At 37.4% G+C, this 72,089-nt stretch overlaps 2 protein-coding genes and 4 pseudogenes across 2 annotated transcripts; all 6 read right to left on the reverse strand.

Moving 5' to 3' along the window:
- Positions 1 to 6,765: 6,765 nt before the first annotated feature.
- Positions 6,766 to 7,767, reverse strand: LOC149187117 (uncharacterized). The gene has a single exon (XM_089409557.1). The coding sequence runs from the start codon at positions 7,765 to 7,767 to the stop codon at positions 6,766 to 6,768; it is 1,002 nt and encodes a 333-aa protein (XP_089265683.1).
- Positions 7,768 to 25,681: 17,914 nt separating this feature from the next.
- LOC149187118 (uncharacterized) lies at positions 25,682 to 26,674 on the reverse strand (annotated as a pseudogene).
- A 124-nt stretch (positions 26,675 to 26,798) lies between these two features.
- LOC149187119 (ubiquitin-like-specific protease 1D pseudogene) lies at positions 26,799 to 27,909 on the reverse strand (annotated as a pseudogene).
- A 3,128-nt stretch (positions 27,910 to 31,037) lies between these two features.
- On the reverse strand, positions 31,038 to 31,881 carry LOC149187120 (uncharacterized; annotated as a pseudogene).
- Positions 31,882 to 32,206: 325 nt separating this feature from the next.
- On the reverse strand, positions 32,207 to 33,310 carry LOC149187121 (ubiquitin-like-specific protease 1D pseudogene; annotated as a pseudogene).
- A 17,352-nt stretch (positions 33,311 to 50,662) lies between these two features.
- On the reverse strand, positions 50,663 to 51,043 carry LOC149187122 (non-specific lipid-transfer protein-like). The gene has a single exon (XM_089409559.1). The coding sequence runs from the start codon at positions 51,041 to 51,043 to the stop codon at positions 50,663 to 50,665; it is 381 nt and encodes a 126-aa protein (XP_089265685.1).
- Between the last annotated feature and the right edge of the window lie 21,046 nt (positions 51,044 to 72,089).

The raw sequence follows: 72,089 nt of genomic DNA on the forward strand, positions 1-72,089 counted from the left end.
TACTGGTGCAGAAGGAGTAACAGCTGAAGATCATTTAGAGCCCTTTTATAGCTATGCTGATAACTTGGAGATTAATGAAGAGGATGTCTAGATGAGGGTTTTTGTCCAAAGCTTATATGGGGAGGCTAGAAAATGGTTTAGAGAATTAACCCCTAGGTCTATTGCAAACATTGAGGCCCTAGATGATGTATTCCTAAAGCACTGGGGGGAGAATAAAGATCTACTCTATTATCATAGTGAATTTGGGAACTTGCAGAGAGAAGATAGTGAGCCGCTGTCTGATTTCAACATCATATTCAATCATATGTACAACAGAATTCCAACTAAAGTAAGACCCACCCCTGCTTCTGCTATGATCACTTATGCCCATGCCTTTGATTCTCAGTTCTGCCTACTATTAAAAGAAAGGAGATGTGCTTCTCTGGCTGATATGAAAAATGCAACCTTTGAGGTAGAAGCAAACATCATTGCTGCAGAAAGAATCGAAGGTGAAGCTGAAAGTAGAAGACAGGGAGGGGAATCCTCATCATCCTATGAGCCTGAGATCGATGAATTAGACAGGATGATAGAATTATTAGCCTCTGAAGTTTCCAAACTAAAAGCTAAGCAATATTCTAAAGAAGCAGGAGCTCCTTGTTCCTTTGCTCTTTCGAAGCCATATCCATATAAAGAAGCACATGAACAATTGTAGATTTTGCAGAGAAGCAGAGATGCAAACGAAGATCAAAGGGTGAAGACCCTTTGTCAGAATATAGTCATGGAAGAAGAGAAGCCTGAAGAAGACGAGGAGGTCCATGGTTTGGAAGACAAGGGCAGTGCCCCCTTCTTAACCAGAGCTGCATATGAAGAAGCATTATCCAAAGGCACTGCTCAACAATTTGTTGTAGCTGCAGAACAACAAGTTGACCAGCAGAAGTAGCCAACATTAGGTCCCACCATCCTCCAAGAACCTGTGCCCAAAGCCAGCTCATCTTCACATGGCTATGCAGATCTGCAAATTAGCCAGCCTGCTATCATCCCCAGCCCAGTGATCAAAAAGGGAGAGGAAAGCTCCCCATCATCTTATGTTTCTCTGTCTGCTCAAGTGACAATCCCTCGAAGTTTCCCCCTGAACTCTGAAGCAGGCCATAATTCAAAGCCCAAGGCTGATACTGATCATCTCAGTCTTGATGTTCTGAAACCTGCTCAGGTGGCCTCCACACAACATGAAAGGGCAGCTTACCAGATGACAGAGGAAGAGGATGCACAGTTTTGGGACTCCTCCTTGAATGAGGACTGTTCTAAGAAAGATGCACGAGCAGTTGATGTCTCTGTGTCCCCTACACAAGAATACATTGGTTCATCATTCATATTAGTTGTGCAGACCACAAATAGCACAGAGAAGTACACAACAAACATGGTTATTCAGTAGGTATACAAAGGCTCCCATGATAAACATCCAAGGAGGAGAGCATACAGAAGGGAGATGAAATTTGATCCATATCTACCTATTAAGCTCAAATGTCCTAAACTGTTTGAGGTAGATGATCAAATAAACCTAGTTTTGCTGATCTATGATGAACCAGCCGAGAAGAGGAGAAACAATTTTGATGGCCCCTCAATTGGCCAGTTTTTGAATATTTATGTTGTTTAAGGTCCTCAAGCCTTAATTATTGTAAAAAGTTTCATCTTCAGGTTTTAGTGTAAACTAGGTTTGACTCCATGCCCAATGGATACTAGGCAATGTTTTTTAAGCTGGGTTTTGTATGAAGGCATTGGTCTGCAGTTCTTGAGACCTCACAGGGAGGATCTCATCCCCAGAAGGAGCCAGTGTTAGCTCTGTTACAAACTTCAGCGTTTGAGGGTCAAATTCGGATCTAGTGGTGGGTTTATGCCGAAAAGGAGCTTGCAGCAGTCATTCCCCTTCTTCTCCTTCAGTTTCTTCATACCCCATAGCCCCGCCTTCTCTGTTTCTTTGTCTCCGAAACCTCTTTGTTCCCTGTTCAAACACTCTATTCCACCTTTACTTCGCTACGAAATCCTATGTTATTTCGGCCCTGAGTGCTAATTCTGAATCTCCATATGACTCGGCGCTTTCGTATAGTCCTCCGCCTTGCTCCCCACCATCGATCGCATCATGACCCGATGGTCTCTGCTATGTTATTCGCACGCTAAACCTTGTTCGTATCCCTGCCGTTGATTACATTCACCACGAGATCTAACGGTGATCACGCCTCCCGCTTTCGTTAACTGCCCGCGTGTTAACTCGCAATCGTGGTGGTTTTGTTCACGTCCCATCGGCCACGTGTCGCGGAAAGACTGGATCGCTAGCCATTGTACGTATACCACTGAGCCCCGATAGGCGGTGCGGGGAATACCGCTTACCGCCTACCCGTACGTCTCTCGTGTGTTATCGCCTGCACACTTTCGCCTCCCGATGACCGTCGGATCCGTCGCGTCCAGATCCAACGGCCCTCATCTTTCCATCCATATTTCCTCCCGATAGCTCCTTCCGATTTGATCTTAGCCGTTCATCAGTTGGATCTGACGGCCATTATTTGTTCTCGTCCTGTGTACGCCCCCGCCATACTGTCTATCCCATTCTCGACTGCTCTCTGCTGCCAAAGAATGAAGGTGATCACCTACCTGTACCTGGCGCAGTTATTCCTCAGCGATCGCATTTAACAGAAAGCATGGCCGAGGAGGGAGAGGATAGCCTTGAGCAAATAAACACAGTTATTAGTTATGGAGCTTCTATCAGTCAACACTCCGCCTGCTCAGACAAGGACAACAGAGTATCTAAAAAGGTCAATTTTGTTCATTAAAGCACACAGTTTGCAGCAGAGACCCATATTATATTGTAAATGTGGTTGGTGGTTCATTATGACCCCTCCACACATAGCCTAGCAAAATATCTTTGTAATAGAATCTATATATACCCAGAACACAGATGTAATCAGGGTTGATGGATATTGTATTGATGTAAGGTTCAAATTCTGGAGACTGTAACTACTGTGATACCTGCAGTGTCTGGTCTTCATTTTTAGCTAATACAAGTTTCTTTTATTGTTAATTTCTCACTTTCCACTTCTTCTTTGTTCCAAGCTGTGCCTGTTAAGCGTTGTTCATGTGATCTTGATGTTTAGCATTAGAGGGGCTGTCATCCCACCTCTGTGTTAGAATCTAGTTAGTATTATTGAATATGTATGCAGGTTTCTGTTGTTTTAATGCCAGAGAGCTGTCATCCTGTTTGTACATTAAGAAATAGATTTACAGACCTTTTAACTGGTTGCAACCAGCCATCACATGGTCTTGTGCATCTGTTGGTGTGGTCAGTATTCTCCATCTTCACATGTTCCTCAAACTGTGAGTAATTGGTGGTCTAAATCCTTGTAGTCTGGTGTTAACCATAGTAGAAGTGGTTATCTGGCTTGAATATGCATCATTTCTTCCATTCATCCACCATTTTCCAACATTTTTGTTGAGTTTGTAATGTTCCCGAGCATCTCTGAGATACACCCTAGGAGAGTTTCTTGGGGTGATACACTGAGACCTTACCTTCAATGGATAAGCATCGCAGTGCCACAAGTGAACACCACTATTTTCTTAGCCAAGTTTTATGGGTCTGTTGCGCTGACGAATCTATTTAGCAATGACCTGTGCGTTTGAGATCTGGTATTTTTCTCATATTAACAAAATTTTATCTAATCTATCCAAATTTTATTGTTACATCCAAAGCTCGCTAAATGGTATAGTTGAAACAAAACCTAGTCTAATATGTAGTTGCAAGTTGCAAATTTGTATTGGTTTTGTATTCTCATATGCATCTCCAAATTCAAAGCAACATTTCTCTTCAACAATATCACTACAAACCTCAGAAAACATCTCCTAGTGTTACATGCCAGCGTTATTGTAGACCTTGTGCTAGTTGCCAAAGTTCTACGAGGTCCTGAAATTGAAATATTTTCCTTCTAGTGGTATTACAACTGTATCCGAAGCTTTTACAACTGTATCTAAAGCTTTTAGACTTAAAACTCAAACGGACAGTGAGCAACTGTATTTGAACCTTTTATACATAAAACTCAAAGGGATAGTGAGTACATGGATATTGGGAAAAAGAATGAGGCGCAACAGTAAAGGGAGAGCATATGCCCGACAAAATTGGAGGTAAGGTTCTCTATTTCTGGCCTCAAATTCATTTATTCCCCTCAAACAGTTCCAATCTGCACCCTATGTAGCCTACTGGAGAAAAACAGGAGAAAACGACAGGAGAAAAAGGAAGTGTACAAGAAGTTGGGGCACTTCAAGTTCCTATCATACCTATCATGGCAGAAGAAGTCCACGAGGAAGACAATGTTTAGACTATCCAACCCTAGAATGTTTTATACCATTGTCGACGGAGAATGGTGATTCAAACAACATCTTTCTTCGTTAGCACCTTAGCTGGCTTGCTTTCTGTGTCTCGGTTCCACATAACTGCGGAGTCCACCATAAAGAAAGGGGTACTTTGGGAGCATGCTCCACGTATGATTGTTCATGATCTTTGAAACTTATCAAGTGAGGAATCTGCACATCCAAGCATAGAAAATTGACCGAGATAAAGCTACAGTAGCAGAGCCAATTCAAGCTTGAGCTTCCCATGACCAGAGTTCCAAATTCCCTTTTCAGGGTTCCATATCTAATAGCAGACCTAGTTCCAGGTTAAGTTTACCCACTGGCATCCTTCGTTGGAGAGCTAGTTGCTTCGCAAGTTGAACTGTAACCACCAAGAGAAAAGAGAAAAGCAGCAGCGTTGAGACAGATCCTGATTCAATTGACTGAAGAAAAGCCTATCCACTTGAAGAAGCCGCCTGAATCCTATCCACCTGGGCTTCTTCAGCTTATCCACCTGAAGAAGACTGAAGAACAAGAAAAGTGAAGGCCGCCGAACATTAGGTGAAACTGGAACTATAACATTAGGCCCGGGCTTCTTCAGCCTATCCACTAGTGAAGGCCGTCGAACATTAGGTGAAACTGGAACTATAACATTAGGTGAAACTAGAACTATAGGTGGCAATGCATGGTGTGCAGGTGGAAGGTGGCAATGCATGGTGTGCAGGTGGAAGGTGGCAATGCATGGTGTGCAATGGAAGTTATAAGGTAGAGCAATGCATGGTGTGCAGGTGGAAGGTGGTAATGCATGGTGTGTAGTGGAAGTTATAAGGTAGAGCAATGCATGGTGTGCAGGTGGCAGAGCCAAGTTATATGGCATAGCCAATTATCCAAACAAGTATAACATATAACATAACATTTAACACTGGAGACTAATGTTAGTATTAGTCTACGCTGTGAACTTATACGATTAATAAAACACCTTTAAAATGCATATAATATATGGTTCGCCTCTGTTTGCCTCGGGAAGAGGCCAAATAAGAGGGTGAAACCATATGTGATTAAAAATTTTAATTATAAGTGATAAGGAAAGGTAACAAGCAGCTCAACAAGCAACTCAATTAATGTTTAACATCGCGATATAAATTACTATAGTCCCAGCCTAGCCTGCGGCAGGGACTAATAAGACATAGTTAAACTAACAGTAACAAACACTCATTACAAAGAATGCAGTTTGAAGGTGATACATAGAGTAAACAGTGGATTGTTAATAATTAAATTCTTGAAGTTTTGAATCTTAGTAGCGAGAAATCAACACATAGTTCATGCATATCAATACGAACAACTAATCTATTCCTATTCTTCAGAATAGTCATCGTTAGAGATTTCACGTAACGTGGGCCATGGTTTTTCATGTTCTTCTTCGCAATCTTCTTCAATGTCAATCTGACTTTAATGAAATCGAGAAAAATCGAGAGAGTCAGAGGGGCATAGTTATTTCTGACTGTCAAGAGAGGTTAATTTTATTTTGACTTCTCTTAACTATTATATTCTGAAATATTTTTCGAATTTGTAATAGAAATAAGTTTAGGAGAAGCTTTACATTTTTTGATATATATTTAAAAATGACATTAGTTTTAAAATCAGATACTAAAATATTTTTAAAATTTACAATAAACACAAGTTCAAAGAAACCTTGCATCTTCTGATGTATACTTAAAAATGACATCAACTTTGGAATCAGATGTAACCAAGGGATGTATGAGACCTATGAGAACCATATCCCCCGCACCAAGTCGAACACCTTGAAGAGTTAATAGGCTTTAATATCAATATTACCCTATTACCATTTTATTTTATAGAGGCGCTTTTTATTTTTAACTTCAGAAGCTATTCATTGAGGAGTTCTCATGGCTTGGAGAAGGCATATCTCTTCGAATTTCTCATCATTCTTAGATATTTAAATAAGTTTAGATTTAAAAGCTATATTGGGCTAATTTTTCAAAAAAATAAAAGAAAAGATAATGTAAATGATGTGCCATATTTATATTTAAAAATGAACTTTCAGCCCGTTCTCTTCCTCTTTAATCTTTCATGACATTGTTCATGAAAGTATTTGGGAGTGTATTTCAAGAAAGTTAATTTCGGAATGTATTTAAGAAATAATTTTATATGCTATGTATTTGTAAATACTAAATACTAAAAAAAAATTGTGTTTTAGAGATATTTTTATATGTTATGTATTTGTAAATACTAAAAAAGAATGTATTATGTATTTGTAAATACTAATAAAAAATTGTATTTTAGAGAAAAGTGCAACTAATTACATGATGCGCTGAGCATATTCTGTGAGAGAACCAAACTTCATACAGAGTGGTGAGGCCAATGAATGCAAATTTGCCTGCTGTAGCTTGGTTAAGGCAGAGGATGAAGCGAGCAGGGTCCTCCATTGAGAATAAAGTTTTCTTGAGGCAGCAGACAACCTTTGTTTACCAAAGAGTCAGTTTGCTTGTTTAAATCCCGCAAAATGTGGTAAGAATAAACTCTGTCAAAATCTTTCAAACTGTTTCGGATTTGCTGTAGAGTTTTGTTTAATGAAGGATTATAAAAATGGTCTTCAGAGTTTAAAAGTTTAATCAAAAGCTCTGAGTCTCCGAAAATTTGTATTATTTTATATCCGAGCTCCTTCGCAATCTGGCAAGCTTTTAAAAGACTGTAACTCTCTGCTTGGTTGTTCGAGCTAGTGCCTAGGCCCCAACTGAAACCGGTTTCACTCGATCTGTCCGGGGAAAGAATCAAGCCCCCTGCACCTACAATTCCTGGATTCCCCTTGGACGCTCCATCGAAGAAAATCATGGCTTTTGAGGTCCCCTGCCACCACATGTGAAAGTCACCTTCTGTGAGTCGCAAGCGCCAAGTAGGAGCGTTCAACGGTTTGCTGACTGATTCTTTCCTCTCACCGGTCGAGCAGGATCCCAGCCACGCAGAAGCTTCTGGAGGTAAAGAGGAGGCGGAAGCAGATTTACCTGCAGATTCCAGCAAGAGGGCTTTCACTTTGGCCACCACTACCACTAGATTCGGAAGCCTGTTGTTGAAGACACAGTCATTTCTAGCCAACCACACTTTCCACCAAAGGCATTTTGGAATAGCTTGCCAGATGTTGTTCCAGGCTGTGTTTTTGGATTTTTTCTCAGGATTTCGGTTTGTCCAGGAGATGTACAGAGAAACAACAGATGTCTGAGAGGGGGAAGGAGCACGGAGGCCATGAAGGACCAAATTCCATACTGCTTGAGTGAAATCGCAGTCAACCAATAAGTGATCGGAAGTTTCAGCAGCAGAGTTGCATAAGCAGCATCTAAAGGGGCTGTGGAACCCTCTTTTATTCAGATTTTCACCTGTTAATGCCTTTTTATGCATGAGTAACCAAGTGAAGAAATTCACCTTTGGTAGGCTAAAGGGGGACCAAACTGATTTCCAGAGCGTCGGTGTCAGAGAAGGGGCATGAGGAGATTGTAAAGAGGAGAATCCTTGAGTTGCTGTGTAATTTCCTATTCTTCCCCACCCCCATTTGTCCTTGGATGAGCGGTGTACTGGGGTGAGGCCGGAGAGAGCTGTAAGCAACAAGTTTTTTGAGCGAGAAGAGGTTCTGGGACCTCTAGAAAAGTCCATCCTGCCCAATTCCCTTTGCTATCCCAAGAGCAGATGTCTGCAAGTCGAAGGAGACCTTTGTTCACTAACCAAATATTTATCTCGTTTAAGGAATTTAAGGAGGCCAAAGGGGCATTCCCTTGAATAGTATCCTCCCACAATAAGGTTCTCAGGCCATTGCCCGAGATTCTGTATAAATGTTGCTGTAAGTGATCGATGCCTCTTCTGCTTAAGTTCCAAATTGCTGTTCCTGAAGGAGTAGATGCTGTTGTGAGGTTTCTCAAGGAGCCTCCCTTTAGGTATTTCATCCAAAGAAGCTTGCTGACAGGATGCTTTTTGTCTACATACAGCTGCCAAATGATTTTTCCACCTAAAGCCAAATTTTCCAGGCCTGGATCTCGAATCTGTAACCCACCTTCCTGAAATGGTCTTTTAAGGATATCCCATCTTACCAGATGTAACTTGCTCTGATTGCCCTTACCCCCGTTCCATAGAAAGTCCTGGAGGAGCTTGGAGATCTGTTCCGTGATAGACTTGGGCGCTAGCAGGAGGGAAGAATGGAAGATGGGAAGGGCGGAGAGGACTGCCTTTATCAAAACCAGCTTCCTAGCCTTTGTTAGCCAATGACCTCCCAAAGATACTATTTTTGCTTTTATCTTGCTTATTACTTCGAGCCAGAGGGAAGGAGGGCTTGGTCCCAAGGTTAAGGGAAGGCCTAGATATTTGATCTTTTCCCATTTGTCATACCTAGAGAATCCCAAGGAGCAAGCTATTCGAAGGATAGACGGATGATCTACATTCCAACCGTAGACATCACTTTTTCTTTTGTTGATCAAGGCTCCTGAAATTAAGCAGAAATGTTGAAGAATTTCATTTAAAGCCCTAGTTATCTTAATTGAGGCCCCTCCCAGGAGGAGAGAGTCATCTGCAAAGAGGGCATGATTTATAGGATCCACACCTCTTGCTGCCTTAATGCTTGAGATAGAGCCTGCTTCCTTTTCAATTGTTAGCTTTCTGCTTAGGGATTCTACCAACAGGATATAAAGAAAGGGTGATAGAGGGCACCCTTGTCGGAGCCCTCTTGTAGCTTGGAAAAAACCAGCAGGCCTGCCATTGACCAGGAGCGCTATCCAAGGCCTATATGTGCAGTCTTTTATCAAGTTGACAAACTCAACACTAAAACCAAAAGAGAGAAGGATTTTGTAGAGGGATGAGAGTTTAACCTGGTCGAAAGCATTTGACATATCCAACTTGATGAGCATGCCTTTTTCCTTCCGAATGTGACTAGAGTGGAGGGCTTCTTGCACTTGGATCACATTGTTTATGAGGTGCCTTCCTTTGACAAACCCACCCTGGAGAGGGGAAATCAGCTTCCCTAACAGAGGCTTGAGTCTATTGGCTAAGAGTTTGGCGAGAATATTGTATCAGGCATTGCAGAGCGAGATAGGCCGGAACCTGTCAAAAGTCTATGGGTTAAATTCTTTCGGTATTAAAGCGAGGAAGGTGGAGTTGGCATAACCTCCCACTTTGGATTTCTTTTGGAATGATTTTATCATTCGGAGAAGATCGAATTTTATTACATTCCAGCAAACTCTGTAAAAATGGATGGAGAAGCCATCTGGCCCGGGGGCTTTATCCGACTCCATTGACCATATGACTTCCACTATCTCTTTTTAAGTAAAAGGCTTCAATAAACCAACATTTAAATCTATAGTGAAAAGTGAAGGGATGTTTGACAAAAAATCAGCAGCCAACACATCATCAAAAGTACCATCCTCCTGAAACAGTTGCTAAAAATGAGATGTGGCAGCCTGTTTTAAAAGAGGGTGACCTTTGATGACTTCCCCCTCCCTGGTGGATATTTTCGAGATGTGATTCCGAGAGAGATGAGCTTTGCATTGTCTGTGAAAGAATGAAGTGTTTCTATCTCCAGCTTGCAGCCAGAGGTTGCGAGACTTGAGGCGCCAATACTCCTCTTCCTGGCGAAAGGAGAGAAAAGAGTTGAACTGGGCATTCTGTTCGATGACCAGCTGAGCTTTGGTGGTTTTAGTTTCTTCCATGCCTAACTGGATCTCGGCTAAAGTCTGCACAATCTTTTGTCTATTGCTCGTTGGAGTGGTGAGGGGTTTTTTTGCCCAGCTTTTTAAGGCATACTTAGTGTACTTAAGTTTCTGCTCCCACACAAAGCTGGGGGATCCTTCAACTGGTTGTGACCAAGCTTGAGCCACTATGTCCATAAAGCCCTCTCTCGCTACCCAAAGAGGACTAAATCTAAATGGAATAGGGCCTAAGTCTTCCTCTTTTTCTAGCAGCAGAGAGATGGGGTTATGGTCTAATGTTATCTTAGGCAGAATTTTTGAAGAGATTAAATGCTTCCCCTCCATCAATGAAATTTGAACTAGAAACCGGTCTAGATGAGCAGCAATGTTGGCATTACCTACTCTATTGTTGGTCCAGGTATAACGACCTTTCTTAGGTTTGAAGTCAAGGAGGTCCCAAGCAAGAATCAGAGACTCCATCGAATCATGAAAGGGATCTTTACCTCGAACTCCACCTTTTTTCTCTTTCGGATCTAAAGTGATGTTAAGATCCCCCGCTAGTATGATGTTTGGGGGAGTGTAGATTTCTAGGAAATCTGAGAGAGAATTCCAGCAGTCCTTCTTTTCCAAGAAATTAACTAGGACATAAAGATTGAAAAGAGCCAAAGAAATCTTACTTGAAAGATGTTGAAGTTCTGTGTATATCCAGTGTTGGGTTGCGAAAGAGCTTTTCAGCTGAAACGTATCCTCTGACCATAAGGTTGCAAGACCCCCTGAAGTACCTCGAGCGCTGACCGCTTTGCCTGCGTTCTTCTTCCACTTGATTCGACTTAAGGATAGAAGAGCATCCTATTCTATCTTTGTCTCTTGGAGCAGGAGGATATCTGAGGGTTCCATTCTTGATAGATCTTTAACTGCTTCTGCTTTCAATGGGTTCCCCAAACCCCTGCAATTCCAAGAGACAATCTGCATTATTTATCGGAGTAAGAAGGAGTAGGGCCTCCCTTTGGGGGTCTAGCCCTCGTGTTCCTGCCTAATGACATTTTGATTGTAGACTGACTGCCCTGCATCTTTAATCTCTCTGCCTCTTCTTCTCTGATCTCCTTACAAGACTTCCTTCCTGCCTTTTTGGTGGATCGCTCAAAAGAGTCTTCTTCAGAAGAACCAGAGCTGTCTATCGGCTTTTTCTTTTTGATCATTTCTGCATAAGAGGGTGGGGATATGGTGCCTGCTGGAGAGCCATAGGTTTCTTGCGGGGTTGCATCTATGCAAGGGATTTCTGAAGTGGCTGTTCCAGTTTGTTCCTGTGATCCCGAGTTTATTTCAGCCTCTGTAATCTGGTCAATATGCTATTGCACCTCACCCTCTTTAAGAACAGGTGGGGTCTGATCTTTTGGAGGGTTTAGAACAACAAAAGGATTTGTTGAAGCGGTGTCATTTGTTGTGGAATGAGCTTCAGGTAGTCTCTTCCCAACAGTTGATCATCCGATCCCTGTATTCCCTCCTTTCCATTTCACTCTGTTGGCCTACTTGGATGTGCCCGCTTTTTGGGCTTGTGTCGACAATTTTCCCTTCTCTTTTTCAGATTCTTCCTCAGATTTCTTCTTACAGTTTCAAGCAAAATGGCCATAGCCGTGGCAATGTCGGCACTTGAAAGGGAGTTGTTCATAGTTGAGTTCCTGTATGTGAGACGAGCTAGCTACGGTTAGCTTGATTTCCTCGGGCAACCCTATCTCCAAGTCGACTTCAATGCAAATTCTGGTACACGAATATTGTTCTCTCCTTTTAACCCTATCGATGTATTTGCCTAGTTTGTTTCCGATGGTTTCCATAGATTTCAAATTCCAACAATGAAGAGGGAGGTGGGGTAACCTTACCTAGATAGGAACGACTAAAGGAATATCCTGGGAAGGATCAAAGTTCGACGTCCATTTATTTAGATAGAGCCCCTGAGGGCCCATGAAATATGGACTGTTTCAGAAAATGAGATCTCGATCTTCAGCTGAGTCGAAAACAAAAACATAATAGCCTCTACCTACCAGATGATTTCATATTCTTTCAGAGACGAAGGGCCTCCAATTTCACTGGACACAACCATCGATAGCTTTGTGAGGGGGTCAGAGGCCCGTAAATTGTCCAATGATCCCGTGTTCTGCTAGGTTTAGCGTAGTCTGGCACGGGCGTTTCACAGACAATTCAACGGAGGGGATGGATTCAAATTTCTTTACAAACTTTTGCAGGTTCGGATTAGCTTTCCTCTTGCCACAGGAGGCAACCAGCCGCTTGAAAGCGTCGATCTCAGGAGGTAGAGGAGGGGGAGGCCCCCTCCGGTGTCCATGGGGGCAGAACCCTGTAACAATATCGGAAACCCCGATTACCAGATCTCGAAAGCTCCACCATCCTTCCACTTGAGCGAGCCTTTTTCAAAATCCAACCCCTTAGTGCAAATTTTTCGACATCTTTTTCATTTTAAGTAATGTATTCATAAGTAGTTTTTTTAATAAATTGACATTAAAATAATTTATTTATAATTCGTATTCTTTACATTAAAATATTTTTTAGTTATTAGTATGTTTTCTAATTATTATTATATTTTTTAGTTATTAGTATGTTTTCTAATTATTATTATATTTCTAGATAAACATTCCTCTCACATCTAAAAGTATAAAACACATACACACATATTTTTTTTTTTTTTATTAATATTTTAATTACAGATCTTCCACATACTTTGAATTAGAAAACCCACCCCCTCTATTTGTAAATAGATTTAATGTTGAAACATTTTATTCAACATGCATATTTAAATATTTTATTTATTAGCATGTTTTTTGATTATTAACATATTTCTAGATAAACATTCTTCTCATATCTGAAAGTATAAAACACATACACATAATTACTTTTATTTATTTATTAATATTATAATTAAAGATCTCCCTCATACCTTGAATTAGAAAACCCACCCCCTCTCTTTGTATAAATAGATTTAATGGTGAAACATTTTATTCAACATGTATATTTAAATATTTTATTTATAATTTATATTGATTTTTTTCTTCAATATTACATATTAAGAATGTGACCTGTTGAAAATATAATTTTTTTTTGAATTTCAAATACTTTATTTTTATTTTTATTTTTTATTATTTAAAATTATATAAATTTATTTTACTATGAACATTAAATATTTTATTTATAGTTAACACTAAAATATTTGTTATTTATCTATCTATTTATTTATATAAAAGAAATGCCCCTTACTAAGAAATAAAAAGAATTTAACATCTCTTTTTATATTGCATTGTAATAACAATAATAATTTTTTTATTATGATATGTTATATATTGCATTGTAATAACAATAATAATTTTTTTATTATGATATGTTAATTACCTATTGAATAATGAATAAATTAGCTATCAATTATGATACGTTAATTACCTATTGAATAATGAATAAATTACATATCAATTAAAAATTATAATTGAACTATATATAATTTTTTTTATTTTCATTTTTTTACCTATGGAATAATGAATAAATTACATATCAATTAAAAATTATAATTGAATTATATATAATTTTTTTATTATTATTTTTTAATAGGTTAATATAAACATTATTTTTAATGTAAAATTATTATTTTTAATATATTAATATAAATTTTATTTTTAAATATAAATTTATGAAAAAACAATCTCTATAACTCTTTTTAGATTAAAATAATTAGCCCCATTTTATAAACAATATTAAAAAAATTTAAACCCAAAACACAATGTAAAATTGAGAAACGAATCATGCCCTCTGCAATATACATTATGATAATGATAACCATAGTGTGCTATGTAATGCTGTTATAACGAACATATTTCGGATAGTTTTGCAGTTAATATCCAAAGCTGTGGAGCCATCGATTCTGAGACAGAATACACCAACTTTTACAGTATAGTCAGAATCGTTTTAGCTCCCAAATGGTTATAGAACTTTTACATATATCAATATCATGATAAGTAGGTATATTTTGACTATCTCCCCAATGTTTATAAATATGTACATTTTGATTATTTTCCAACTTTTACATATATCAATATAGTAAATATATATATTTTAGAATAAAATTATAATTTAATTATCAGATAAATGGTAGAATTTAATATTTATTAAATGTTTTTTAATATTCTTAATAGTATATATAAATCAATTTTATTTTAGAATATTTTTAATAGTAAAAACAACTCAAATATTAAGATTAGATTTAATGATTTTTTTTTTCTTTTAATTAGATTGATTAATTAAAAAATGTCATATAAAATGAGATATGTTTTTTCAGACATATGATATTGATAAGTCCTAATATTGTAAGAAAATGTATTTACAAATTAAAAATCTCCATAATAAAAAACTGATAAATCTCCATAAATAAAAATCTTATTTCATATGTATATTTAACTTATACATTATTTCCATTATTTCTTTCTAATAATAATAATAATAATAATAAAACTAATCTTTTAATTTTTAATTCTTTTATAATTAATAATAATATTAATTTAAAATAAAATTAAAAGTACATAAAATATATTATAAAATAAATACCCAAATAATATATATATAAATTTTTTTTTCACATATTAAAATGAATGTTCTCAATATTCTCTTACCGGTGATTTGAATGAGATGTCAAAGAAGTCAGACTACCAAGCTTGAGCGTATGTGCAATTATAGCTTTTACAAGAAGACTCGGCTATAAACGGTTACAAAACTCTATGAGGAATCCGGGATCGATACTTGTGCATTAGAAAAGATAGATACATGAATAAGATTCAAGTGGTGGTTAGATATTAGTTTTAAAGAAATATAAAAGAAATATATTAGTAATTGTATTAAATATTGTAAAATATAAATTTAAGAAGAATTATAATTTTTAAAAATTGAAGATAGAAATTAGTAAACAAAATGTCATTTAATTTAAAAGATAAAGAGAAAAAGAGACTCGGACAAAATTCTACGAGGAATCCGGCATGGATACTTGTGCATTATAAGAGATAGATGCATGAATAAGATTCAATGGGTGGTTAGACATTAGTTTTAAAGAAATATAAAAGAGATATATTAGCAATTGCACTAGATGTTGCAAAGAAAACGCCCTAAGACATAAACTTAAGAACAATTATGATATATAAAAATTGAAGATAGAAATTAGTAAACAAAATGTCATTCAAACCTAGAAGATAAAGAGAAATCACTTACATTATGCCAAATTGATAGATTCTATAACATTTCCAACATAGATTGCTTCTTAGTCTTCGAAGATGTTCTTTCCACTTCTAATAAAAAATATTTGGGGAAGAATCAAATTAAATCGTTTTCATATTAGATATTGAAATCATCATGATACTTAAGAAATATGGGAAGATAATACCTTCTCACTCAATATATATGAAATCATAGACAATTTTATTTTTTCAGTTTATTTATTTATTTATAATTAACAAATTTATATGAAATCATTAATATTAATTTATTAAAAAAAAACAATTTTATTTATAAATTTATTAAAATATATTAATAATATTAAAGATTTGTTTTTTTCACTACAATTATTCTAAATAATAAAACTTTATTAAATTTATTTTAAAATGTGATAAAAATATAATATAGCTTAGTAAGTGTAAATTAAAAAATCTATTTATAGTTATTTAATTTTAAATAATATAATTATTTGAATAAAATATAATTAAAAAATAATTTTCTATTGAGAGGTACTAAGGTGAAGTTTTATGGTAGCAACCATGAGCTTTCTTTTATTCAACATGATATTTTGCGAGATTTGGCTATGTATGTAGCATCAAATTTTGTTTCAAGTAGAAGATGGCGATTATCTAAATGCCTTCAAATTTTCTTTTTCTAGTTGGTGAAGATTGCTTCACTGTTTTGGGGATCACCATGAAATGTTGCATCATGTAGTGATTTTAGAATAGAACATCATTCACATTTCAGAAACTATGTTAAACCACTAATATCCATAGAGTTGTTAGAAAAGATAAAAGTCTCATTGGAGAGAGTAAGAATTCAATTTTATATGTGAATGGTAGGATGCAATCTCACAAAGAAATTAGAGATAATGATATGCATTCATCATGGGAAAATATGCATGGTTGGAAGAGAAAAATAAATCTCTTTAAGCTAAGTGCATTTCTCTTTATCAAATGGTTGTAAATATAGTAAAAATTCTTAATTTTCTATCAAATGTGAGATTATTTATTGGATTAGTTGTTGAGGAAATTAAAAAAGAAGAATTTTCTCAACAACAACATGACAATGTATAAATGTCCCTTATGGACTAGGAATTCTAAGTTTATAAGAGTTAAGAGGAAGCAACATAGTAAAAATTCCTAATTTGCTATCAAATGTGAGATTATTTATTGGATTAGTTGTTGAGGAAATTAAAAAAGAAGAAATTTCCCAACAACAACATGACAATGTATAAATGTTGCTTATGGACTAGGACTTCCAAGTCTATAAGAGTTAAGAGGAAGCCAAATAAGTCTCAAATATGTATGCAGTGGTTCCAATGGCTATAATAACTACCTTTGGCCAATCACATCAAAGCCAACTTATTGCTTTTGGCACGAAAGTTGACTAGAAATGGTTTTGTTCCATAAGTGATTAATGTGTGATTTTTCATCTACGTAACAATTTGACAATTAACCAACCATTTACTGCCTTTAATGTCTGAGATGCAATTCTTTGGTGTTGTTAAGTGTCTATCTCAAATATGTATGCAATGGTTATGACTGTGATAATTCCTACCTTTGGCTAATACATCAAAGCCACCCTTATTTCCATTGGGATAAAAGTGTACTGGAAATGGTTCTGGGTCATAAGCGATTAATGTGTGATTTTTCATGTGCATAATAATTTGATTGGCAATTTTCCACCTTATATGTCCTTTGTGGAATTCAATTATTCTAAGTTCCACTAAAATCACTTGCAAATTCATTTGTCAAATTTGAGATTTCTTAAAAATACAAAACCAAAAAATAGCTAAAATCATCTAACTAGAAACCCTATTTTATTGTTTCTAAATAATTGATCTCAATATTTTTTTTGCATTAGTTTCTAAAGTCAGATGGTTCCATTTTGTTTACATTTTATGGTAATGTTAACATGGCTCCATTTTTGTTTACATGATAGGCCAATGCCACATGGAAATATGAGGTTGGTAACTTACCACAAGTGTCCACTCAATGCTCTTTGTGTGATCAAGTTGGACACATCAAAAGTGGTAGAAGAAACAAAAGTGTGAAGGGTGGCAGAAGCACTAAACAATTCACATACTAGGCAAAGCACACTATTTTCATGATCACCAAAGAAATCTAGACTTATTAATATCAAAACTATATTCATGATCACTAAAAAGCTTGAGACTTATATCAACCTAGAAAGTTGTTGTGGAGACTTAAGGTTTTATTAGTAGGGTTGATCATTCTTGTAACAAAATTGAATAATATTCCTTCTAATGTCTGAAATGGTGAGTCTATGGAGTTTGTATTTCATTTATCGCTTGACTTGTATGAGAAATATCTATGCTAAGGAAAAGTCAATTGGTAGTTACAAATAGCTATGAATCTCATGAGTTGTACATGTTTTCATAATGTAATTTTGAAAGTGAATCCCCCAATGTACTAAGTCAATCCAACAATGGACTATAAGATTTAGACTAACATGGCTAATAAGGTGCATTCTAAAGCTGAGCTTAATGATATTAAGGATAAAATCAAGTCATCTAAAGTGAAGTTCCATGCTAAGGCAAAACAACTCAGAGATCAATTTGTTTTTTTTTATAGCATTAGAACTAATTTAAGTTTGATTTTTGATACATTATTATATGTGAACATGTATATAAAAAGATTTCATCTCACTTTTCTTAAGACAAATATAAAAAAATAAAATTTTATTTTATTTGTATTAAGATTCATTACAAATATTTTTTATAATGTCACTCATGCATTATGTTAGGGTCCCACCCTAACCCCCTTATTTATGTAATGGGATCATGTCATAGTCAAGATTCAATAAAGCCCATATTAATAATTGTAAGTGGTTAATCCACAATTAATGACGGAACCATAGTTAGTTGCAAATGGGCCGTAGCATTAGATAGATGGTATTAATAAAACCCATGGTATTGGCCCGTGGTATTGCATGTATGAGTCATATATAAAGGATAGAGACTCCCTGCGAGGAGCATCGTGTCTTATTTTGTAGTCGAGCTTTGCTCTACTGGAGGTTGCCCCCTCGAAGAGGCAAGTGAACATTACTCTCTGAATAATAAAATCATTGCTATTCTGTGTTCTGGGTATCTTTTCTTCGCATATTCTGTATTTGGGTATCATTTGCAGGTTAAGAGCATAACAAGTGGTATCAGAGCACTTTCCAGGGCCGGTGGGATCTCCATTTCTTAGCAAATTTTTTTTTGGCTAGAGACGTGTTCCGGCGTCTTTAAACCACGGGATCTGTCATTGAGCGCATAAACTTACGGATTTGGGGAGGCATGCACGCAGGAAATACAAGAGGTGGTCACGTTTGTTGGACTCCCTTGTAACCCCTATGGGTACCCCTTCGAGTAGTAGCGCATTAGACAGAACCGCACACGGACTGTCTTCCACGTACCCTCTGGGTATATCGGAAGCCCCCTAGGCTCCCTTGAAACCTCGCCATAGATAAACCGTCGGCCATCTTGCGGCTATAGTACACCAAGAACAGCACTCGGAGAGATTACTCGCCCGTACGATAGGGTAGTCGGGTTGTACGGCTAAGGGTACGGTCGATCCTCCTTAGTTAGAGCCCTGAAACATTGGGCCGAGTACTACTGCCAGACCCTTATGTATATTGCGATCTGTAGCACCTGACACTCCTCAAGACCATAGTTCCATTTTCTATCGGGGGATCACACATCATCTCTTCCAGATCCGCTTGTGAAAAGGAGTGCAGCAGCAGCAGACATCAGTCCCGCAGTCTCGAGTTCGCAGATCAGCCATTCCAATCTATTAGATCCATCAGATCCGTAGAAGCAGTCCGTTCTGCCGCCCAGAGCTATCAGATCCGCCATTCAGATCTCTCAGATCCACCAGATCGGAGTCGTTGTGAAGGGTTCCTATACCGGGGTATAATTTTCACAGGACTTTTGGCCGCATTGACGTTTTGAGGATTTGGCCACTGCAGTATTGATAAGGAAGGAGTAAAACTCCGTTAGGAGTTAAAAAAAAAAAGAAAAAAGTCTGAGATCTTTTGGGGCGCTTATTGGTGATCTAGCCCATCAGAATCAGGACGACGAGCTGAGCACGGTGGTACCATTCACTTCTTAGTGAATTTTTTTTTAGGTGGTCCCAATTTTCAAAAAAATCAGGTTGGTGTATGGTAGAAACTAGAGCTGAAGTGATGGCCAATGAAAGGATGGACAAACTTGAAGAATCAGTGCAATCCCTCCACATTCAGCTTAGCAGACTATGTAGCATGGTCGAGAAAATAGTCCTGAAGGGCAAGGAGCAAGCCCACGAGGAGATGTATAATGGCAATGAACACAATGAGGGTGAGTCTACCCACTCTCCTCACATCTGGCACACCCACCAACAACCCAGTCAGCGACCTCCCAAGTTGGATATGCATAAATTTGACGGTTCTCACCCGTCGGCATGGATAGCACAAATGGAGCAGTATTTCAAACTGAATCACATCTTCGATGATGAGACTCAGCTTATGTTGGGGAGCATGTACTTGGACAATGAAAGGTGGCAATGGTGGGAATGGCATCAACATTGCACTGGACCTTTTAGGACTTGGACCAAATTCACCAAAGCTCTTCAAGACCGCTTTGACCAGGAATCATCTTTTTTGGGTCATCTTACTAAGCTCCGACAGACTGGTACAGTGGATGAATATATTACAGATTTTGAAGCCTTAACCTTCCGCACTTGGGGTCTCTCAGATGTGTTCTACACGGAATGTTTTATCAGTGGTCTTGAAGAAGCTATCAATGCCCAAGTCCTACTGCACCACCCTCCCACATGGACAGAGGCTTGCAAGGTAGCTCGTAACGTGGAACGTGCATTAGCAACCCAATACAGTCGCCCAAATTTCTCCACTAAAGGTCGCCCCCCACAGGCTCACAACACGACTCAAACACTTAAGGTCCAAAAGGTGTCACCTGCAGAAATGGCCGAAAGAAGAAAGCAAGGCCTATGTTACTACTGTGATGAAAAATACTCCCCAGGTCATAAATGCAAGGAGCCCAATTTTTTTCAAATTGATGCCACTGACTACAGCTCTACAGAGGAAGATCCACCAGTGGAGGAACATGAGCCGCTAGAAGAAGACAACCAAAAGGACAATGTCTCTGACGAACCAATTATTTCGTTGCATGCTTTGGCAGGAATTTCTTCCCCTCAAACTCTCAAAATCAGAGGTTTTATTAAACATCGCCCAGTAGTAGTCTTGATTGATAGTGGAAGTACACATAATTTCATCCATCAAAAAGTCGCAGAAGCAGTGCATTGTTTTGTACGAGCAATTTCTAACTTCCAAGTTCAAATTGTGGATGGAGGGATAATGAAATGTGAAGGCCGCTGTGAAATTGTCAAACTTCAAATGGGGGATTATCAGTTGAAAACCCACATGTTTGCCATACACATGGGGGGTTGCGACATTGTCCTCGGCGCTGAATGGCTCCGCACTCTTGGGCGAATCACAACGGATTTCCAGGAGTTATATATGAGTTTTAAGTAGAACAACTACACACATACCCTCCGTGGACTCCAAGCGGGAGCCCCCTCTATCATCAGCTCGCATAGGATGGAAAAATTGTTAAAAAAGGGCAATCATGGAGTTGTAGCTCAATTTAATGCGATCCAGGCAGTCGAAACCAAGCCTCTGCCAATTCATCCTGAGATGCAACAGATTTTAAATAACCATCTGCCGGTCTTTGACAAGCCTCATGAGCTTCCACCCTCGCGAGGGGAACATGATCATAGCATCACCTTGGTTCCAGGGGCCCAACCCCCAAATGTGTGCCCATACAGATATCCGTTCACCCAAAATAATGAAATAGAAAAAATCATCAAGGAACTTTTGGAAGCAGGTGTCATTCGTCCCAGCATTAGTCCTTATTCATCCCCAGTGGTCATGGTGCTCAAGAAAGATGGGGAGTGGCGGATGTGTCCCGACTTCAGGGCCCTCAATAAGTTGACAGTCAAAGATAAATTTCCCATCCCGGTGGTTGATGATTTGCTGGATGAACTCAATGGGGCTCAATTCTTCACTAAGCTGGATCTTCGCTCAGGCTACCACCAAATTCGCATGAAGGAAGTCGACATCCCCAAGACTGCTTTCAGAACTCATGAAGGCCATTATGAATTCCTGGTCATGCCATTTGGTCTTTGTAATGCCCCCTCTACTTTTCAGAGCCTTATGAACCACATTCTCAAACCATATCTCAGGAAATTTGTCCTTGTCTTCTTCGATGACATCCTCATCTATAGTTGCACTTGGGCCGCACATCTTCAGCATGTAGATCTACTCTTGCAATTGCTCCACAAGCATAAATTATTTGTCAAGATGTCCAAGTGTTCGTTTGGCATGGCAGAAGTAGAGTATTTGGGCCACATTGTGGGGCGTGAAGGTGTCAAGGTGGACCCCAAAAAGATCCAGGCAATGCAGGAATGGCCTCAACCTAAGACCTTGAAGAGCTTGAGAGGATTTTTGGGTCTCACAGGCTATTATCGTAAATTTGTCCGCAACTATGGTCGCATAGCGAAGCCCCTCACCCAACTCCTAAAGAAAAATTCATTCTTCTGGAATGAGGAAGCACAACAGGCCTTTACAGCTCTAAAAAATGCCATGTGTTCCACTCCAGTCTTAGCACTACCTGACTTCACCAAATCTTTTGTCATTGAATGTGATTCTTCGGGTACAGGTATTGGGGCGGTCTTAATGCAGGAAGGGCGACCGTTGGCCTTCACAAGCCAACAACTCAGTGGGAGGAATCTGGGCCAATCAACCTACGAGAAGGAAATGATGGCCATCTTACATGCAGTCGAGACCTGGCGACCTTACTTATTGGGGCGACGTTTCCAAATCCGCACAGATCATCACAGTCTTAAATATTTTTTGGAGCAACGCCTATCCTCCCCACAACAAAATAAATGGCTAGCCAAAATGCTGGGATATGATTATGAGATCATTTACAAGAAAGGGAAAGACAATAGTGTAGCAGATGCATTATCTCGCCAATTTGAGGAGGAAAGTACTCTGCTAGCAATTTCCCTCCTCATTCCAGAATGGATTGAAGAGGCTCGCAGGGAATGGTTTTCACACTCCGGGCTCTCCCAACTCATTTCTCAATTGCAGGTCGATCCAAATTCCACCAAGGGCTACTCGTGGCAGGATGATATTCTTCGCTACAAGGATAGAGTCGTAATATCACCAACATCCACCCTCAAAAGTCTCATTTTGGCAGAATTGCACTCATCTCCCATTGCAGGACATTCGGGCTTTCAGAAGACATATGCTCGCACTAGAAGATCATTTTTTTGGACATACATGAAAAAGGACATCCTTACTTTCGTAGTAGAATGCGATGTCTGTCAATGCCACAAAGGGGAAACCGTCAACACACCAGGCACATTACAACCATTGCCCATTCTGGCATCAATTTGGACGGAGGTTTCTATGGATTTCATTACAGGTCTTCCAAAGTCAGGGAACAAGTCAGTCATCATGGTGGTTGTGGACCGGCTGTCGAAGTATGCTCATTTCTGCGCCCTACCCCACCCGTTTACACCAACTTTGGTTGCTCAATATTTCATGGATCAGATCTTCAAATTGCATGGCATGCCCACTTCTATTGTGTCCGACCGCGACCTGATCTTCACCAGTAATTTTTGGCAGGAACTCTTCAGAATACAAGGCACTCAACTAAAACTCAGTACTTCCTATCATCCGCAAACAGATGGTCAAACTGAAGCCGTCAACAAATGTCTAGAAACCTACCTTAGGTGTTTCACTTTAGAAAAGCAACACCTTTGGGTACAGTGGTTACCTCTGGCTGAATGGTGGTATAACACCAACTATCGTGCCACCACCAAAATGACTCCCTATGAAGCAGTATATGGTCAACTCCCGCCTTCACCTACTTTTTATCTCAAGGGATGCTCAAAAGTACAAGCAGTGGATCAACTCCTACAACACCGCGCAACCATGCTCGCCCATCTTCGAGAGAATCTTCATCAAGCTCAGAACCGCATGAAGCAACAGGTAGACCAGCATCGCTCAGAGTGCCAATTTCAAGAAGGGGATCAGGTCTTTTTACGGCTACAACCATATAACCAAACATCACTCAAAGACAAGGGGTGTCAGAAACTCTCTCCCAAATTCTACGGACCATATCAAGTACTTCAGCGCATTGGAGAAGTGGCCTACAAGTTGGCCTTGCCACCTACTGCAAAAATCCATCCAGTTTTCCATGTCTCATGCCTCAAGAAAGTGATTGGGAACAATTACAGAATTCAGACCAGTCTACCTGAATTGGACGAAGAAGGGTCCATCTGGCTTCAACCCGAACAGGTCCTAGACACACGAGACAAGCAACTGCGTGGCTGCATGATTAAGGAAGTCCTTGTCAAATGGAAAGACACCTCTCCGAAAGATGCAACTTGGGAACCAGCCACTATTCTTCAGCAGTTTCCGCAGCTTCAGCCTTGAGGACAAGGCTAGTCTTAAGGGGGAGGGCATGTTAGGGTCCCACCCTAACCCCCTTATTTATGTAATGGGATCACGTCATAGTCAAGAGTCAATAAAGCCCATATTAATAATTGTAAGTGGTTAATCCGAAATTAATGAAGGAACCACAGTTAGTTGCAAATGGGCCGTAGTATTAGATAGATGGTATTAATAAAACCCACAGTATTGGCCCGTGGTATTGCATGTATGAGTCATATATAAAGGATAGAGACTCCCTGCGAGGAGCATCATGTCTTATTTTGTAGTCGAGCTCTGCTCTATTGGAGGTTGCCCCCTCGAAGAGGCAAGTGAACATTACTCTCTGAATAATAAAATCATTGCTATTCTGTGTTCTGGGTATCTTTTCTTCGCATATTCTGTATTTGGGTATCATTTTGCAGGTTAAGAGCATAACACATTATGATATAATATATTTGACATACATAAAATATTCACTATTTTAAGGTGAATTCTTCATCGATTAAAGGAAAAGAGCTCATGGAACTGTCTTAATGACAGTTGATGAAGTGCATATGGGAAAAAGAGAGAGGGAGGTAAAGACGATGAGGGAAGAAGTTAGTGAGAGAGAGAAACAAATATGTAAATGGAAATAGAGAGATAAAGAGTGTTGAATATAAATTAGTCACAATAGTATAAACAACAATTTCATCTGTACCTCCCATAGGGCATGTTATCTCAAAATCAGGCCCTGGAAGGCTGCAAACTAGGAAGACTTCAAGTAACTATTTCAAACCTACTTTAGGCTGAGGCTTAGCCTCCTCAACCTGAGAGGGCTCTCTCTGGATGGGTTAATGATTTTGATTAAGATAAGATGGCTAACTCTTTGTGAAATAACTGAGACAAATATGGATGCTGGAAAAACATTAAACAAGTTTCCATTGGGCCTATGGAGTCAACAAGATCTTAATAAACAATGATCTTGACTTTACATAGAAGTCAGGGCATTCAACATTTGAATATTCAGAACACAACTCATATGGAACCATAGTTTATAAATGCATACAGGAAATCAGAGCACAATCAGTGAATTCTGAGTGATTATATATTTATACAACTGTAAAAAATTAAGGAAAAGACAAGATCACACATTCTGAACATAGAAATCCTTCATGAATCCTGAGAAGTAAAGCCAAATTATATTACTGAAACTCTGTCTTTACATAAGCCAAATACAATGCTCTGTCATAAAGTTTTCCAACCCTCATTACATTTCTGTTTCAGCCATATATAGAGCTCTTATTCTAACTAATCGAGATTCCTCCTCAAGCATGAGGGGAATTCGAAAACTACTTCTAATGACACCTATTAACCTTTTAAAAAACTAATAAATACAACCGACTACTAATTGACAGCTCTAGAAACCTAAAACAATTAGGATTCTAATTCTACATCATGCTGAACATAGCATTTATTACAATCAAGATTCATTCTCTGCCAAGTGGATTACTACAGCTGTAGCCTTGATGGATGTTTAAAGCTTCTTGCTGGACTTTGATGTCGCACTTTCTCCATTGCCCCTGAAAAATAGAAAATTGTCCCTGTTTGTCGGTCCTTGGTTTGCCTCAAAATATTCGAATCCAAAGAAGCATGCCTTTATCCTTTAATTACCCAAAATAGAGCAGACTGCCACGTCCTTGATGTGTTGTCCATCGTTTTCATGTACCTGTGTGATGACAAAACCTTTCAAAAAGATTTGCCGCTTTGTCAATCATAATTGATCAACTGAATTGTAACATGCATCTACAGCAGTTTCGTAGCGCGCTACGAAACTGCTGTGTAATTTCAAAAGCGCAGTCTTCCTTTCATAGCTAAATGATCGCCACAGTTCATGGCTTAAGACTGCTCTTCTCTAATTACAAAATTTGGATGTTTGACCTCATTACAGCTGGCATTTCCATAATGCAAAAACAGCAACCATCTTATTCAAGCTTACTCTGTCCAAATCACTAATAATCTCTTCACACTTGATAATGTGACGCATAAAGTTATCAGCGTATAGCTTTGAAGACTTTGATTCAACAATATGAACAATATCCTCATCAATATAAAAGTCAACATCCGCATTTGATATAATTCTTCCATCATGATCAATTGCATGAGTCTTATGCTTGTATGTCATAAGAGTTGTCCTTAAGGTAGACTCATCAACGTCCATAAAATTCGCAAGCTTTTCCATTGAGATGGATGTATACAACTTCAAGAAGCTCTGTAGACCTGACAAAAGCTGTTGCTGTCTTACTTCTGATGAGAACAGCTTTAACTGGAGCCTCTATGCATCCTGGTTATAATTTACAAGAGCTTCATCATAGTTTGGTACTGTAGGAGTAATAAATTTAGGACAGGCATATGAAAAAAGTTCGTCATACACAGCCTCATCACTTCTCTACATTCTTGCCATCTTCTCTCCATACTTCTCTTTCAGCTGATTGTTCACATTTTCCTCAACAAGCTTCATTTGTGGACAGATAGAGAGGCATATAGCCAATAGAGCATACATCTGTTCATGTTTCTTCAGAATTTGGTCAAACTGTGGAGACTTTTGATGGAACTGTTTGGTCTTTATTATATACAACAGAACTTGATTGAAGGCCCGTATTGCCTCAACATACCTTCTCAACATAAGGTTGGCGAATCCATAATAATAAATAGTTGTGATATGGCTTCCAATCACTGAATTGTAGACACCTGTCTGGTTAACATCTATGTACTCATATTCAACCCCTGGAACTTTATCGGTTCCCTTCCACTCTGACTTACAAACTGCAGAGTTGTATCCAATAGACCTCAAATGCTTCACAATCAACTTCTTGATACAAATAGCCTTGCAAATCCCTTCCCTTGAGGAATGAAAATCAATTTTATTGGACAGAATGAGAGCTTGTATCATAGAGAGCAAATCCTACTCGGATGGCATCACCAAAGTATTCAGGCCCTTAATACTTTCTACAACAATTTTGACATCCCGTCTTTCAAGCCACCACACAGGCATCTATAAAAATGGTGAAGGTGCTTCTTCAAAATGGATTTTAAAGAATTGATAGGAACATCCTGTACCATATCCTCAATAAACTTTGCTTTCACTCCAAGTCCTCTAGAACTACTGGAAGTGAACCATTATCCATAGTATCCTGAATGCTTTTTTCTGCTTCTTTGAAATGCTTCTCAAGCAAGATTCTAATTGAATCTCTCAAATGTGAAGCTTCAGCAGGTTGGAACCACTTTCTACCAAACCTGAATTTTCTTCTCTTGAATATTGCGTGGCAAATATTTCCATATTTTCTCTGCAATTGGAACTTGTACAGGGACATCGGCCCGATTTAAATGTTCCCATTCAGCTTTCAAGTAGCTCCGAATATTTTCAAAGATGGTCCGACTAGTATGTAAACCCAATGAGTCCAAATGAAGAATAATGGGACCATCTTCATCTTCTCTGGCAGGAATACTGATAATTGCCAAACTCCAATGCTGACAAGCATGAATTGGCAAAAAGATATACGCTTTCTCAAATATGTTTACTCCTTTAAACCATCTCCGAAACTTTGCAAAGGAATTCCCATCTTCTTGCTTACACTTAGAATCCAAAGCTTCCTCGAGTTTACTATAAAAGAAAGTGTTAAAGAAGTGATAGTCATTCTTGTGATCAGTACGTAGAAATTCAGATCTTTGGAGGTACTGTATGTAGAAGTTCATAATTGCCGAAGACAAAAATTGTAAGGGAGCCAGGCATTCCATGTCAGAGAGACAAATTTCAATAGATTCTGGATGGTCTCTTTCAGGGTAGTAAATTCGGATGTCCTTTTTCCGTCTTGCAGATATTCTACGGGCCTCATACTGCCTCTTTGGTTTCTCATCATCTTCATTCAAAACAACTATAACCTTCTTCATTGAACTTTCTGGTGTAAAAGAGAAACACTCTTTTGCTGAACTTGGTGTAGCATAAGTTGAATCTGCCACCCCTTGTCCATCTGTTCGACTGCAGCCATTCTCTTCAATAATAGGAGAAAACTGAGAAGATCCCAATTGATTACTTCTGGTACTCATATATGTCAACTTCCCTTGATTGCTGCAACTACTGCTAAAACTAGAAGAAACATACTTCTTCGGAGAGCAACTACTGTTTCTGATTTGTCTATCATGCGAACTTTGCTGATCATTTCCAGAATTGCCAAAGCGTATTTTCAAATGTTGAGGACTTCCAAGACAACAGAGCCGCCCTCCAACCATAATTCCAATGTATGTACAAAGGGCCTATGCTTCATTCATGCTATGTGTTGTCAGGATAACTGCTGTTATTCAATTTGCATTATAATCATGGGCAAAGACATATGGCACACAGAGTGCTGTCAAAAGCTTCATGAATATTGATAACAAAATTTGGCGAAGCATCCATAATCCACGTAAGCAAGAAAACCCATCTGCTTTGACCTGCTCGAACTTTATTCGTCAGCTGTCATATGTAAGGAGTGCCATTTGACCCAGCAATACCAATTTTGTCCATATCTTAAGAAAGATAAGCCCAAAAGCCTAATCCTGATAGAGAAGAAAAACGTGACTTTCATCCGCAGGAACCTGCAAAGGGACTAACACCAAACCTTTATAACAAAAAAAAAATGATGTTCAGAATTTAAAATATTTTCCTTGAGTGATAACAGGTGGCTCCACTTGGGATAGTGTGCTCCTGCGGTACACTAAGAACATCTAGGTCCAGTGCTTTGTCCTCTTTATGAAAAACATAGATTTTCTTGATAAACATTCCTTTCCAGCTTCTTGGGCTTTCACCTCGAGCTTAAGCTTGATGATCACTGTAGGAGAAAGAAATCTACATCTACTGAAAAAATGCTCAGTCAACCTTGAGCTTATTTGCATTTTCCTACCTACCTACCCTAACAATTCAAATTTCTTTCAGCTCAATCAATGTGAAATTTCCAATGTAGCCAATCATTTGTCTTATCTGATATTTGAGTTTTTTGACTGCATCGGAGTTCAGAGCCACAATGATATTGTGATGACCAGTGCCACTGAAATTGCCTCTGATCTTCATAGAAAAACTGAAACACTGGAAAGTAAAACTCTTCCATATATTTGGCTATAGGATCCCAGAATACATGATCAGCTTGATGATTCTTGTAACTTTCTGGTTGTGCAAACTGATCTTCAACAACAGTGTACAGTTCCTCAATCGTGAAAGAGAAAGGAAGCAACACTCTCTCCTTGTGTTCTGCCATAGAAAGCTTCTGAAAATAATGATCATGATTATGAAAACTATATGCCTGAATTTGACCTTCTAAACCTTCAATGTCTTTCTCAATGTCATTAGCAACTTCATTCAAAAATTTCATCTTATCCTCTGCCTTACACTCAAATGATTTTAGATACGAGGACAAGGACAAAGAAAAATTTTCATCTGTTTCTCCATTACTATGATCATTATTCCATTGTTTGAAACCTTGAATTGAAGGAGATTTTGCCACCAACTCTGATCTATCTATCCATTCCTCCAAAAACATAAACCAAAAGTCTTCAAATGACTTAATGGATTTGGCAGGAAAGCTTTCAATCCACTGTTTGCATTTCCCTTGAAATGAATCATAGAACAACATAATGCAAACATCTTCATTTTTAACTCTAAGAAGCTTGATAAAATCATAGAACTCAGATAGATGCTTCAAAGTTAAACTCAAATCTTCTCCGTTGAATTTTGGACCATTCCTTAGAAAATATGCATCCTTGGGAAAATGATTTGGGAAACCATGAATTCCTGAAAAATTTATGCATGCATACCTTGAAATAAGAATGGTAGCATCTGGGTCCTTCATAACTCCAGTGGAATCACCATGAATGTATGAATTTTGAATTCTTCAACAATGGAGTTGCCAAGGTAGATTTGCAGCCTCAAAAAGATTTCTGAGCTCCTGCTACCTTCAGAAGTTCAGCTTCATGATTTCAGGAAAGAATAATCTTCAGGCTCCCGGCAGACGCACCAAAATGTTATCTCAAAATCAGGCCCTGGAAGGCTGCAGACCAGGAAGACTTCAAGTAACTATTTCAAACCTACTTTAGGCTGAGGCTTAGCCTCCTCAACCTGAGAGGGCTCTCTCTGGATGGGTTAATGATTTTGATTAAGATAAGATGGCTAACTCTTTGTGAAATAACTGAGACAAATATGGATGCTGGAAAAACATTAAACAAGTTTCCATTGGGCCTATGGAGTCAACAACATCTTAATAAACAATGATCTTGACTTTACATAGAAGTCAGGGCATTCAGCATTTGAATATTCAGAACACAACTCATATGGAACCACAGTTTATAAATGCATACAGGAAATCAGAGCACAATCAGTGAATTCTGAGTGATTATACATTTATACAACTGTAAAAAATTAAGGAAAAGACAAGATCACACATTCTGAACATAGAAATCCTTCATGAATCCTGAGAAGTAAAGCCAAATTATATTACTGAAACTCTGTCTTTACATAAGCCAAATACAATGCTCTGTCATAAAGTTTTCCAACCCTCATTACATTTCTGTTTCAACCATATATAGAGCTCTTATTCTAACTAATCGAGATTCCTCCTCAAGCATGAGGGGAATTTGAAAACTACTTCTAATGACACCTATTAACCTTTTAACAAACTAATAAATACAACTGACTACTAATTGACAGCTCTAGAAACCTAAAACAATTAGGATTCTAATTCTACATCATGCTGAACATAGCATTTATTACAATCAAGATTCATTCTCTGCCAAGTGGATTACTACAGCTGTAGCCTTGATGGATGTTTAAAGCTGCTTGCTAGACTTTGATGTCGCACTTTCTCCATTGCCCCTGAAAAATAGAAAATTGTCCCTGTTTGTCGGTCCTTGGTTTGCCTCAAAATATTCGAATCCAAAGAAGCATGCCTTTATCCTTTAATTACCCAAAATAGAGCAGACTGCCACGTCCTTGATGTGCTGTCCACCGTTTTCATGTACCTGTGTGATGACAAAACCTTTCAAAAAGATTTGCCGCTTTGTCAATCATAATTGATCAACTGAATTGTAACATGCAGCTACAGCAGTTTCGTAGCGCGCTACGAAACTGCTGTGTAATTTCAAAAGCACAGTCTTCCTTTCATAGCTAAATGATCGCCACTGTTCATGGCTTAAGACTGCTCTTCTCTAATTACAAAATTTGGATGTTTGACCTCATTACAGCTGGCATTTCCATAATGCAAAAACAACAACCATCTTATTCAAGCTTACTCTGTCCAAATCACTAATAATCTCTTCACACTTGATAATGTGACGCATAAAGTTATCAGCGTATAGCTTTGAAGACTTTGATTCAACAATATGAACAATATCCTCATCAATATAAAAGTCAACATCCGCATTTGATATAATTCTTCCATCATGATCAATTGCATGAGTCTTATGCTTGTATGTCATAAGAGTTGTCCTTAAGGTAGACTCATCAACGTCCATAAAATTCGCAAGCTTTTCCATTGAGATGGATGTATACAACTTCAAGAAGCTCCGTAGACCTGACAAAAGCTGTTGCTGTCTTACTTCTGATGAGAACAGCTTCAACTGAAGCCTCTATGCATCCTGGTTATAATTTACAAGAGCTTCATCATAGTTTGGTACTGTAGGAGTAATAAATTTAGGACAGGCATATGAAAAAAGTTCGTCATACACAACCTCATCACTTCTCTGCATTCTTGCCATCTTCTCTCCATACTTCTCTTTCAGCTGATTGTTCACATTTTCCTCAACAAGCTTCATTTGTGGACAGATAGAGAGGCATATAGCCAATAGAGCATACATCTGTTCATTTTTCTTCAGAATTTGGTCAAACTGTGGAGACTTTTGATGGAACTGTTTGGTCTTTATTATATACAACAGAACTTGATTGAAGGCCCGTATTGCCTCAACATACCTTCTCAACATAAGGTTGGCGAATCCATAATAATAAATAGTTGTGATATGGCTTCCAATCACTGAATTGTAGACACCTGTCTGGTTAACATCTATGTACTCATATTCAACCCCTGGAACTTTATCGGTTCCCTTCCACTCTGACTTACAAACTGCAGAGTTGCATCCAATAGACCTCAAATGCTTCACAATCAACTTCTTGATACAAATAGCCTTGCAAATCCCTTCCCTTGAGGAATAAAAATCAATTTTATTGGACAGAATGAGAGCTTGTATCACAGAGAGCAAATCCTACTCGGATGGCATCACCAAAGTATTCAGGCCCTTAATACTTTCTACAACAATTTTGACATCCCGTCTTTCAAGCCACCACACAGGAATCTATAAAAATGGTGAAGGTGATTCTTCAAAATGGATTTTAAAGAATTGATAGGAACATCCTGTACCATATCCTCAATAAACTTTGCTTTCACTCCAAGTCCTCTATAACTACTGGAAGTGAACCATTATCCATAGTATCCTGAATGCTTTTTTCTGCTTCTTTGAAATGCTTCTCAAGCAAGATTCTAATTGAATCTCTCAAATGTGAAGCTTCAGCAGGTTGGAACCACTTTCTACCAAACCTGAATTTTCTTCTCTTGAATATTGCGTGGCAAATCTTTCCATATTTTCTCTGCAATTGGAACTTGTACAGGGACATCGGCCTGATTTAAATGTTCCCATTCAGCTTTCAAGTAGCTCCGAATATTTTCAAAGATGGTCCGACTAGTATGTAAACCCAATGAGTCCAAATGAAGAATAATGGGACCATCTTCATCTTCTCTGGCAGGAATACTGATAATTGCCAAACTCCAATGCTGACAAGCATGAATTGGCAAAAAGATATACGCTTTCTCAAATATGTTTACTCCTTTAAACCATCTCCGAAACTTTGCAAAGGAATTCCCATCTTCTTGCTTACACTTAGAATCCAAAGCTTCCTCGAGTTTACTATAAAAGAAAGTGTTAAAGAAGTGATAGTCATTCTTGTGCTCAGTACGTAGAAATTCAGATCTTTGGAGGTACTGTATGTAGAAGTTCATAATTGCTGAAGACAAAAATTGTAAGGGAGCCAGGCATTCCATGTCAGAGAGACAAATTTCAACAGATTCTGGATGGTCTCTTTCAGGGTAGTAAATTCGGATGTCCTTTTTCCGTCTTGCAGATATTCTACGGGCCTCATACTGCCTCTTTGGTTTCTCATCATCTTCATTCAAAACAACTATAACCTTCTTCATTGAACTTTCTGGTGTAAAAGAGAAGCACTCTTTTGCTGAACTTGGTGTAGCATAAGTTGAATCTGCCACCCCTTGTCCATCTGTTCGACTGCAGCCATTCTCTTCAATAATAGGAGAAAACTGAGAAGATCCCAATTGATTACTTCTGGTACTCATATATGTCAACTTCCCTTGATTGCTGCAACTACTGCTAGAACTAGAAGAAACAGACTTCTTCGGAGAGCAACTACTGTTTCTGATTTGTCTATCATGCGAACTTTGCTGATCATTTCCAGAATTGCCAAAGCGTATTTTCAAATGTTGAGGACTTCCAAGACAACAGAGCCGCCCTCCAACCATAATTCCAATGTATGTACAAAGGGCCTATGCTTCATTCATGCTATGTGTTGTCAGGATAACTGCTGTTATTCAATTTGCATTATAATCATGGGCAAAGACATATGGCACACAGAGTGCTGTCAAAAGCTTCATGAATATTGAAAACAAAATTTGGCGAAGCATCCATAATCCACGTAAGCAAGAAAACCCATCTGCTTTGACCTGCTCGAACTTTATTCGTCAGCTGTCATATGTAAGGAGTGCCATTTGACCCAGCAATACCAATTTTGTCCATATCTTAAGAAAGATAAGCCCAAAAGCCTAATCCCGATAGAGAAGAAAAACGTGACTTTCATCCGCAGGAACCTGCAAAGGGACTAACACCAAACCTTTATAACAAAAAAAAATGATGTTCAGAATTTAAAATATTTTCCTTGAGTGATAACAAGGCATAGAGAAGATAGTGATAGGGTATTCTATCATTAATGTAAAGGTCACCAACTCAAAACTACAAACCTTGATAGGTTCATGATTAATAATGTAATGACTTCAAATCTCCAAACAACTTAGTAAGAACAACCTCACTCAATTGTGTATATATATATAACTTGTTATCATTAATATTTCATTTATTAAATATTGTTAAGAAAACGTATTCGGCCTTATCAAAATGCTTCCATTATGTTGAACACAATGATTTTGTCCTTTCCTTTATTCAGGGAATGGCTTGCTTGGAAGGAAAATGGTAAGAGAGTTAAGTTGGATGTGGCGAAAACCTTAGACATTTGAATAATCTATTTTTTCTGTTGCATGATAAAAACTTCATTACTCAATCAGAGGACATATTTATGAATACATCAACTGGGGGCTAGTAATGGAAATTTACTTAGGAGCTTGGATTAAATGGGGAAAATGCCCTAGAATGAGAGGGATATGTTGCATCTCTTTGAAGGGACCAGTTGGTGAGAATTATACTCCTAATATTGGGTATCAAGTTCTTTGTAAAATTAGGGTTATGGGGCATCTAAATGGTGATTCAGGGTGATATGGAAAATGAAATGTTAATTAAAATAAAGGGTTTTCATCTGAATAGCATTTAAGAATAAACCTTTTACCTAAGGCAATTTGTAGAAAGAAAAATAGCTGCACTCAATAGATGTTCATTATGCAATGTAAAAGAGTAGAGTATCCATCATCTGCTTATACTGTGTCCTTTTCGCTATTCAAGTTTTGGAAAGAGATAGTACATGATTGAAGAACGTTTGTAGGGGTCCTTATGTAGAAGACTGATTAAATAGTTGGTGTGAAAATCATAATGTGAAGAGGTTTAAAGCTTTACCTCATTGCCGAGGATGTTTAGTTAAATTTAAATGTTAACTTACTTGAGAATAAGGTAATATCAATGATGTGTATAGTAAGGATTGAACATTCTTAGTTTTTTCAAACAGTTCAAAGATAAGAAGCCCAAAGCTACTGTCTTGTTGGATCCTACGCGTTCGCACATTAGTGAAGATGAAGATAATCTCTTAGCTGACTATTTTCATTCGTTTTTCCTTTAAGTCTTGTGCTCTGGTATTTTTGAGCTTTAAGTCAGTCATATTTGGGAATTAATGATCTCTTTGTTTGTGATTGTGAGAACTCTTACACATGAATTTTTCTGTATAAATTATTGCTTTGGGGATTGTTATGTTATGGAAATAGTGGTTATGTGAGGGCACAAACTTCTGGTTTATTGATTTTTGTTTGGGACATTGCCGAGAAGAATTATGTAAAAATACATAAAGATTATAAAAACAAAAAGAACAGATAAAGAGCAAGTTTTTTGAGCAACGAAAACTAATCAACATTTCGGTATCTCTTTTGTTTGTTGCGCTGGGAACATTTACACATGATTTTTTTTGTATAAATTCTTGTTATAGGAGGACTGATTTGTTTTGCCCCGAGGGTTAGTTCAATTGGTCGAGTTCTTATTGCTTAACTCTCTAATAGGAGGTCATGGGGTCAATTATCGTCGACACCCTCGGGGTAAGGCTCTGTTAATAAGATGATAAGATGTGATCCCTTCGGGTGGATTTGCCTAGATATTTCCTCGAGAAAAAGAGAGGACTTGTTTATTTTGGTCGATGGGGAAGCTTAATTGACGATCCCCTGTTATGTATACATGAAAATTCAATATTTAAATACCCATTAGTTAAGCCAACCAAAAAAACTTATGGGTTTTCTAGAAATAGTCCCCCTATGAGGGCACAAACTACTGGTTTATTGATTATTGTCTGGGAGATAGTCAAGAAGATTTATGTAAAAATACACAAATTTATGTAATAATTGATGTAGTAATTATTTGAAAGATAGATAAAAGCATTGAAATATTGAGTTCCAGAACTTCTAAAATATCAATCCACATTTTACTGAACGAATTAATTACAAAATTATAGATTTTTTTAATAGTATATACTCGGCACAGTTCCATCTATTTGGACAATGTAGAAAAATAATAGGATGAATGGACAGAGTAGTCAGATGGCCAAAGTGAAGGCTTCATTGTAGCAATTTTAATTTTTATATTAAATGTATAACACGTTTCATGAGACTAAAAAATGAAAATGAATTATGGTCGAATTTGGGCATTGCATGCCCCAGGGTAACTAATTCCTTGATGCCATTATTAAAATTTCTAAAATAACAGCTAAATCAACCCAGTTCCAAGAATTACAGAGGGAATGATTTTCCTTTATTCTTGTAGTGAGCTCCTTATGGGTCGAATGATCACTAGCTGTCATTTTCTCCTTTGATGCAATGACACATGACTTCTGGTGCTTCATCTTGTACCTTGTATTCAACAACCTGTTCTACACCTACATAGAAACACAATTTAACTGATGAATAGTAAATCAACGCAGTAGTCGAATGATCACTAGTTGTTGTTTGCTCCTCTGATGTAGCGACACGTGAATTCTGGTGCTTCATTTTGTACCTTGTTTCGAAATCCAGTTCTCCACCTACACATAGAACCACAATTTAACTGACAAGCAGTATATCAATGCAATAGCAATGAATCATTTTTAAAATTTACACTAAACCAGATGGATTGAAAGTAGTATATGAAAAATCATTATAATTTAATGTAAAACATTGAAAAAATGACATCGATTCATACAAATCTATAGAGCTCAACTGCAATAAACAAAGAAATTAAATCAAGCAGAGATTGAATCGAGGGTTTCAAATGGAAGTTGATGTAGTGTTAGAGTAGAGAGTTTTTTAATAGTAAGCTTTTGATATTTGGTTGTGAAAGGGTTGTCGATGTTTTAGTCTATCCATTCTTTGAGTGCATTCATGGGCTCCTGAGGGAGAGGACCTCTGTGAACTTTGGTACTCTTTGTTTTTTTTGGTGCGGTATTTTTCTTCTTCCGCTTTGGTTTCGAAATCCTTCCTTCTTTCTGGACAATTTGGACAAATTCCATGTCTGAATCATATTCAGAGTTACTGTCCGACATCGCTTCATTGCACTTTAGATTGTCATATGAGTTTTCCTTCAATAACATTAACTCGAAATTCGCATTGAAAGAACCCCTTGCAATTCTGGTTTTTAACTCCAACAACTGTAAAGGTACTTGCAATATGTTCTGGGTTATAATAAATATTAACAAGTAACGGTTGCACAAATCAAGATTTGGTTGATAGTTAAAAGCAGTGGGATCTAATGGTGGAAAAACTTTCAATCATCTAACATTAGATCTGATGGTACAAAGAGGTGCAGAGTGGCAGCTGGGGGAGTTATTCCTAGAGGGGAACACCTTATGGCGTGATTATACAAGTTGTTGGGATAATAAAACAATAACAACAAGTTTTGAAAGAAATGACAGTCCCTACCGATTTAACAGGGGCTAAATAAGTTTGACATGAGACCGAAGAAGTTTGAATGAATTTCATTAATTTGTAATTTGAATAAATTTGTTGATTTGTAATTCAAATTAATTTTGTTAACTAAATTATTGTATTCATTTTTTAAGTTAAATTTAACACACTGTGATATCTGGATTTGGTATTGAGCTTTATCATAAAAGTTCTCAAGGATACTTATATACATGGGATTATTTTAATGACAACATCTCATATGTGTCTTTTGCAGCTCATATGTGTCTTATATACATGGGATTAATTTTGTAGCTTTTCTGACCTGACAAATCACATCATATCTTCCAGAAGGAATTTGAACAACTTCAATCCTTAATCTAATTGTTTTCTATGAGATTGAGTTAGTATTTAGTCATTTTAGTGACAATAATCTCCATTGGACTGATCATAAGAATAAACAATGGAAATCAACAAACATTCTACTCCACATTTAGTTTCAGGCATAATATTATTATTAATATTATTTTCCTTCCTTAGAGCTTCTCAAGCACAGTAAAAAAGTGACTATGATGCATTGATGGCATTCAAGGATTTAGATGATTCAAATGAAAAACATAACTCTTGGAAAACGAGGGAACCATGCATAGGAAAATGGATCAGTGTCATCTGTCTAAAACACAGGGTTATTTGAATTGTGAAGCAGAACCTTGACCTTACTGGTCCCATACACTCCTTAACTGATTTAGACAAGTTGAGAGTCTTAAGCCTCAAGGGGAATTCGTTAAATGGAACCCTACCAGACTTATGAAAGTGGAGAAGCAGTAAAATATTGTTTCTCTCGTACAACCAATTCTCTAGCCGTATGCCTTCATCTGTTTCACTATTAGATCGACTTTGGAGATTGGATGTTTCAAACAATAACTTAACTGGCGAGATACCATTTTCTTTGAATTTTCTTAGCCATTTTCTTTGAGACTAGAAAAAAATCTATTTTCTGGTACTATTGCAGCCTTGAACATGACTAGTCTTCAAGACTTCAATGTTTCTGGTAATCAACTCACAGGGGCCATCCCTGGATCTTTGCCCAAGTTTCCTGATTCGACATTTGAAAGGAATTTATTTCTTTGTGGCAATCCCTTGCCAAGTTGTAAGAGCATAATCAATAATCCTACCACTAGATGAGGCATTGTGAATTCTAACCTCGTGACGCAAGATCCAAGTATTTTGCCGTTAACTGCACACGCTACAATGAAGTGTTATAGAGTCCATCACTACTGCACACACTACACTGGATTTACCTTTATATCCTGACCTCTATCCTTCATGAGAAAAAAAATTCTTGAAGATTTTCGGGCCTGGTTGGTCTGGAGATTTTCAAGCGTGCAGTTGCCAGAACCCAAAAACATTGCTGTTAAACCTAGATTTTCTTGTATTTCACTCTAGAAAAGCATCTTTAGGGACAAATTATGTCATAAAATAGGTTTAAAATCAAGAGAAATTCACCACTGTCAACCAAAGGGATCCAGTTAGGTTTAAAGACATTAGTTGAATCCTTTCTTGGGAATTCAAAAGAATACGAAAGGGGTAACTAGAGGCAGACAAACAAACAGGTTGAATTTTATAAGCCTTATGTTCTCTCTGGTTTTGATTCTTTTGGCTTTTCACCTATAAGGACACAACTTTCTTGCAAGGTGGTACTCAGAGATAATGAAGCTTCATCATATTTTGACTCAGACAATGATGCTTCTTCAAATTTTGATCTGGATTGGATCATTATATTATTATTTATCCATCTCGATGTATTTAGAGTGGAAAAATTGAAGGAATTAGCTCATGGGAACATTTTTACTGGTCGGACCTAGTTTGGCGAAATAAGGTCTAAAACCTTATGGGAGCGTTTTAAGGCATCAATCGACAAATTTTGGGGGTAGAACTTAATTTCCCTAGTGCATCACCTTTTTATGTTATTCTACGAACACATATATTTATAACGATGCAAGAAGCACGCCAATCAGAGTCTATATGCAAAATTTATGCCACTCAGAAGTTGACCTTACCGTTTTCACACCTATAATTCGGGAGGATGCCGCGTCAGCCCCCATTATTCATAGAAAAGGGGTTAGCCATGTGTTTTTGATATAAAAGAATCTAGAAGAGTCTATTTTTTAACTCTAGGTAAGAGTTGATGTAGTCAAACTTAACCACTGGTAGGATATCAGGCTGTGTTATAACCAGGTCACTAGGAGGAAGAGGCATTCCATTCTTTCAAGAGAATTTTGTTCCATAGCTAAGAAAAGATAACAAGGAGAGATAGGAGGTAGAGCACACAAAGAGGATCGGTGCACTGTAGTAGCCCACGGGCCACAAACATTACTTCTTTGTATCTGCAACCATATTTCTAGACAAAGAAATCTAGCTGGGTTTTCTCCCAAAAGGGTTTCCTAGAGAGCATATATTTTGTATGTGTGTGCAGGTGAGATTATTTTGTCATTATCTACTTTTCTGCATAATTTTCGTTCACATGCTTGCACTAATTACAGTTAAATCTACAAATTTTAAAGTTTAATAAAACTGTAATAATGTAGAATCTTAGATTTTCAATATAATATTATTAGATCTGTTGTGACGAACTATCTAGTGGAATATCTACATTAGTTTACAGATCATTTAGTATTAGAGAAGGTTTCTTTAGGTATTTTTTTAAGATTTCAGGGATCTAGATCGACGGGGTTGAAACTTGTGAAACCCTAATCATGGCCTACTAATATGTAAACGAACATCGTGATCTTGCAGAGGTGAGGTTTATGCGGTTGGAACAGCAAGTCGGAAATATCAACCATAATGTAAGCCTCCTCATGGTGGCCTTGAATAACAATATGGGGATATTTGGAGAAGATGGGGGTTCGATTGCAGAGGAAAAATCAGAACGGGGAGAAATGAAGAACTAGTTTAAGAAAGGACTTGAAAAAGATCAACCTAGTTTGAGTGTTGTGAACCAAAGACAATCCCTATTTAAAATGAAAGAAAATTTGATATCAAGTCGTACCACGGTAAGATCTACACTCTAAAGCTGAACCATTGGTTGCAACAACTGGAAGTTTATTTCAGTGTCCATCATATTGAGGAAGGGAAAAAGATCTCATTCGCGCAGTTGAAATTAGAAGGCCATGCAATGACTTGGTGGGAGAGACACACAAAAACTGTAGGTTTTAACCCCGTACAGAAGTTACCTACATACGAATTCTAAACCACAGAAAATAAACAATAGCGAGAGCATAACACATAAAACAAATATACACAGAGATTTTCCCCTAGATCCCAAAACTGGGATTACCAGATTGATTTTTTATTATGTTCCTTTCAATGTTACAATACATACATACATACATACATACATACATACATACATACATACATACATACATACATACATACATACATACATATATATATATATATATATATATATATATGCCGAAGCATCTAATACCATGGACCGAAACCATCGCTTCCAAAACCATGTGCGAAAACCATGCACAAAACCATAGGTAGGTCCACGCACCTAATATAAGGTCCATTATTTATTTCCCTAGGGCACTGCCCTGGACCTCGTAGAGGGAGGCTAACTACCCCCCTTAAACCCCCCGTACAGGGGGGGCTGCTGCCCCCCCTGTGACCCCCCCGCTGCGCAGCCGACGCAATGAAAGGGGGGATCCGCCCCCACTCTAACCCCCCAGTTACACTAGGGCAACTAGTCATGGAAAGAATATAACACAACCCAACAAAAACCATGAGGTTGGAGGGAGAACCTCTAGTGACTAAGTGGGATAATTTCAAAACCCTCATTAAGTCACAATTTTATCCCATCGGGTACATGGAGGGCCAGTGGATCCGGTGGGTATCTCTCCAAAGAACCCAAATGTACTCCTCAAGTATTTGGGGGCGTCTGCACTGCCATTTGCATGACGAAGTGATTATTTTCAATCCCAAATAGGTGGACAAGGCTTATGTGCAGGCATAGTACCTGGAGAACATAGGCCTAAAGAGAGCACAATCAAGTGGCTCAAAGTAGAAGGAGCAACAAGAAGCTTCTAAGGAGGGGAAGAAGAAGCAAAAAGGGGGAAAATATAAGAAGAAGACAACCACAACACACCAGTGCAAAGATACTAACAACCATTACAACCACTGTTAAATCGATGTCCATACAGAGGAAAAATGTTGGAAATTGTATCTAGAGCTAAACCTGAAGAAAAAGAAGAAAGATAACAACAAGAAGAATCTCATGGCCACTAATTTGAGCAACCTAGTTGAAAGCAACTCGGACATGGATTCGAATATCATTTGCACGTCAGTGTAGAAGGAGGTGAATTTGAGTATCCTTTAACAACAGGAAGAGAAAGAAATGACCAAACTCTTCCATATAAAGATACAAGTCAAGAAGACAAAGACTGATGCTCCATTTGACTCAAGATCACCGATGAATCTCATTGCAACAGAGCTGGTCAAGAAGTTGGGGCTGAAAATTTGTGATCTTCTAAACCCATATCCATTGGGATGGGTAAATAAGGATGTAGAGATAAAGGTAACAAAAAAATGAAAAATTAGATTTGCTATTAGTGCTGATTTTATTGATGAAGTAGATCTAGATGTGGTTCCCCTTGATGTATGTGGAGTCGTCTTTGGGAGTTCCTACTTGTACATGCGTGATGAAATATTCATGAGGAGACCCAACCGGTATCGACTCATCAAGGATGGAAAATCATTCATCATCAATGCGCACAAAGGAAAGTAAAAAATCTCACTGATAAGTGCCAAGCAAACCAAGAAATTGATCAGTTCTAGCAAGAAGTATGTTTTACTATTTTTAAGAGAAAGTCAGTCTGAAGAGGAGTCAATAAAAGGCAAGGAATCCATGGAGGGGTATACTAAATAACAAAAACAACAATTAGAGGATTTGTTACAGGAATACAAGGATGTGTTCCAAGAGCCTAAATGTTTACCACCTAAGAGAGAAGTGGAACATGAGATCTAGCTATTGCCAGACTCCCCATTGCCAAATATTGGGTTGTGCAGGCAGTCTGTTATAGAAGGAAGTGAGGTGAAGAAACAATTACAGCAGTTGTTGGAATAGGTTGTCATTCAACCGAGTACATCACCATGTAGGTCACCCATCATCATTGCGCCAAAGAAGGATGGGACTTGGCGGATGTGTAAATATTACACGGCGTTAGAAAATCATGCTCAAGAACAGATACCCCCTGCCTAGGATAGATGATATGCTAGATTAGTTGTAGCAAGCAAATTACTTCACCAAGTTGGACTTGAAGTCTGGATATCACCAGTTTCGAGTCACAGAAGAAGATACATGGAAGACCACTTTCAAAACCAGGAAAGGTTTATATGAGTGGTTAGTCATGCCATTTGGCCTTTTAAATGCAACACCTACATTTATGATATTAATGAATGATGTACTGCGCCCTTTTATAGATTCATTTGTTATTGTCTATTTGGATGATATACTAATATATATGTTACCTGGGAGGAGCATATGTCATATTTGACGCAGGTGCTGGCAACATTGAACAAGCACCAACTACTAGAAAATATCAAGAAGTGCGAGTTTGTGCAACAACCTTTGGTGTATCTGGGGTATGTGATCGGTGGAGGAGAACTGAAGATAAGCCCTTCCAAGATGGAGGCCATCACGAAATGCTCGATGCCTACTAATGTTTCTGAGGTTAGGAGTTTCATTGGGGCAACAAAGTACCTAAGGAAGTTCATAGCCTCATTTTCAGTGGTAACAACACCACTCCATGCCATAACAACAAGTGGAAAGAGCTTCCAGTGGGGTAAAGGTCAGGAAAGGGCTTTCGAAGAGTTAAAGAATAAGATTAATCAAGCACCAGTTCTGGCATTACCAAACTTGCAATGACCCTTTGAAGTGGAGACATATGCGAGTGGGTATGTTATGGGATCTATCTTAATGTAGGGAGGAAGGCCTATATGATACCATTCTAAAGTATTTCATGGTGCAGTCCTTAACTACCCTACTTACGATAAGGAGCTCTATGCGATGGTGCAAGATGTGAAGAAGTGGAAGTACTATCTGATGGGCAATGAGACAATAATCCATAAAGATCACCAATTGTTACAATACTTGCAAGCCCAGAGTATGTTACAATAGATGAGACATTACAAGTGGATGGGATTTTTACAACAATTTCATTTGGTCATCAAGTATAAGAAGGGTAGCACAAATAATTTGTCTTACATGCTTTCAAGGCCACCCACATCAAAGATTATAACTTTGGTGCACATGGAGCCATTCATCCATGATGCATATAAAGAGGAATATTCAGAGGATGAGGACTTCAAGGAGGTGTATCAGTAGTTGTAGATTCAGAGTCATGTGGGCGATGGCGACAACACCGTTGACTACCATCTCCAGGATGGGTTACTCTACATGATGGATAAACTATGTGTTCCTAAAGGTGAGCGATTGTAGCTAATCAGAGAGGCTCACACCTCTAAGGTTGCAGGGAACTTTGGTGTAGGGAAGATCATGGGTAACTTGCAGAGGTATGTGTATTGGGCCAACATGAAAGAGCATATTCTTATTTTATACAAGAACCCTATGACATATGAAAAAAATTTAATAAACACTCTCTCGAATTGGATATACATAGTACAAGGTGAAACGCCTGAATAGGAGTGAATTTATAAAATAATTAGATGAGGAATAAGCACCTTGTTTCATTCCAAGAAGCTACAGTTGGAGACATCTTGGTCGCTTCACATGCTTTAGGGTTCCATTTCAAAGTTCCTTCCAAGATATCTCCGCGTTTGAAGGTTAAAACTATTTTCTAAGTTTGAGATAAAGTCTCTCGCTGGAGACATCTTGATCCCTTCATTTTGTTTCCGACTTCCACTTCGAATTTCTATCCAAGCATAGTTGATTGTGTAAAGATATCCATTTCTTGGTTTGAGAGAGTTCCACGATCGATGTATCCATTGAGTATGAATGATCTAGAACAAGGACAATGAAGATTTCATCTCACTAAAGGCTTTAATATGCTGGACTACAAGTCACTGATTTCACAGATATTACGCTCAAGAGGTAAGTACTCTTATACTTATTCTTGAAGGTAGAGTTTTCATACAAATCTTTTTATATTTAAAAGAAAATAAAGTAGCCCTTTTCTTTGAATAAAGGCGTATATAAATAGCGTTTGCATAGTTTATGCACATTTTAAGATAGGTAACCATGCCTTTCAATGGCATTTCATATAAAAGATAAGTAGCCATGCCATTCTCGAAAGAAATTTGGATGGTAAAAGATAAAAAAATGATATTAATTCCTTGAAAAGAGAAAGAAAATAGGTTATTTTATTAAAGAAAAGATTGCTAAAAATTATGAGAGAAAAATTAGATTATTAATTTCCTTGGAGATATTAGCATGATTCCTATAGCCTCTTAATAGGAATATGTGCACAATAATAATATCCATTATATTGGAATTCTTGAAATAAATTTCTATGTTGATTCTTGAACATAAAATATTAGTTGCATGCATCATTGTATTATATTTCGAAGAGAAATGTCTTCGCATACATTATCAGATTCTTGGAAAAACTAAAATTTAATTAGATTAATTTTCTTGGAAGGGTTTTCATGAATCTGTGTGCATATATTACCAATTTTGTTTATTTAAATATTGCAAGGATTGAGTGTAGAAAGACTTGCATAGGAGTTTTGTGCATGAATTGATGAAAACTGAAGATTGTTTTATTTAAATATGCATATGAATCTTGTTCATACAAGAATAAGAATGCATCCTTGCTTCTTGAAAATGTTATGTGAATTGAAGTAAGGGTCATTGTGTCAGGAAAAAACACCGTTGCATGAACAAAAGGGTAGTCATTGTGATATAGAAAATATGTTTTTGTGTGTAGATAGAGAAAGTTATTATGTTAATTTTCTTGAAAATAGGAATCCCCTGAAAAGGTTGTCTGACTAGATGAATTATGTTAATTTCTTGATTTAGGTGCATAAAAGGTTAAGTTAACCTTGTTATTGTTTCCTGGGTTTTATGCATAAAATATGGTTATCTATGGTAATTTCTTGAAAGGGAAGCATGATAAACTTACATATAGGAAGATAGAGAAATGAGGTTATATTAACTTCCTTTTGAAAAATAAGTATGTAATTATTTACATGAAAATAGTACCTGACGATGGTAGAATTTTAGAGAAGGGAATATGTGTTATGTATATTAAAGAAGGGCTATTATGATAATCTCTTGAATGCACAAAGAATAGTCATTGTGTTATCTCTCTCTCTCTCTCTCTCTCTCTCTCTCTCTATATATATATATATATATATATTCTTTGCGTGGATAAAAGAACTATTGAATTATATTTCTTTAGAAAAATTATATGTGATTACTTTTATACTATCATAACTATTATCTTAGTTTCTTTTGGAATAAGATGTATATGCATGCAAGATTTATGTTAACTTTTGATGGAAATAATATACATTCTCATGCAGGAAGTGACAACATGTTTTATTAGATTTCTTGATGTATTTGCATGCTCCAAAAGTAACAACTAAAGGGCTAGTTCTTTTGATAAATTTTATTTAATTCGCATGTAAGAAGATTATAACTGATGTGTTAGTTTATTTTAAAGGAATACCTGGACAATTGTAGTGATTTGTCTTCCAAGAATGTGTGCTTATGCGAGGGAATATTAATTAATGTGGTATTTATTTATAGACATGCATTGATGATTATACACTTATAACTAATGCATGTGCAATGTTGTTAAAGGAAGCATGTCACCATATTTTGTTTGGATTTCATGAATGTACATGAATATATGGTGAAGCACCACTAGTATATATTTATGAATTTGTTTGATTAGTACTTTATGTAATCATGATATCGAAGTTTGATAACGACAAAAATGGAAGGAAATGATGGTGACATTGTGAAAATGATAAATTATGTTTAATATTGTGGCATGTAAAGAATTAATGGTCCATGCAAATGAGTGCATGCTGTAGGATGGTCCATTGATGAAATAACCAGGCCACAAAGATTTAAATATTGAATATTTGTGGGTAAATGATATCATGATGATTGTAATAGATTTTAGCTAGATATTTTGTATTTTAAGTCATATTTACTTGTAATATTTTATGACAATGGTTAAGGGATGGACTCCCTTATAAGCCATTGAGTGAGAGGTGAAATTTTTTACAAGCTTTTAATAAAAAAATTAAACGTTTGTTGGTTTTCACCCAACGGGGTTTCCAGGGTATATCGGTGTTCAATGATGTGGTTTCTTATTGTGTCAGTTTGAAGTATGTGATTAACTGATCTAGTTAAAGGAATCATGAATTGGATGCAAGGTTACATTATAAAGTTTATGTTCGTATACTACAATAGTGGCTGTAATGATTATGTAATTTACTATTCCTTTACTAAAATTACTCTATATAATGATGAAGATTCTATTTAATGGTTAATGAGGAATTTGGAATATTAATTTGAATAGTTACCCGTGGGTAAATTGTGTAATTTTTTTTCTATCCATGCATTTCTAGGCAAGGTTACTGGGGATGTTACATTTTCTTAGTTAATATCCAAAACTAAGGATCCATCAATCAATTTTGAGACAAAATACACCAAATTTTCTAGGAGTTAGAACTGTTTTATAATGCTAATAATCATACTAATAAGGTGGAAGGACCGGAGACAGTAAGATTCTAGTTTTCCATTTATTAAATACTCAAATGTTGTATTTGTACTATTAATTATTATTCTTTTTTATTGATGGGAAGGGATTATAGAGGAACAACCTGGCTCCATTACCCAACGATAGTATATAGAAGATATCCTATATGCCAAAGATAAAGATACCAAATCGTCTTTCACATTGGAAAGCCTTGGTTCATCAATCAATCCTCCAATGTCATAAATAAAAGTTAAATAAATATCATGGTGGTGAGGCAATTGATTTGCAATTCTTTATAAACCATATTGTAATATTATTCTTTTATTAATATACTTTTAAATATATGTCAATATTATTTGACCAAAGTGAAATATTTTATTTATAAGTTATATTTAATATTTTTATTATTATAATATTTTTTGAATACAACATATCAATTTTATATTAAAAATTGAATAAATTACACAACTTCTCTTATTAGAAAAGAAACTAAATTATTTAATTTTATTTATTTCTTCTTCATGGGCATTAAAATATTATCCATATAGATACGAAAAAGTTTATATTAAAATATATTAATTGATATGAATACCCAAACTCTCTCTCTCTCTCTCTCTCTCACACACACATATATATTACTTCCTAGATCTTTTAGAGTTGATATAAAATATAAAATATTTTATTTATGATTTCGAGAATGAAATTAAAATATTTTTACCACAACTCCTTTATAATGGGTTGTAATATTAAAAATAAAAAAATACAACAAGAGCGAGATTAATAAAGTTTTATAATGTTTTCAATTAAATTTAACTAAATATGTCTTTCATATATATATTAATTTTAAAAAACTACTATCAGTAGAAATAGAATAAAATATGACCCATAAAATGCACCTCCTAGCGATATAAATTTTTGACATATTGGTTAAATTCACAAACATTAGTTTAAAATGAGTATACTCCATATTTTGTAATAGAATAAAATATCACCCATAAAATGCACCTCCTAGCTATATAAAATTTTGACATATTGGTTGAATTCATAAACATTAGATTAAAATGATATAAAATTTTGACATATTAGTTGAATTCACTAAACATTAGATTAAAATGAAATAAAATTTTGACATATTGGTTGAATTTAGATTAAAATGAGTATACTCCATATTTTGTATGAATAGAATAAAATATCACCCATGGAATGCACCTCTCAGCGATATACAATTTCGACATATTGGTTGAATTCATAAGCATGAGATTAAAATGAGTATATGAAAGAGTGTGATCCGTTAAAAGTATTAGAATTTGGAACTTGAATATTAAAAAATATTGGTTAAATGTATTTAAATAAAATAAGTTAAATGAATTTGTAATGATTATAATATGTGTTTAATATATTAAATAAAAAATTAATTTTGTTTTTTGGTTTGTTTTCATTTTTTTTTTTTTTTTTTTTAAATTATGTAAAACTATCGTACTTAAAAATTATAAATACATAAAAACTATATAGCTTTTTGGTTAATTTTTTTTTTTTTCTTGCCAATGAAATTTTGTAGTTTCCATTTATATCAGCAGATTTTAATACATACAAATTTACTACACTAAATAAAAATCATGTTTTATAATTTTTTATGTTTTTTTTTTTTAAATATGTTTATATTATAAATTCTATATATTAATAAAAAATAAATATATAAAGAAAATTATATATGGTAGACAATTTATAAACTAAAATAAATTTACATGAATTGATACTTAATTTAAAAAATATTAAATTATTAACACATCTCAATTTATTTTTTTTGTCACAACCAAACACATTTTTTAGAGAGAGCTAAACTTTGATGCAAAATAGGGGTTTCCCATTAATTTAATGTTATTAGTATATTTATAGAACACATATATAATTATTTTTGTTATTAATATTTTAATTATGGATGTTCATGATATATTGAATTAGAAAACACACTTCTCTTTATATCTATATAGAAAACATACTTCCCTTTCTCTTTATATATATTTAATGTTGAAATATTTTACTCAAAATACATATTTAAATATTTTATTTATTATCTACATATATTTTTCAATATTACATATTAAAAATGGAATAAATTACAGCCCACCGGGCTTTGGATTGACGGTGAATAGGTGCACTATTAAGACACTCCTTGCTGGATTGAGGGTGAATAGGCCCACTGTTAAGACACTCCTTGTGATAGGTCACTGGTTCAAATCCCCCGTGAATGCTTACCTACAAAAAAAAATGAAATAAATTACACATTTCTCTTTAAAAATATAAAAAACTTTTTAATTTCCATTATTTTGTTCCTTTATTTAAAATTAATATAAATTTATTTTACTATATTTAAATATTTTATTTATTATCTATATAATTTTTTTAATATTACATATTAAAAATGGAATAAATTACACATTTCTCTTTAAAAATATACTAAATTTTTTAATTTCAATTATTTTATTTTTTTATTATTTAAAATTAATATAAATTTATTTTACTATGAACATTAAAATATTATATTTATTATTTATGATTCACATTAAAATATTTGTTATATATATAATACAACTTATCATCTCTTTTTATATTGCATTATAATATTAATAATAATGTTAGTGTTTAATATTACATATATGTATGTTAATTGCATATATATTAAAAATATATAATAATTATAAATTGAATAATTTTATTTTAAATATTATTTTATTAAACAAAATCTTTTTTTAGAAATCAAATGAGAATTTTTTTGGCTATATTTAAATATATTAAAATTTTAAGAGAGCATTTACGGTACTCTTTCTACATTAACATAAATAATCCAACTTTATAAACTATATTTAAAAAAAATACTTAAAACCAAAACACAATGTAAAATTGAGAAACGAATCATGCCCTCTACAATATACATTATGATGATTATAACCATAGTGTGCTATGGTTTACTATGTCTTCTGTTCTAACGAACATATTTAGGATAGTTTCTCAGTTAGTATCCAAAGCCGAGGAGCCATCAATTCTGAGACAGAATACACCAACTTTTCTAGTAGTCACAACCGTTTTATAATGCTGATAATCGCACTAATAAGTTGGAAGGACCGGAGAGACAGTAAAGTTTCAGTATTCCATTTATGAAATACTCAAATCTTGTATTACCAATTAATAATTTATTTTATTGACAGGAAGGGATTACATAGGAACAGTAGGGCTCCATTACCCAACCATAGTATATAGAAGATATACTGTACTAAGAAGATCAAGACACCAGATAGTCTTTCACAATAGAAAGCCTTGGTGCATCAACCAATCCTGCAATGCCATAAACAAAAAGATAAATAGGGTGGTGATACAATTTTATGGAAAAATCAATGAAGAATTTTAGGAATAATTTAAAATTTGATAACTAATCCAATTCCAAAATATTTTTAGATCCATGATAAAATTAATTTTACTAAAAAAAATTCAAATACATTTAATAAAATTAATTTAAGTACTCTGAACTTAAATCGATTGCTGATTCCCCAAATATTCGGCAACCTGACTGACATGGACACGGTCACAAAAATTGACCGTCCGATTGCCGAATATTCGGGGAATCAACAATCTGATGGCCGAATAAGTAACGGTGCACTGGGGTCAATTCTTTGTGAACAAAAGAAAATGAGGAGGGGGAGTAAGGTTACGTTGAGCAGTCAATATCTTTGGTTATGGTGAAGGAGAGGTGTAAACCGCAGGTAGATGGAAGATTCTGGAGAGCTGTGCCGTTGAGATCGTACTTAATGGCTTCGTTCTTTATACACGTGCAGATCTGTCGTCTTTCGTCTCTGGTAGTGGCGTCTCCATACACGCTCCGAACTCCATGGCAGCAAGAACTGTCTTTCTGTGGCAACGGCGTTCCCTGGGTGAGATAAGTTGAGCAAGGTGTGATCTCTTGAATGACGGTGTCGCAATCAATGGCAGCCCAAGCTGCTTGCTGCAAGATGACTCCCATGAACGTGAAAATGCAAACACTGATGACCCCGCGACCACTCATGCAGCTCCATGACTTCTTCTCAGTCATTGTCATAAAATTTAGGAAATTGACAGATGCGAGAATTATACGATATTTTTAGATGAGTCGAATAAGACGTCTGCGAAAGGGACTGATGGCGACGTTATTTATAGTGCTCTTGGGAGGAGGAATTATAGTGCATGTATCATCTGCGGTGGCTTTGGCTTGTCTGTTGGTTCACGCACAATCTGCGTGTATGCGGTTGCTAACGACTACAGTGCATGGGTAAGCTTCGCGTGAATCTGAACGTTACAACATCGAATTCCCACACTAATGAAACTTTCAGAAAAAGAACATCGTCGGCCATATATTATGGACCAGAGTTTTCTGCATGCATTGCGAGTCTTTTTTAACGTGTTTTAATGAATTCGAACAATCTAATTATCTGAATTCCAGTAGATAATGAAATAATTTAAACAACACCATATTTTAAATTATACTCTACAAATTATACCATGATGGACCAGAGCCTCCATTGCCCTGCTTGGTGTGATACAGTATATCATGATAACTATGTATCTTTTGACTATCCCGCAATGTTTATAAATATGTATATTTTGACTATCCCCCAACTTTTATATATATTTGTATTAGTATGTGGATAAATATGTATATTTTGGAATAAAGTTTTTAATATTTTTAATAGTATATATAAATTTTTATTTTATAATATTTTTAAGAGTAAATATAAATCAAAGATTAAGATTAGGTTTAATATATTTTTTTCTTTTAATTAAATTGATTAATTAAAAAAATGTTATATAAACTAATGTCATATAAAATGAGTTATGTTTTTTGGGACATGTGATATTGATAAACCATGATATTGGTCTATAATATTGTAATAAAGTGTATTTAGAAATTAAAAATCTCCATAGTAAAATGGTGATAAATCTCCATGGATAAAAATCTTATTTCATATTTTTTCATACATGTTTAACTTAATCATAATAATAATAATAATAATAATAATATAATTTAGTTAATTCTATATATTTTTAAAAATTTGAACTCTTTTATAATTAATAATAATAATAATTTAAAATTAAAATATAATTTAACTAATTTTATGAATTTTTAAATTTTAATAACATAAAATATGTTATAAAATTAATACATATTTTAATATATATTTCGCCCATAGGCTTATATATGTGAACTTTAGGTGGAAGGGGGTTTGTTGACTTTTGTTTTTTTATTCATAATGGACTAGCGTATTTAATGAACAATTAATATGCCAAGCAGCATATTCTTGGTCTGAGTGTTTAATCCACAACTCCACTAATGGAAAAGGGAAGGAGGAGACACGTGTTAATATTGACTTTGAGATTGTTGCCCGTGGTTTTAACACATCCTAAAAGTTAGATGTATAGATAGAAAGAAAGAAAGAAAGAAAGAAAATTGTTTTAATGTCCACGAGGCTAAAGAGAGCCTATGGGACAAATTGCTTCTTCATCTGGTTGATGTATTTAGCCCTTTTCCTCGAGGCTAAAGATAGCCTATGGGACAAATTACTTCTTCATCTGGTTGATGTATTTAGCCCTTTTCCTGTGAAGCCTCACAATAAACGCTCCTAGCTTCTCGACAAAATCCTTGCTAAATAGATTATCCCAAGAGCTAGCTGCCAGAATATCTGCATAACTTTCTTTGTTGTCTTTAAACGTCTTGCATTCTAAAATGAAATTCTTTTATGTTTCCACTTTTCCAGAAGGACAAAAAATACATACTCTTTCCTCCCACACTTCTTTTGGCCTTTTCCAGCGTCATGTTTCACAGCAGAGTTGATGAGAATTAGTCCTTAACTAGGCAATAAGAATTTTGGCTCTCCAAGAAATATTGGCCCCTATATATGCCTTTTGTTGATGATTATGAGTGGGATTAAACACTTCAATATACTACTTTTTATTCTCCCTAGCTCCTTATTCCAAATACGCTTGTGGAACTTATCCATAACAAAAGCTTTTATCTCTTTACTGTTTATGGGACACGTGTTCAAGAAAATACCCCATTTACGAAACCATTTGTTATTTTGTTGCATCTAAATCTTCTTTCTTTTGCACAATATGTCATTAAATACAACCTTAGGCCATCTACCCTCTTCCACTTGCTCAATTTTTTTTAAATACCTTATGACTCGCACCATAGCAATTGCTTCAATAGGAGCATCCCCTGTTTCACTTAACAAGATAACATAAGGAAATGCACTTTTAATTTTGAATTTGTTCGTAATCAAATGCTTTTGAATTTTCTCAATTTGTTTCCACTGCATGTGAGATGTACTGCTGGCCCACAGTTCACAACCATAGAGAATCACCAAAATCACTAGAAGCCCAAAAAGGGTTTGAGTGGTTTTCCAGTCCCATAACTCCGCCTCTCTACACCTATATTGAAAAGCATAAAATGCTTTCCAACCCCCAAAAGTTATTTTCTTTCTACAACCATCCCAACTTATATTTTCGTTGAAGTCAATTTCGAGGTATTTGTAATCGCAACTTCTTACAGAATGCTGCTTTCAAAGTAGAACTTATGCTAGTTATGTTTTCATTTTTTAGAGAAACCCACTACTTTTGTTTTGCTAATATTGACTTGCATCTCCACCCTTATACAAAAATGCTCGAGGGATAGTAAGTGCTCTTGCAAACCAATAGCATAATTAGCAATCAGAATAAGGTCATATGAATACAAAAGAAGCCTTATAACAAACTTGCCCAAATGGATGCCATCAACCCCTTGCGAATTTAACCACTCCTCAAGCTTGTCGATATATAAACCAAAAAGGGTAGGAGACAATGGGAAACCTTGCTTGACTCCGATATCACTTCTAAAACTTTTAAAAATGCCTGCTGAAATTCTAATTTTAATTGTCACCTCTTCATACAACCTATGCACAACTGCTCTCAAATGTTTAGGAACCCCAAGTTCCAAAATTCTGTGCCGTATCTTATCCCTTAGTGACAACTTCCTGAACTCCAACCATAAATCGAAGTTTAGTGAACTTCGCCTCTGTGAGAGCCTTTGTAAAGATGTCTGCAACTTGATCATCTGTTGAACAATATTGCACTTCAAGAACATGGTCGTGGATGAGCTTTCTGATGAAGTGCATGTGCAGTTCAATGTGTTTGTTGCGCTGATGTTGGACTGGATCTTTGCATAGTTGAATGGCACTTTGATTATCACACCAAAGTGTAGTCAGATGTTGCTGCTGAAAGCCAAATTCTGACAGGATCTGACGAAGCCACAAGGCTTCCTTACTAGCTTCTATGGCACCACGATACTCTGCTTCTACTGAAGAAAGAGAAATGGCACCTTTTTTCTTGCAAGCCCATGTAATAGGTCCTGAACCAAGAGTGAACACATAACCTGCAGTAGACTTCCAATCATCAGGGTCACCAGCCCAATCGGAATCAGTGAAACCAACCAATAGAGGAGCTGCTTCGGCACTGTAATGAATCCCAAACTGAACTATACCTCGAACATAACGAAGTATTCTTTTAGCTGCTTTACAATGACTTTCATGTGGGTTTTTCATAAACCGAGCAACAAGGTCAACAACAAAGGAAAGGTCAGGACGAGTATGGGTTAGATACAAAAGTTTTCCTACAAGTTGACGGTATAAGGTAGCATCAACTTTAGGAGAAGTACAAGTGACTGAAAGTTTGACTCCAGACTGAAAGGGAGAAGGGGCTGGCTTATAGTCTTCCATGTGAAAATGACGTAGAATATCACAGGCATACTTGGACTGGGAAAGGGAAATACCTTCCATGGATTGCAAGACTTGAAGACCAAGAAAATAATGTAAGTTTCCTAAGTCTGTCATTTCAAACTTCCTTTTAAGGCTAGACTTCACATGGTTTATAAGGTTGGGATCACTACTAGTCAGGACAATATCATCAACATAAAGAACAAGAATGATAAGAGACTTGCCCACTTTCTTGGTGTAGACAGTATTGTCAGAATGACACCTAGAAAAGCCATTTTCTAAAAGAAAGTTATCCATTTTGGCATACCAAGCTCGAGGAACTTGCTTGAGACCATAAAGGGATTTCTTAAGCCGACATACAAGGCTAGAGTCTGTTTATATAAAGCCAATAGGTTGTTCCATATAGATTTCTTCATGCAAGTCCCCATGCAAGAAGGCAAATTTAACATCCATCTGATGGAATTCCCATTTGAAAGAGGCAGCAAGGGAAAGAACAAGGCGGATAGAGTTCATTTTGGCAACAGGGGAGAAGGTTCCAGTGTAGTCAATGCCTTCAACTTGTGGAAAAACCTTAGCAACAAGACGAGCTTTATGTTTATCAACTTTCCCATCTGGTCCATACTTGGTTCTGTAAACCCATTTTCATCTAACAAGTTTTCGTCCCTTTGGTAGAGGAACAAGATCCCATGTATCATTTGCCAATAATGAATGATATTCTTCATTCATAGTTGCTTCCCAATCTGGATGGCCTGAAGCTTCTGCAAAGGTGTCAAGATCATAATTCACTGAAGCTTGAGCCAGTAAAGAAGAGGTTCTATCAAACTGAGAACGTGTACGTCGCTGATCTGTAGGATCATCGACAAGATCACCTGTTGCATCCCGAGTAGCACAGACCCATTTTGGAAGTTGAGGAGCTGAAGGAGGATCCTGAGAAGGTGGGGGAGGATTTTCATCCTCGCTTTCATCATCTGAAGAAGAAATATTTTCAAAAGTAGAAGAGATAGGGAGAGATGGCACATCCGCCGAACTAGGCTCGTAGGCCGATATATTTTCAACAAACTTTACATCTCTTCTAATGATAACATTTTTGGACTTAAGTGGAATAAGTCTATATCCTTTGACATCTTCAGAATATCCAACAAAAATACATTTTTCACTCTTAGGTTCTAAAGCTTTATGTTTCTCATCTGGAATATGGGCCCATGCTTCACTTCCAAAAACACGAAAGTGACTTAAATCTGGTTTAATTGAGCTCCATACTTCTTCTGGAGTGATATTCTTTAAAACCTTAGTAGGAGTGCGATTTATTATGTAATTTTCACAGTTAATTGCTTCTGCCCAATAATTAAGACTAAGTCCTTTAGATTGAAGCATACAATTAGCCATTTCCTTTAAGGTGTGATTCTTCCTTTCAGCTACACCATTTTGTTGTGGAGTATATGGAACAGTATGTTGCATTTGAATTCCATTCTCAGTGCAAAAGTTGATGAATTTGTTGTTAACATATTCTCCACCATTATCAGATCTTAGCTTAAGAATTTGATGTCCAGATTGTTTTTCAACAAAGGCCTTAAAGGCCAAGAACATATTAAATACTTCACTCTTGAGTTTTAATAAGTATACCCAAGTGCGTTTGGAGAAATTATCAATGAAAGTTAAGAAATACTTGTAGCCAGAGAATGAAACAACTGGAAGTGGACCACATAAATCACTATGCACAAGCTGTAAAGGGGCTGAGGCGTGCCAAGAGGCACGTTTTTCAAAACTATCCCGATGATGTTTTCCGAGTACACATCCAGAACAAACACCATCTCTGCAAGATACCATTGGAAGACCTGTCACCATATTTTCTTTACATAGATTCTGAAGAGAGCGATAGTTTAAGTGACCAAATCGCTCATGCCAAAGTTTGCTCACTTCATCATTATGAGCAACAAATACCGAGGGAAGATTTGATGACCCAAAGTTGTGAAACTTATACAACCTTGTAGAATCATCAGCAATGCCAGTAGCTAAAATCTGTCTAGGATCTCTTAGGTCCTTAATTACAACATTGTGAGGTGAAAATTCAACGATTTTACCTTCACCTGAATGAGTTATCTAATATACAGATAGAAGGTTGCAGGATAAGGTTGGAACACATAATACATCATTAATTTGAACATTGTCTATATGAACAGTTCCACTCCCTACAACACTAAGAGATCTATCATCACCAACATATATATTTTTGGTGTTACAATCATTTAAAGAAGAAAACATGGCTTTATTTTTGGCCATGTGATAAGAAGCTCCAGAATCAATGAGCCAATCATGAGAATGAGAAGAAGAAGATACATTTAGTGCATAGCCAGACCGAGATGCTTGACAACCAGATGCAGAAAGTGCTATTCCTGAAGATGAAGTTGAAGTTGAAGAGTGCTCCAAATGGATGTTATGCTTCTTCATTGCTGCTTCCAAGGCTTCCATCTTCTTAAAGCATTTGGATTCTAAGTGGCCATCTCGATTACAAAATTTGCAATGTCTATCAGTCTTCTTCCCTTTGTTTTTATTTGTCTTATCATTTTGTTGAAATGATTTTTCATTTTGAGGCTAAAATTGTTTAGGACCCTTGTTTGGTTTAGGACCATTCCTTTTAGGATACAACTTCTTAGGATTCTTTGAATTTGGTTGCTGCTGGGCGGCTAATGCTTTCTTAGAAGAGTTTCCAAGATTAAGAAGACCAAGGTGTAAGAGTTTTTCTTGTTCTCTTATTAAAGAATCACAAAAGGAATCAAAGGAAGGGGACTTGTAGGCTTGTCCTTGAGAAATGAAGGCTTCTCTTATAGAATGGAAGGTGGAAACAAACACAGAATAGGCTGGTCCCAACTTAGTAAGAATGGAATAGATAAGGCTACTATCTTCTTTCTTAACCTTAACACCTTCCAAGAGAAGTCTAAGGGTCTTGAACTTGGACAAAAAATCTTCAATGCAAGAAAAATTATTGGGGTCCAATGTAAGCAACTCATTTTCGAGTTGATGGGCTTTAAGTTCATTTTTAATTCCAAAAACTTTAGTGGTCTATTTCATTGCTTCCTCAGGAGTATCAAGTTCTGCAATATGGAATCTAAGATTTGGAGAAATAGACATCCCTATCAACCCTCGTGCTTGATCTTGCCTCTTTTCCCATTTAGCTACCTTATCTTCATCTTTCGGTTTGGTTTCTTGGCCTGAGGCTATTCTGTAGAGACCTTTACTTCTAAGTAAATCCACAATGTAGGACCACCATTGGAAGTAGTTGGTGCTGTCAAGAATAACTTGGCATGGAATTTCCATTTTAACAAAAACATAAGCTATAGATGCTGAAACTAAGTGTTCCAATGGAAAGATCTCGAAAAATTAGGCTGGTTAAAAAAAAAACGGCTCTGAAAACGGATTCCGGATGAAGAAGTTATGGCTTTTTGAAGAAAAGTTGATGAAGAGGCCGACAAAGTGCGGGAATGTGTGGAAATGAAAAATCCGCCCCCACAAAAGGAGACTTGAACTCAAGACCTCTACTCTCATAAATTAGCTTTGGACCAAGTGAGCTAAACTAAAAGTTTGAGAGAGAGAGAGAGAGGGGGGGGGGGGGGGGGGGGGTGCTTTGGGTTGCGTGCTTGCTTGAGAAAGCTCTTTTTTCCCTACAAAACAAAAAAACACAAAACCCAACACGGACATACAAAAAAAAAATGAACCTTACGGCTCGAAGTTAGCTTTAGCCGGAAACCAAATATTTTTCTCAATGTTTCTGATTTTCCAAGATCACACTAAGGCGCAGCGGAAAAGAGCATACGCATGAGAAAAATCCTTCCTTTCTGTTTCTGATTTTCCCAGATCGCACAGAGTCGCGGGGAAAAGAGCATACACAAAAATGAAAGGTATAGATATGGTAATAAAAAAAAAAAAAAGCTAAATAAACCGAAACCGAAATAAATAGAGAGAAAATAACTGTAAACTGCAAATAAACACTGTATACCTCCAGATCTTAAAAATGACGTAGCTAGGGCTACCAGAAAACTTTTCGCGTGAAACGAAAGGGGTTCCTCACTGAAACAGATGCTCCTAACACAAAAAATCAGTCCTCTCGGCCCGAAAGCAGTCAGAAATAGTAGATCTAGGAAACGGTAGTCGGATGCAGTTCTACCGGCTTCAGATTTGGATCACCAATAGACGCGGCCCTCAAATAGCTCTGATACCATGTAGGAATTTACAGGGTAAGTTCCTCAGACAGAACACCAAAGGACACCGCTCACAAATAGATCACAGATCAATGCACCAGTACTTTTGACGTGGTTAAAACCCTCAAAGAGGGAAACAGTCCACGGCCTGAGCTAAAGCGGCCACTTCAAGCAATTTATTAATAAAAGAATGAAAATTTACATAAGCTTCTCTCATGGATGGTTAACCTACAAATGACCCTCCATGCTCTTTAAATAGAGATCATGGACCAATCGGGTGTTAAGCCACGGATCAAGTGTCGGTAATACCGAGGAGAGAATGAACCATCAGATCACTGCATATCGTGACCGTCAGATTGTAAGTTACAAAATGTACATAGTAAAGAAACACACTTTACCTAACTCTATACTAGATGAAGTTATACTTAACTATTTCCTACGTGTCGGAATATCCCAACAGTCATATGAATACAAAAGAAGCCTTATAACAAACTTTCCCAAATGGATGCCATTAACCCCTTGCGAATTTAACCACTCCTCAAGCTTGTCGATATATAAACCAAAAAGGGTAGGAGACAATGGGAAACCTTGCTTGACTCCGATATCACTTCTAAAACTTTTAAAAATGCCTGCTGAAATTCTAATTTTGACTGTAACCTCTTCATACAACCTATGCACAACTGCTCTCAAATGTTTAGGAACCCCAAGTTCCAAAATTCTGTGCCATATCTTATCCCTAGGAACTGTGTCAAACTCTTTTTTGAAATCAACAAAGCAACAAAATACTTCTTCCTTTTTCTCCCAAAATTTTTCAATGATGTGCCTTAAAGGTATACAATGATCAAATGTGGAATGTTTAGGTCTAAAACCTGCTTTCCCTTTAACACACTGTAATGTTCCTAAAAAGGAATTTACAAGTGATATAAAGAAAATAATATGTTCAACAAAATATAAAAAAGAAATACACATTAAACACCCATGGAAATGCTAGAAATAAGGAACTACTGAGCCATTTTATTACTTCTTTGAGGGAAAAATACAATGTGTTATAGAATGGTGCACCTGGGCTTGTCTCAATGGACAAGCATGACCAAACCCAGGTGAGAAATGGTTGAATAAATGACTGCCCCAAATGCTGCACCAATCTGCACTGTGCTGCCCAGAAATTTGCCTTTTCTACTAAGTTCGAATAGTTGGAAAGTCCACTTCCCATGCTCAGAAAATTAGAATATTTTAGCCCTAGACTCGTTGGCCTAAACCTAGAAAAACACACGAAGGACTTTAGCTGGTTTAGACTTCTAAAATTCGACTCCCAAGGAGCCCAACTTTAGCTACAACTGCAAAACTCGGTCTGCTGGAATTTGCATGTAAATCCCTCCTGGAAAATGTCCCAAGTGTTTGGCTAACCCCTACTACAAATCCCTTGACTTCTCGGATGGGATTTTTTCATCTAGAACCTGCTCCTAAGCCCCACGAAAATGATGGACTGACCCTCTATGATGTCCCCAAGCCCAGTAATTCAAATTGTTGGGATGCTGGCTCTCCTGGCTCCAAAAATCTCAAGAAATGTTGGCCTACTACTGCTCTCCCAATCCTCTAACTCTCCCAGCAAATGGATGGTAAATGGTGGCTCCAACCCCTCCTGTGTATTCTCCAGATAGCCTAGAAATACACAATCCTTGAATATGGTTGAATGGTAGTGCTGAAATACACTCCCGAATATCCTGAAATTATTATGGAATTGCCTCCGTAGGGTGGGAACGGAAGGTCCCCCGAAGGAAAGGTTAAATCTCCCACTTGAGAGATTTGTGGCTAAACAGTTGGTTGAATCAACTAAACAACAAAGTGAACCATCAAGTAATTTCAATTTGCAAGGTGTAAGAATGAATGCAAATGAGAACTTCCTCCTCCTTTTATCTCCTTGGGCCTTCCTTGCCTCATGTGGGCCCCTCCATCCAGCTATTCGAATTCCCTCCAAGCCATTTGAATGACCTAGTTCGAATTCACATGTGGGTGCCCTCCACATTCCACTAGTAGCCAAATAAATTCAAATTTCCTCCTAAGTCCCTAAGTCGAAAATGTTGGGTTCCTTTCCTTAGCCAAAATTGTGCAAAATTGTGTAGCAACACCCTGTTACAAATGTATTTGAGAAGGGACATGATAGTCCTCCCCTCCGAAATGTTGCTTGTCCTCAAGAAACTTCAAAGCTCGGTGCTCCAAAATATGCTCATCCTCCTAGGTGGCATCCTCATCTGGTAAGTTATTCCAATGCACCAAGAACTCCCTGATGGTCCTACTCCTCATTTTACTTTCACTGCTCTCCAAGATGGCCCAGGTTCCAAAACCAAGTGGCCCTCATCATCTAGTGGGGGTAAATATACTGCTGCTATCACCTTTTATCCCAACACCCTTTTAAGGCATGCGACATGAAATACATTGTGGATCCTGCTCCTCGGAGGCAGTTCTAGCTCATAGGCCACCTCCCTAACTCGTCTGATCACCCGGTATGACCCATAGAAGTGGGGTTGTAGCTTCTCGGTGCCCTTCTACTTCAGCATAGACTATCTATAAGGCTGGAGCCGGAGGTACACCAAGTCCCTCTCCTCGAAATGCCTCTTTGTCCTGTGGCAGTTTGCATACACATTCTGCTAGTTTTGGGTTGTCATCAAGTTATCCTTGAGAGCCTTGAGGATTTCTTGGCTCTCTTGGATCCAATATTTGGCCTTTGGGGCTCGACTGTCTCCAAAAATAATTTTAGCGAAAGATAATGCATCATATCCATATAAATCATAGAAAAGAGTCATACCAATGGACATATTGTGGGTGGTGTTGTAGCAGTACTCGCTCAGATGCAACCACTGAATCCAAGCCCTCTGCTGAGCCTCAGGTACCCCTCTAGCCATTGATTAACCCTCTTGGTCTAGCCATCTGTCTGAGGGTGGTAGCTAGTGCTAGGAGTGAGCTCGGTCCCGACCAATCTGAAAAGTTCCTGCCAAAAATCTCCCATGAACCTACTGTCCCTATCACTCACAATGTTCTTGGGGAGCCTGTGCAATCGAAAAATCTCCCGAAAGAATAATTCTGCAACCTGTGCAATCGTGTATCTAGTGGGGATGGAAAAAAAGTGGGCATATTTGGTCAACCTGTCAACCACTACATAGATGCAGTCCTTCTCCTACACTGTGGGGAGCCCTATGATGAAATCCATAGATATACTTTCCCATTTCCCCTTGGGGATGGGAAGTGGCTGTAGAAATTCTGTAGGGTGAATCAACTCCCCTTTGTTCTGTTGACATGCCTCACACTCTTGTATGTGCTTCAACATGTCCCCCTTGTGGCCCTTCCATGTGAATCTCTCCCTGACTGCCATATATGTCTTCCAGAATCCATGGTGCCCAGATAATGGTGAGTCATGTGCTTCCTGGAGCACCCTCTCTCTCAACTCCAAGTTGGGTACCAAGAAAATGCACCCCTTGTAATAGATGACCTCATCCATCACTCGGTAACGCTCATATGTATGGGTACCCTCCAAGACCTCGCATGCCCTCTTGTCCTTAGAGTACTCCACCAATAGCTGAGCCTTCCAATCATGGCAGATGCTCATGAGGGATAAACTAGCTGGTCTTCGAGATAGAGCATCGACCACCACAGTGTGATTTCCCCACACATACTCTATGTCGAAGTCATAGGCCTGCACCTTGCTTACCCATCTTTGTTGCCTGTCATTGAGGCCTTGTTGCCCCATGAAGTGACGAAGGCTGTTGTGATCAGTCTTCAACCAAAACCTGTTGCCCACCAAGTACTGTCGAAATTTGGCCAATGCATGCATGATAGCCAACATCTCTTTGTCATATATGGAATATGACAGCTCATGTGGTAGGAGCTTTCGACTCTCGAAAGCAATGGGATGCCCATCCTATGACAAAATTGCTCCAACTCCCACCTTAGATGCATCACACTCCACAATGAAAGGCTGGGAAAAATATGGAAGTGCCAAGACTAGGCAACTGCTCATCACCTCCTTGAGGTGATCAAATGAATCCTGTGCTCCATCAGTCCATGCGAAAGCCCCTCTCTAGGTCAAATCAATCAAGGGTGATCTCAATAGGTGAAAATGCCCAAGAAACCCCTCAGTGTAGTCACATCTCATGGTACCGGCTGGTCCCGTATGGCCCATATCTTCTCCTTATTTTCCTTCACCCCATCAACACCGATGATATGCCCTAGGTAGAGCATCTTTGTCAAGCCAAACTGACACTTGGATAGTTTGGTATAAAATTGTTTCTCCTCCAGGATGCGTAGTACCTCCTCCAAGTGATGGAAATCCTCCTCCCATGTCTGACTGTAAATCAGAATGGAATTGAAGAAAACCAACACAAACCTCCTTAATTGTCCCTAGAAGACATGGTTCATGCATGATTGGAAAGTGGCCGGAGCGTTGGTCAGCCCAAATGGCATGACAAGAACTCGAAGTGCCCATAGTGGCACCAGAAAGCTGCCTTAGGGATATCCTGATCCCTCGCCATGATCTGGTGGTACCTTGAACGCAGATCGATCTTAGAGAAGTACTTGGCTCCTATAAGCTCATCCATCAACTCATCTATGCGGGGAATGGGGTACCAGTTCTTTAATGTCTTCCGGTTGAGGGCTCAGTAGTCAATGCACATGCAAAGGGTTCCATCCTTCTTCTTCACCAATACTACTGAAGAAGCGAAGGGACTGGAACTTGGCCTGATATGGCCCAATGCTAACAGCTCCTAAATGACCTTCTCTATCTCATCCTTATAGGCCTTGGGATGCCTATAAGGGGTGGTGATCACTACTTACACACTTGGCTCCAACTCAATAGTGTGCTCAAATCCCCTATCTGGTGGCTGCCCTGGTGGAATGTCCCCAAACACAACTGCGTATCTGTCCAGTAAATCCTGTATGTTTGGTGGTGGTGGCTGGGCCTGTCCCCCAACCTATGAAATCCTCAGTTCTACTACCCATGCAATGTCTCCATGTCGCAGATCTACCTCCATCCTGTGGGCCGAGACTATCTGAGGTGTATAGGACTGCATGCCTCTCAGAACTACCAGTTTTCCATTTAGCCCAATGAACTCCATCTCTGGCTTCCTCCAATCTGTTGTGACTCACCCAAGGGAGTACAACCACTAGACACCCATCACCACGTTGGTGTCTAGCACATCGACCACAAATAAATGGTCTGTCATTGATTATTTCCCCATAACTATTGTCAAGGCAGGCACATATCGAGTGCACTATGTGGTGTGGTCACCTAGTCCTAGGACTGAAAATCCCTTAAACTCAACCGTGGTGTTACCCCTCCTCTGAACCAATTGGGCATCTATGAAGTTGTGGGTAGCCCCACTTTCAACTAGGACTGACACCCATTACCCCTGTATGGTGCCTTTAATCCTCAATGTCAAAAATTTGGGAACCTCGCATAAGGAAGCAAGGACTCCTCCTGATGGGGAAAGGGATGCCCCTCCCTGTGGAGGTGGTGGTGGTGGCCCTCTATCTACTGGAATCTCATCATCTCCCACACCACACTCCTACTCCACCTCGTCCTGCTGGTCACTGTCTGAAAAAAATCAATATAGTGTGCTCTTTCGGCAGTGCACCGATGGCTTCGTGCCCAAGGCTCCCTGCATGTGAAGCACAACTTCCTCCTCCCGAGGTATTTTCGTGTCTCATCATCTCGCTGCCCTCGGCCATGTGTGCTCCTCTAAGGTGGAGGTCTAGTCTCATGCCCCTTCTATGGAAAATGTGTCTATGCAGGAAAAGGTGCTCTAGTCTTAAGGATGGCCCCCTGTAGATCTCTGGTGCACAAAACTGCCTCCTGCAACGTGGAGGGTCTGCATGACTTCACTAGTCCTCGCAGGGGCTCAAGTAAGCCCTCAATGAAGTTGTATACCCTCATAGCCTCAGATAGATATGAAACCATCACTGACACTTGTAGAAACTCTGAGATATATTGCTCCGGGTTTCTTGTTTGCGCAGTTGAGTCAACTCTCTAAAAAGGGCCTCTGGATCTCTCTGGTCAAAACTCTCCACCACCCTCTTGGTGAAATCCTCATAAGAAGCCACATTGGCATGCCCTAGGGTGGCCAAGCCATGAAAACACCAATCATGGGCTTCCCCCTCCATGTGCAGCGTGGCCATCTTGATGGCTTCCTGTTCTATCATCCGGTTGAGTTGGAAGTAGGTGCCCATCTTCTCAACCCAAGCCCTAGCCATGCACTTGAAAGAGCCATCGAAAGTAGGGAAGTACATCGTCCCTATGGTCCTTTGTAGCTCATAGTTATGGGTTCCCTATCCTCCATAACCCTTATTCTTCTCACCCTTCTTGAGCTTGCAAAAATCTCTGAAAGAGAGTGCTTCCCTGAAGTCTGCATCCATAGATTTCCACTCTCTGAAATAGTCTCCCATCTGAATGGGGTCTTCACCCCTTTCTGGTTCAATTTGTACCACTGGTACAAAAGAGGATAGTGTGGCACGAGTTGGTCCACTAGCTGATGGGTGCTGTGCTACTGGTGAGGGGTGAACGAATGGATGAGAGCCTCCAAAAGTTTCCCCAAATAGAAACGCTCTAGGAGTGGTCCTCTCTATGTTTTACAACTTTATCACTTCCAGCATATCTTTCTGGCCCTTGGCTAAGTCATTCAGCGCTCTCAAGAGGTTGTCTAAATCCATCTCTTCCCTGCTCTTGGGTTCCACCATGTCCTCCTCTTCTACCACTGCTTTCCCTCTATCCTCCATGTCTGAAGTAATCTTCGACTCTCTTTCTATGCTCTAGTACCTCTGCCTTTGGTATGTGATGTTCTGTTGGATGCCTTTTCTCATAGGAGAAAATCCCCATAGTTGAGCCAAGAAGTAGGCTCCGATACCACTGGAATGTTCCTAAATAAGAATACAAGTGATATAAAACAAATAATTTGTTCAACAAAATATAAAAACGAAATACACATTAAACACCCATGGAAATACTGGAAATGAGGAATTGTTGAGCCATTTTATTACTTCTTTGAGGGAAAAATACAATGGATAATAGAATGGTGCACTTGGGCTTGTATCAATGGAAAATCATGACCAAACCCAGGTGAGAAATGGCTGAACCGATGACTTCTCCAACTGCTGCACCAATCTTCACTGTGCTGCCCATAAAACTACCTTTTTTGCTAAGTTCGAATGACTGGAAAGTCCACTTCCCGTGCTCATAAAATTATAATATTTTAGCCCCCTCCTTGGCCTAAACCCAAAAAATCCCACGAAGGATTTTAGCTGGTTTAGACTTATGAAATTTGACCCCAAAGGAGGCCAACTTGAGCTGCAACTACAAAACTCGGCTTGCTGGGATTTGCCTGTAAATCCTCCTAGAAAATGTCCCAAAGTGTTGGGCTGACCCCTACTACAAAACCTCTGACTTCTTAGATGGGCTTCCAGCATGTAGCACATGCTCCTAAGCCCCACAAAAGTGTTGGACTGGACCTCTACATTGTCCCCAAGCTCAGTAATTCGAATTACTAGGATGCTGGCTCTGCTGGCTCGAAAACTCTCAACAAATGTTGGCCTAATGCTGCTCTCCCAATCCTCTAATTCTCCCAACAAATAGCTGGTCAATGGTGGCTCCAACACCTCCTGCGTATTTTCCACATAGCCCAGAAATACACACTCCCTGTATATGGCTGAATGGTAGTGATGAAACACGCTCCCAGATCTCCTGAAATGCTTATGGAATTGCCTCCCTAGGGCAGGCACGGAAGGTCACTCAAAGGAAAGGTTGAATCTCTTACTTGAGAGATTCGTGGCTAAACAACTAGTTGAATCAGCTAAACAGTAGAGCGAACAATCAAGTCATTTTGATTTGCAAGGTGTAAGAATGAATGCAAATGAGAGCTTCCTCCTCCTTTTATCTCCTTGGGCCTTCCTTGCCTCATGTGGGCCCCTCCATCCAACTATTCGAATTCCCTCCAAGCCATTTGAATGACCTAGTTTGAATTCACATGTGGGTGGTCCCCACATTCCACTAACAACCAAATAAAGTTGAATTTCGTCCTAAGTCCCTAAGTCAAAAATGTTGGGTTCCTTTCCTTAGCCAAACTTGTGCAAAATTGTGTAGCAACACCGTATTACAAATGTATTCGAGAAGGGACATGACACACACTTATCTCTTTGTTCTGCCCACTTGCTGATTTTATTTTCTAGCATTCTTCCAAATAACTTTGCAAACAAGGGGTTTATCATTAGGTTCCTATAATTGGAGGGATTATTGATATCACCACTCTTGAAAGGAGGTATTTCCAGACTAGTTTTCCAATCTGTGGGGAAACCCTGTTGTATGATGTTGTTGAAGATTTTTGTAAACAAACCTTATATGTTATATGTTATGGTGAAACAAACCTTAATAATTAATAAATTAATTTAATATGTTAAAGTAATGATTCTTCATTTAAATAAAGTACTTTTATATTGAGAAAATAAAATAATATGATAATTCATTTAAGAAATTAATTTAATATGTTAAAAAAATTATTCTTGATTTAAATAAAGTACTTCTTTTATATTCAGAAATTAAAATAATATGATAAAAAATTAATTTAATATGTCATTTTTGAAACAACAAACATTGAAACAAAAAACATGAAAGTTGATAGATTGATCATAAAAGGCATTAAAAGTTAAATAATTTTTCCTACACTCACAAAATAAATAAATATCATAGATCCTGTTGTTACCCACTGCTTTTTTAGTCACTAGATGCTTCAAAAGCCAAATAGCAGTGATGTTTGATGCCAAATTCTGAGCCATAGAAGCTATCAGAGCTTAAGGGTACCCTCTCCATTGCATAGTGCTCGGAATAAGCTTTCCGGTGGTATATAGAAGTCCAAAAAACGGGGTTCCTAGATCAAAAGTTAGACCCTATTGAATAATTCCTTTGAAAAACTCAAAAAACAAGGAAAATACCTAAGTATGGAGAAAAATTGCAATCAGGACAAGGGAGGCTCATCGCATATCAGCATTCAGATGGGTATGGAGCATTGATGGAGAGTGAAACATTGATCCACCAATCGCTGATATTGCATATTGACAGTCGGCAGGTCAGGGCCCAACATTTATCGACTATTGACAGGGTCCCAGGGCTCACACTTAAGGATTATCGGGGGTTCTTGGCGCCGAAGGCCGATATCATAGTCCCGCAATATCGACGATCAATGTATCAGCGGGATTTTAACTTAAGGATCTGTAAGACCACCGACCATGTGATAAAGTAGTGCATCTCCAGGGGCCGAGGAAACTAAATACAAAGGAAAGCAAAGTAAAACAAGAGCAGGCCGCCCCCCTTCTCTCTCCTCCACATGGAAGTATGACGGTATCAACATTTGACGATCAGCAGATTGGCGGTGTTCTGAACTCCGAAGACTACGCCGGGGCTGATTTGCGATAAAGTGTTGTATCATTGGGGAAGGCTGAAATTCATTAACAAAGGAATGGCTTGAAAAATAGGGTCGGGCGGGCCTTTTTCTCTGTCCTATAGGGGGACATGTGGTGACATGCGATTGGTCTTTAGAGCTGACAGGGAAGCTGACGTCAGCAGTGATGTGGCAATACAGTTGATGATATGGCAAAGGACACATGTCACCCGATTTCATTGTTTTTAGGGGTGACATGGAACCATTTCCAGGTGCTGCGTGTTGCCACTCACAGGATGACACGTGGTACTAATGATGTCACCCCGCAGATCAACGATCGCAACAGTTAAGGGGTAAAGGCTTAAGAAAACGGTGCAGTGCAATTGCGATATGCGGGACTCCTCCCCCAAATGCGATAAATTATTACGACAGGGTCTATAAAGATCTTACATTCGGAATGTCGACCCACTCCAAATAAAAGGTAAAGAGTTCCCCCTCTTTGTGGTTGTGATTGCAATTTATTTTGGTGGGCTTGACCCCACGGATCGGCGATCACGAGGACATAGGGAAGCGCCACAAGCGAAACATAGTAAAGCGCCAATATGCGGTATTTGGCATAACAAAGGGAAAGAAGCCCTTGGACAGGAACCTAAAGGCCTTAGTGTCCGAGAGCTAAGGCCTTGGTCCCAGCCCTCGGTCATATGTAGAGAACCACAAAAGGGGCTGTAATAAGGGGGATAAGGGGGGAAATCAAAAGTGCCACCTATTTCATCTGTTTTAAATGAGTAAAAGACCCGAGACCATGGTGTGACGAGAGCGTTGTTATGGATATTTTAATGGGCAGATGGGTCAACATCTGGGCTATTAAATGAAGGTATGGGCACATTTATGGAAAGTCTCAACCTGTAACACGCCTCCATAAGTCGGCACCGAAAGCAGTCAAAGGTAGAATGGAAAGAAACCGACCGAGCAACATTGAACTGCCTCAACAACAGTGAGAATCATGATGATAGTAGGGATGTGGCTAAATTAGGGGCTTCCACCAAGAAAACAAGGGGACACCTCCTCCTTCCCCTTTCTGTTTTCTTTCTCTATGCATTTATCTCTGTTTTATTTCCAAGAAAGGGATTCGATCCCGATTGTAATATTTTTGGGACAATAGAGCCTAACACTAACTAAGACAGCTAGTCTAGCATGATAGCTGGGGGCTCAGGCTCAGATATTTTGATGTAACTCAAAGATCTCCCCCTCTTCTTATAAATAGGGGGTGAAATCTATAACAGGGGTTTTGTAATTTCTCACCCGAGAGGGCTGAACTTTGTGATACCATTTTGGCTCATAACTTTGTAAGTGAATGAATATTATCTGAGATTTTATTACTTTACACAGGCAGATCTTTAGACTATCACAAAAATGCTGGTGATTCCTCCTTCTTAGCATTACAATATATTTTTCCTTCTGTTAATTCCATTATGTTCATATTCTTCTCTGCATGTGTGCTACAATATCTACTAGAAATTATTTCATGCTTCCTTATAGATCCATGTGTGTTGATTTACTAATGCATAATGCCTGTATAAAGGGTTGAAGTATATCTTTAAACTACTCTATAAGAATAATAGCACCCATCCTCTCTTCAGTCCATTATTTCTACTTGTAACTCAAACAAGTGTATAATTTCCCATTGCTTGCGGCTCTATGTTTTCAACATAGAATTCTGGATGTTTTGGGCTCTATATGATGGGTTATGCTCTCTCATAATCCTCTCTCATTTACTCAACAAAGCCTATTAAGCTATAATCTCGTTTGAAGTAATTAGCCTCCGCTACTCTATGTGATACTATTGGGAACTGTGAGTGTGAGGTAATGCCTGAAACGCATAACTCATACCTTTGGAGGATTGAACCAACCCCCCTCATACCTTTTTTTATTTATGTGACAATTGGAGTGCTGCAACCCCCTCATATATAGCCTTACAAGCACTCCTCTATTTAATATATCCTAGGCACTGGTCTATAATCAACCCATAGGCGGTCTCTAGGGAGCTTTCCTTGCCTCCCACTGCACTTGTGCTGCAGGTGCAATATTTAGCAACAACAGATCCAAAACCTTTAAAATGATTATCAATGTATGAGAAAAGTGATCAATTGCATTTGTTTTTACTTATTTTTTAATAATGCTTTCTTTATATTCATAGTATCATTATATAAAGAATAGTAAGAATACTTTGTTAACCGATAGTGAATCCCCTCATGAAGAGGACAATCAATGAAAACAATTAACAATAACCTTACTAACATCGAAGTGTTAACATAAAGCCTTAAATCACGAACAATGATGTGAAATTAAAAAAAATTGTTAATTGATACTCATAATGAATGCGATGAGTAAAGTGAAAATAAAAAACTTTATTAATGGATATATCTAGTAACACCGAAGTGTTAACATGAAGCCTTAAATCACAGATAGTAACGTGAGAATAAAAAAATTGTTAATTGATACTCATAATGAATGTTGTGAATATTTTTTGAAAATAATCTATCACTTTATTATTAATTTATGGCCCATAAAAAAAAAAAATGTTAATACGAAGATTGCACTTGTCCATGTTTCTCGACTAAGCAATGCACCAACCCTGGAAGGTTTGTATGTAAAATATAAAAATGAAGTCTAGCTTGAATTTTTGAAAGATAAATTAATTTGAAAAAATATTTTTTTAAAATAATCTATTAATTTATTAGCCCCAATTGTAGGATTACGGCAATGCAACTTTGCGTATAATGAAAAAGTGTTACATATATGGGCTCATGGGAATCCATAGAACCCCATTGTATATAAAACCTCCAGTAATTGACCAACCCTTGAAGGGTTGTATGTAAAACATAAAAACAGAGTCTCACTTGGATTTTTCAAAGATAGACTAACTTGAAATGAAACATTAACAATAACCTTAGTAACACCAAAGTGTTGACATGAAGCCTTATATCATGGAGAGTAATGTGAGAATACAATTTTTTGTTAATTGATGCTCATAATTAATGCCATGAATATTTTTTGAAAATAATCTATCAGTTTATTATTAATTTATGATCCCTAATAAAAAACTTTGTAACATCGAAGTATTTAGATAGCCTTAGTAACATCGAACTATTAACATTAAACCTTAAATGACCTATAGTAAGGTGAGAACAAGCAATAAATAACCTTAGCAAACATTACTACAATTATGACATTAAACCCCAACTATAGGATTACGACAATGCAACTGTGCTTATAAAGAAAAAGTGTTACATATCTGGGTTCATAGGAATCCCTAGAACCCCAGTGTATACAAAACCTCTAGTAATGGACCAACCCTCGAAGGGTTGTATGTAAAATATAAAAACAAATTCTAGCCTGAATTTTTCAAAGATAGATTAATTTGAAATGAAACATTAACAATAACCTTAGTAACATCGAAGTGTTAAGATGAAGGCTTAAATCACGGACAATAAGGTGAGAATATTTTTTTTTGTTAATTGATACTCATAATGAATGTCGTGATGTCATAATGAATCCCCTCATGAGGAGAAAAATCAATAAAAACTTTAACAATAATCTTAGTAATATTGAAGTATTTAGATAGCCTTAGTAACATCAAAATGTTAACATTAAACCTTAAATGACCTACAATAAGGTGAGAACAAGCAATAAATAACCTTAGAAAACATTACTACAGTTATGAAATCAAACCCCAACTATAG

Source organism: Pinus tabuliformis, chromosome 3_1, assembly GCF_031772625.1.
Source record: "Pinus tabuliformis cultivar Carrire ecotype Pingquan chromosome 3_1, CPIR1, whole genome shotgun sequence".
Taxonomy (NCBI): domain Eukaryota; kingdom Viridiplantae; phylum Streptophyta; class Pinopsida; order Pinales; family Pinaceae; genus Pinus; species Pinus tabuliformis.

What these genes read in the sequence shown, in the direction of transcription:
- LOC149187122 (XM_089409559.1), bottom strand. Translation starts at nt 51,043, where the DNA reads ATGACTGAGAAGAAGTCATGGAGCTGCATGAGTGGTCGCGGGGTCATC.
- LOC149187117 (XM_089409557.1), bottom strand. Translation starts at nt 7,767, where the DNA reads ATGCATAAAAAGGCATTAACAGGTGAAAATCTGAATAAAAGAGGGTTC.